Source organism: Primulina eburnea, chromosome 9 (assembly GCF_022965805.1).
Source record: "Primulina eburnea isolate SZY01 chromosome 9, ASM2296580v1, whole genome shotgun sequence".
Classification (NCBI taxonomy): Eukaryota; Viridiplantae; Streptophyta; class Magnoliopsida; order Lamiales; family Gesneriaceae; genus Primulina; species Primulina eburnea.
Window position 1 is genome coordinate 27,277,704 of NC_133109.1, and position 72,089 is coordinate 27,349,792.

Below are 72,089 nucleotides of genomic sequence, written 5' to 3' on the forward strand. Positions count from 1 at the left end.
TGACACCAAATCGATTCTTACGACTTCTAATGTATTGGCGATCAACGCTAAACGACATATCAAATAACAACCCAACATCATACTAAGCATATCTAGACGCAGCAACGATCTCCCGTCGATCCCCAACGAAGCCTGCAACAATAAAACCTCAAGAACACATCAATACATAATTTTCAGAAAAACGCAGTTTGAGCAGTCCCACGAAAAACACCATAACTCACTCAATTTTTATTCAAATATTTTGAATTTACCGTCAAATCGAAGGTATCGAAAAGTTATACAATTTTCCTGTGGAACGTTTTCTCAGAGTCACGACCGAAAAATCACAGTTTTAAAAATGATAGCAAAAACGAGATTTGAGATTTAAAACTTATTTCAAAACTGATCCAAACCATTTTCCGCTCAAACAACAACGTCATACATGAATTTTAAGCATAAGAATAACACAACACATAATATGACGAGATCGATGCAGAAATAACAGAATATACGTGCCTTTTGATATTTAAAATACCGTAACGACGATACCAAAGCGGAAACAGAGTGAGGGTCGATCCGGAACGAACGTGCCGCGATTCTCTTAGAAGAAAATTCAACAAAACTTTGCTGGAACTGAAGGGGAGGGGCGGCTGCTCACTCGGGGAAGAACCCTAGGTTTTTCTCTCCTCTCAAAATAATAGAAATGTGAAATAAAATGTGTAGGTGTATGTGTTGTGTGTTTTGGTGTGTGTAAAAATATGTAAGTGTGTGTGAGTGTGTGTAACGTGGGTGTGTGTGTTTTAATTAGGAGTAATTGGTGCTAATTTAACTAATTAAAAATACTAACAAAAGATAACTCACACTAATTTAATCAAACTCCTCAATTAAAAACAAGTACACACTAATTTTAAACTTTTAAAATCTTAAAATCATCTAATAATTAATTAGGCTATCAAATGCTAAACTTAATAAACTAGTTAAAATTCCCCAACCTCGACTTAAAATAAAAATACCATGCTAAAAAAATTGCCAAACTCGTCACCGGTCTTTTCCTCGATCCCGCCTCGAATAATCGCCTGAAACATGAAACTCGAAAAAATATTTTAACGTGCATCACATAGACATAATTAATTTAAAATACTGCATTTAAATAAATCATGCACTACTAAGACTCGTTTAAAATTAAATAAATGCTTTAATAATTAAATAAATGCATGTGCTATACGTGTACTGAATTTTGGGCACTACAGGTTGTCCACAAGTAGTATAATTCGATGAGTCCGAATATCGTATCCACAGAGAAGCTAAGGTAATTACAAGTCCACTACAATGTTTTTTGTTTTTTTTTTGTTTTTTTTCTTTTACTTGTTTGAATCTTTAATTGGTAATTTTTAATCGTTCAAATTATAATTTAAGCAGTTGAGATTAAATGATCCACTATTGGTATTTTAATAAAGTTAACATTAATGAATATTATTGAAATTTACTTGATAAAATGGTTCCAATATATTAAATAATCATATTTATATTATGTTATATATTATTATCTTATAAATATATATACCAAAACTTATAAATGTTATCAAGTATTTATTGTTCTATTTATATATTTTAAACACTAAATCAAGGTTCCCACTTTAAATGGTTGGTAAAACCAAACAAACATTTAAATGGTACCAAGAAATTATATTATGATATATTCATATATAATAAATCAAGGCATCTACTTTAAATGGTTGGTAAAACCAAACTAACATTTAAATGGTACCAAGAAATTAAAATTATGATATATTCATATATAATAAATGAAGGCATCCACTTTAAATAGTTGGTAATACCAAACTAAAATTTAAATGGTTCCAAAAATTTAGTGTAACATATAGCAACAATAAATCAAAACTTCCCCCTTATAAGTAGGGTATAATAATGTTTAAAGAAATAAATATAACATAAATAATGATTAATGATTAAATAATATAAAACATAGATTCTTACCTTTTAATAACCTTATTATCTTGCCAAGAGTTTCATCTTTTCATCTCAACTTTAGGAAGTTAGCTACTCATTATTCAAAATGTAAAACTTTGAATATGAAATTAACATGCTAATTATATTTAAATGAAGAAATAAAAGAAAAATAAAGAGAGAAATATTATGAACTCAATGGTTTGTTCATGAAATGAGAGATATCTCAATACATTACAATGCACCCCTATTTATAGCCAAATTTGGGGAGACAACAATAAATAAAATATTATTTTTTTACACATAATTCTTCATGGGTGTTCCAAGAAATTATATAATAATACACATCACTTTTGAAAATCTTACCATCTGAATTTTCTTTTCCACATACAACAAAACATGTAGATAATTGAGTTGTTTGAATTGATATTTTTTTTAACCATTTGACCAAGTAATTTGAGAGATATGATAAAAATGCTAGAGCATAGTAAAACTGTCACTCCTTTGGTAACTTTATTTGTAGCTTAATTTGATCCCAATTGTGAGAAGATTTTTATCTCATGCTTGTCACCAATATTGTAGATATTATCATCAACTTTCTACAGGTCTAAGAATCATCTTAATCCCATTTGCAATGCCAATGTTATTCTTGTGTTATCGAACTTGTAAAAATAGTAAAATTTAAAATTACACAACAACTAATTTTTTAATACAATTTATTATAAACATATAATATTTAAATATTTAACAAAACAAAAACAATAAATTTATATTATAAAACATTTAATTAATGTAAGATTTTTATGTTTATCATATGTCATTTAATGTATATGTATATCCATGCAAGCTGAATAGATAAAGTCCTTAAATATACATGATGTTAGAATTAAAGTTTCGGAGTTTGACAAATCAACGCTTTTGAAGGTTGCAGAACTGATCGGTTCAACTAAACTTATTCGAACTGAAACTACTTTAACTAAAGTTGCTCGAACTGATTATTAATGAGTTAAAAAATACGAAGGAAACCAAACTGAATTTTTGAAAGTAGCTGAAATATCAGTTGAAACTAAAGACAATCTAGCTGATCGAAATATTTTCAGCTGAAATTCAGGTTGACACGTCATCAGTTAAGTGCGGCTACCAACCGACAAATTATACACGGCATACGCTATCGATAGTGGGAGCGCCGCATATCAGACTGCAACAATGTACTATTGTCAGAAGAATGTTGACACATGCAGAAAGGACAAATCAAAGGATATGAGTCATTTAATGCAATTAATGTGACCGTTGAAAGCAAATCCTATAAATAGCCGAGGATTTCAGCTGAGACAAAAAAACTTTTAGAAAAATACTCTGAACAACCTTTGAATTCAGATATACTCTATTAGTTACGATATCATATAAAAAAGCTCACACTTCGCAGAAATATTCATAGCTTTCAGGCTATCACTTGAGCTAAAATTCTAAGCACATTACACTATTGTATTCGATCTTCTAAAGATTAGTTGTGCTAGGAAAGAGATTCAGTTATATACTGAAAAGTTGTAAGAAACTAAGAGTTTCAGTTTGCCAGTTTTTAAGTCCAAAATGAAGCGAGTTATTACAGCTTCTGTATTTTATCAAAGTCTTTTAGTGAAAATCCTATCCCTGTGATAGAATGGGTGATGTAGGAGCATTTGAAACCTCCGACCATCTATAAAATCTTCGTATCCTTTATTTCAGTTATTCGCTTAGTATTCAATCTATCAGTAGTTTATTTCCGCACTTAAACCAGGTTAATTGTCTGTTATTGACAACAAGATTCTTGAATTCAGTTTATTAATAAACTGATTCACTATTATCGAAAATAGTCAAAATCGTAAATTTTTATTCAACCCCCCTTTCTAAACGCTTAGCCCCTGCAAACTGATCCTAACACATGACGTACATAAGGTCTGTCTCGCAACGTAAAATCATGAAAATCATTAGAAAGTGTACCATATCTTTCAAACTTTAGAAGTCTATTGGCATAGTTAATGTAGTTCACACTTGGTGAATGGAAAGCTAATTGAAATTCACTTAAGTGCTGCTAGAAAAATGTGATGTTAAATTGCAGACATTTAAGTACGCTTTTATTGGTCAAGATGAATATCATGTGTTGGATCCACATACATCTTTTGTGGTTCTCATTGGGATTGAGTTATTGTATTAGTTGAACTCTTAGTATTGGGTCGATAATGATGAGGTCAGTGTTAGGAATCATAAACAAACAAATATACAACTTTACCATTTTCAGGGAGTAATTTTTCTTTCTTCTAATATAAATTTTCCAAATTGTTAGTGTTTGCATAGAAAATTGTGTAGGCATGCCAGACACAAAATCGTACCAGATGAATAATTTTACTTTTATTATCAGGTGACACATATACTGATTTGGTGTTAATTCTAACCCTTTAGTAAGCTACAAAGTTACGAATTTAAACGAAAAATATGATGAAATTTGTAAAAGAAATCCATGGACAACATCTAATCTAATTATGTTATTATGAATTGAAATAACATTTTTACGATTATAAACATAAAATTTGTTCACGAATATGCTAAGAAATTTACGATAAACTAAAAAGAATGAAGATAAAATCGAAATTTGCAGAAGTTTTTGTTGTAGATATTTTTGTGTTGATGAGTTTGTGTAGAGTCTGTTTTGTTTTTAATTCTTCTTTCTGCTTCTGTTCGATACTAATCAACGGTTGATGCTCGGTTTTCGCACGACCATTTACATGTGATAGTGGCCTCTTTCATGGCCCATAACTTAGTCAATCTTGCAACTCCTCAAAATTTCAGACGCCAACTCTCTTTTAACCTAAAGGGCTTGAAATGTTTTCTTTCTATTGGGATACTATTTCATATATTTCCTTGGATAATAGATTTTATGTTATTTCATTTTTAAAGACAAACAATTTGGCCAATAAACTATTTTGGCTATTTATATAAGCCCAACCCTATTGTCACAACCCATTTACAAGTATTGGGCCCAAATTTTAAAAAACAAATGCTTTCTGGAAGTAAGTGCAAGACAGATAAAATTGATCATTCCTCTTCTAAATCTACGATAAAACAACATATAAAAAATTTCACTTCATCTTCTTCCTCCAACTTGTCTAGGCAACAAATTCTACACAACACTGAATTTCCCATCAAATTTCCATCATCTATCCTAATTTTATTTCTCTTCCTCCAATACACCTCGTTCATGCAGCTAGTCATCGCTTTGCTTCACAAACCACTTGCCGCTGACGCTCATCGGGCCCATTTGCCGCTTTTCCCTTTGATTTGTGGTTTCTCCGATTCCGGCAATATGACATTTTTCTAATTCTTCATAGCACAAATCATTTAAATTTTATGTGGTCTTCATGATCGTACTCAAGATGTTTGAGATTTGGAGTGGATGAGGTCTGTGTGTTTAGCTTTACGACTTATTTTAGAATTTGTTGATTCAATAACTTTGAAACCTTGAACTCAAAGGAATGAATTACTTATTGACTTCATTTTTCCTTGATTTGAATCTCTTTTGTATTTCTCTGAATCTGAAAGCATGTGTACAAAGAATGCGAAATATTTATTTTCAAAAAAATTTCATACATGAATATCTGTTGATTTTCTCGAGCTCATGGCATTTCCTGCTAAATATATGCTTAATAATGAACTTTATTATTGATCTCTTTGTGATCTTGCATCATTTACACCTAGAAAATTAGGCCAAAAATAATATTGAATAAATTTAAGTTAATTATTTGGCAACTTATACAAATTTATGTTTATAGTAGCCAAATATTTCAACTACTACACCATTCTTTCATTTTTTTTTCATTATTATTATTTAAGCATCTGTGTTTCCATTCCCTTGATTTCTCATCTGGTTATAATTTTATTTACCAGGAATGACCAATTGGAGAAAGAGATGATTTGACAATTTCAAAGGCCAATACAGAAAAAGTACCTTAAAGACTGATAAAAATGAAGAAGCTTGTCTCATAGGAGTGTCACTGGCCAATTTCAAGGAAAATGATCAATCCTAGATGGAACTTGTTGGGATCGATTAAAGGGGGTAAATCGTTGAGCTACAATAGCTCGATTCTTGAAATATTGAACACCGATGAATTAAATCGAGTTTGGTATTCAAACCAAGTGGAAGATACTCGAAAAAATCTTTCGTAGAAACCGATTAAATATTTTGTAAAATATTAAAAATATATGCAAGTTGAATGAGTAAAAATATTTCGATTGAAGCATTTTATCAAATTATATGCAACATTTTCGTATTTGAAGAACAAGTAAAATACTTCAACAATGCATCTTTAAAAACAATGGAAATGATAAGTAAATAAAATAAATAAATAGACACGAATTTGTTTAAGGATGTTTGTAGATTAACAACTCCTACGTCACACCTTCTTCCCCTTGGAAATGATCTACTAGAAGACTTTGATTTATACAACACCTTGTACAAACCCATTTCAACTTAGGACTTCTTTTCTAATTGAAACTCCTAGCACACTCTCGATTGTAGGCCGCAACCTCACAATCCGCATAATGTTTAACGTCTCTTATGTCAAGACTACAAACACAATCTTTAATGTCTTTCTGTGAAGACTCACTCAACTAAACTTTGAAGTTCAACTCTCTTGTATATTTGTGAGTGATTGTGTGTGAGAAATTTATACTTTAGAGTATACTTCTCAAATGTATCTTCACACAAGGGCTTGTGCTCTCAAATATCAGATTTCTTCATGCTAGCTGCCGATGCTTTGAAACCCCTTCAAAAGCTCTTGTTTGATCTTCAAGATGTTGTATCTATAGGCCCAACAATGATATATACTTTAGACACAAGAATATGACCATTTGAAAAGTTTCTGTACTGTTTCTGATATTGAAAAGGTCAAATTCGCCTTGCTGGACATTTTCCCGAGCTTAAACTTGTTGGTCAACAGTTGGTCAAGGGTTCAAACTGGTCAGCGGTTGAACTGGTCAGCGGTTGAAAACTGGTCAGCGGTTCAATCTGTTCAGCATCTCAACCGCAGCTCAACAACATCTCAACTGGTGTGCTGTGCAGAATCAGTAGCTTCATCGCCATCTATCATCATCTTAAGTTTTGATTCAGACTTTGACTTCTGAAGATGATTTGTAGATCATCGGCTTATATTTTTAACGCATTCTTAATCGCTTCATTCCAATAAGCGAGCTGAACGATATGGCCAAAATACCGCAACTGTTTATACCCAACTGATTGTTGTTTTCGTGCAATCAGTTTGGTCATTCAGTAATCAATTTGGCCTAGATACAATTCGATTTTGCCCAATAGACATGAAATACGACTTATTTCAAATTGTCTTTTCTGATCGGTGAAGTTGGCGGATTATCATTTGAATCATCCAGCTGAGAGATATGGGCAAAATACTAATGCTGCTCGTTTTGAACTTTTTGCAGAACCCGAAATGTCTTGTCTGAACTTCAATTTGCGGTTTGACCTAGATAAAATTCGAACTGTCCGATCGGCCTGAGATATGACTTGTAGATAATTGAATTGGCTTTTCAACCGTTTTGGCCTTAGGTCATTTCAATACCTGTTTTGTAAGATATGCTCAAAATATTTCACGTCGCCAGAATTCAACCGGTTGCGAAATTTAAGTTCCAGCTTCCAACTTGATGTATCAATTTTACGCTTGAGTAAATATGTTAGAAACACAATAACAAGTTTTGTTATCATCAAAATCAAGATTGCTAGTATTTCCGCAACCAACAGAACTTTTGCCAGTGGTTGAGCACATACCTCTGCAATGCCACACACACTGGGAATAAAAAACATAGACTATGAATAATAGTTGTATTAATTCAATCTTTTGTTTTCCTTTCAAGTCTCAAACTTGTTTTGATGGTATTTTTTAAGAGGGAATGCGGTCTTGCCAGCCAGCAAACTAGTTGAGTAAGCTTTTAGATGGTGTTGAATTTCATTTCGTATTCTTGTATAAATATATTGGTCGTATCAATGAATGGTAGCTGCCCTAAGGCTTGATTTATTATGGAATCTCTTTTGATTTGTGTTGTTTAAGATAAAACTATCTTAGTTGTTGACATGAAAATTTATTACATTTGAGTTAATTAAGATCAATCAAAATCTTCTAATAGGAGGAAAGTAATTAAAAAATAATTTTTTCTATAATAAATTAAATAAATAAAATGGATTATTATTAAAAAAATTTATGGAATATAAATTAAATACCTTGTGCACGAAAAGAATCATAAATTTTTGGGGGCGTCTACAAGGCCGTTGTGTTATTAAGAATATTGTTGTTGACATTATGATTAATATGATGTCTTCTCACTAATAATATATGAAAGAAAAATCATTATTATTTTAACTAAAACTATAATTATTACTATAATTATCGTCAAGTTAAGGGTGCATAAGTGACAATAGTGCTGTTAACGTTACGTTGTTTGATTTAGTGGCTATGTGGGCAATAAAAAATGACGCCAGATCTTAACGGATAACACTATCTCTGCAGGTTACATGGCCGATACTTAGGAAATAGTGTTGTGTATTGGCTCACAATCGTAACTTTTGACCTAGTGGTAAACGCTTGATTCTAAATAATTACTTTTATTTTTATGACTTTTTTATAATAAATTTCTACTGTTATTAATATTTTAATTAATGCTTATAATAAAAAATTATTAATATTTTAATTAAAATAGTTACGATAAATATCTTTATTATTTATTGATTTTATTAATGTATTGTTGTAGTTAATATTAATATTGTAAATATGATTGATGATTATGAGTTTGACTAATATTAATATTATCATTATTAACTATATTTTTATTATTATAATATTTAATCAGAAACAATAATATCTATAAGCCGGCCCAATTAGTAAAGGTAGAGTTAAACACCGATGATCTGTAATTCCCATATCGATTATTGGAAACAGTAATTTGTTCTTTATAATTCTGTTACCCGCACTTCTACCCTGCCGGGCTCAGTAGCGTGGGCCTGTGACCTTAGCAGGGGGCAATAAAGGTTGAGGGAAATGAGTAGTGGGCCTTATGTTCCAACTGGAGTTGACTCCAGTGGCCTACGCCCGATGACGGGCTCAGCCGATAGTTTGCGAGACGGATCGATGGGACCCTCTGGGGGTTTCTGATCAGTCTTGACGCTGGCTTTGCAGAGCAGCGGCTATCATGCTCTGCTTTCGTCCTGTGCGGAGCACAACTGGGCTATACGGTAAAATACTGTCATATTTGTTGTTCCACCTCATTCCACCCGACCTTTTTGGTTCTACGATTTCTTGGGAAAAAAACCCATCCACGCTCTTCTATGTTGCTTGCAAGATGATTCTGTGTGAGTCTTGATTTTCATTGTCCTCCAATCTTGATTGCATGTGTTTTGAATTTGGTTCTTTCTTTTTATATTTGATGGAGGAAAAAAATAAAATCCACGATGGGGAATGCATGCACGAGGGTAGGTTGTTCTCAAAAATAAATTCTAAGTATACTGAATATGAGTCAAAATTTGTTTATTATTGTAACTTAGATCGAAACCATGAAATCTATAAAACAATGTTTTTATAACTAGATCGTTGATCGAACCAATTTACTTTGAAAAACAGTTCAATCGGTCGGATCGGTTGAACCGACGGTCGGAACGGAAAACCGTTATATTATATAAAATAAAAATATTAATATATTTTAATTTATAAAAATTTAAAATATGTATATAAATAATAAAAAAATATTTATATTTATCCAAATTTAAAATATAAACAGACCTGTAACATGTATATAATATGCAAACAAATATGTTTACCAAAATTAAAAATTAAATTACTATATACATAAATTTAAAATACCAATTATATTTATATATTTTATAAAAATAAAAATAAATTATATAATTACTAAAATAACATTTTTTAAGAAATTTAAATTTCAAATAATCGTGTATATATATAACAAAATATTAAATCTAAGATTTATTAAAATTAATTTTCATAAAAAAATAAAAAAAATTCGGAAAATCGGTTCAAATGTTGCCACATGTTTTCTATTTTATAGTTAGTTCGATCGGTTTTTACCGGTTCTGATCGATTTTCACCGATTTAACAGCTAAAATAGGTTTTAAGTTGTTTCGGACTGGACCCATTGTAATGCCCGGAAATTTAATCCTAGTAATCTGTAATTATTGACCTATAATTGATGCGATTATGAAAGGATTAATCGGGACACGATTTGAGATAACGGGCGAAAATTAAATGTGCGAGAACAGTAGCCTCGGCGCACATGCGCGGTTATACGCGCGCACATGCGCGAGAAATCCAGTGGCTGTGGCGCACATGCGCGAATTAACGCGCGCACATGCGCGAGCACTTCAGTAGCCAAGGAGGAAGTCCAGTAGGTTCGGCGCACATGCGCGGCGGGAAGCGCGCATATGCGCGAGTGGATGCAGGCGGAGACAGTAGGTCTCGCACATATGCGCGATGTCAGTGCGCGCATATGCGCGAGGCGAGTTGCGCAGCACGCGCCGAGACATGGTCTCGCGCATATGCGCGAAGACAATGCGCGCATATGCGCGAGAGGATTTGGGCGAATTGTAAGGATGACACGTATGGAATTGCATGCAATATATATATATATATATGTATACAAGCAACTTGAATCTTCAGAAACGAGAGAAAGAGTCGAGGGAGATTTAAGAAAAATCCTTACGCCTTTTCTGAGAAATCCGTCCGTCTGATTTTGAATCCGACTTCAGTACTGAGTTCCTAGCAACGTAGGCTACAACTGGACACAGACTGTGAATTCAGGACTTCGACTGAGCCAGAAACCGACGAAAGAAAGGTATAAGTCAATGTGGTATTGGGAGATGGACTTGAGTCGGTTTAGACTTGGGTTTCCCTAAATCACATACTTTATTTTATTGCATGGATATTTGCATTACATTGATTAATGTACTTGTTCTCTTGAATTTAGATGACAGGTATTAGACGAGTTATCTTGTGACAGAAGTGCCGGATAGTGGTGGTATCGCCACGGCACATTGCACGATGTCTCAAGATAGGATATTAGCGATAGAGCTACAGTCCATGACGGTTAGGTCAGGACACCGGATGTTTGGTTATATCGAGTAACAGGGAATAGGAATTCGTCTATTACGGAAGTCGATATAGGAACACCGGATAGGGTTATATCGAGTAATAGAATTATGGTTCCTCCTATTACGGAATTCGATATAGGAATACCACATCTGGAAACCGGGATCCCTAGACTAGGATTGAGTCTAGTCTGAATTATGTGTCGACAGTTTGATTTGATATTGTTTATGTTTCAGATTTTGATACATATTCATGTTACCTGATTACATGCTTTATATTTGTTTATATGATTGCATGTTTCATTGATTTATACTGGGATTTATTCTCACCGGAGTTATCCGGCTGTTGTCTGGTCTGTATGTGTACTTGACAACAGGTGGGACAGGTCCAGGGTCGAGGAGATGAAGAGCTAGATCGTAATTAGAGTGGTGGCACCGGACTTGGACTAGATGTAGGGTTAAACACTTGACTTTAGTTTTAAACCCTAGTTTGAATAAATGTTGAAATACAGGATTTGTATTTTATATACTGATATGTATATATGTTGTATGTCACTACGTTCCGCATTTTAAAAAAAAAAATTAGACCCTGTTTTAATTGATTAATTAGTCCCAATGATGATTAAGAACTTGATTAGCGTCCGGGTCCCCACAACAGGTGGTATCAGAGCCATAGATCCTTTAGATTGAGATAGCAGCTAGTGAGCGGGGTAGAATGAGATTTTCTTTCCTTGCTTTTGATTGCTAGCATGTTTACTGCTTTAATACATGTTACCTGACTTATCTGTTATTGATATGGTATTGTGTATTATTGGAATGGATCAGCTGTAAGATGATCCAGGGAGGCTTGAAACAGGATTATTGTTGGGATTGCTAATCCTTTTGAATTCAGATATGCCTCCGAGGAGAATGCCAGAACAGGGGAGTACGTCGAATCCTCCCATGGATGTGACACCTACAGCAATGAAGAAATTGCTGAAAAGGTTTCAGTCATTTCATCCACCGACTTTGAAAGGTACGGAGAACTCCGTGGAATGTGAAAGTTGGTTGGACGACATTGAATCACTGTTTGAATCTTTGGAGTATACTGAGGGAAAGAGGGCGAAACTGATAATACACCAGTTGCATGACGTTGCTAAACACTGGTGGATCACGACTAGAAGAGCATTGGAACAGAGTGGTACGGCCATTACCTGGAATGTGTTTAAGACTGAATTCTATCTACGGTTCTTTCCAGTTTCTTATAGGAAGGACAAGGGAGCTGAGTTTGCAAACCTGAAACAAGGCCAGTTGAACATTGAGGATTATGTGGCTAAGTTTTCGACATTGCTCCGATTTGCTCCCCACGTAGCTGAACATGATGAGGCCGTAGCAGACCAGTTCATAAATGACCTAATCCTGAGATTTTTACGCTGGTGAATACTGGGAGGCCTAACAATTTCACCGATGCCCTGAATAGAGCCAAGGGAGCGAGGCAGGCCTGATGAGGCAGAAAGAGGCTTCGTTTGTGGTTCCAGTATCGGGACAACCACCACCTCCTAGATTTGAAGGTGGCAGCAGTGGTAGCGGAAAGAAGGATTTCTTGAAGGCTAGAGGGAAGCAATTCAAGAAATCAGGGACTACCTCGTCCAGTTCGAGTGGCTCTAGACAGACCGGTCAGAGCCAGAGCTATGCAGGACCGTATTGTGGTACTTGTGGAGGGAGGCATTCCACAGATCAGTGCCGAGGAGTAGTTGGCAGCTGTCGTATCTGTAGACAGCAGGGACACTTTGCCCGAGTGTGTCCACAGCGAGGTGCCCAGGGATCGCAGGCAGCTGAGTCATCTGGATCAGTGGCTCAGGCAGGTAGACGACCATCTGCCGTTCATACTATTCAGCCAGCACCGCCTACTCAGTCACAGCAGAGGCCCGGAGGTAGCCAGACAGGGAGCCAGCCTCCGAGACAGCAGGCCAGAGTTTTTGCATTGACTGAGGAGCAGGCACAGGATGCACCTGATGATGTAGTTGCAGGTAACTGTTTTATTTCGGGTTATCCTGCTTATGTATTGATTGATACTGGTGCATCACATACTTTTATGTCTGAACGATTTGCTTTAATGCATTCATTGTCTGTTGAGTCCTTAGCTACTGTAGTATCTGTCACGTCTCCGTTAGGAACAGGTTTGATATCAGTGAAATCTGTGAAACCTTGTATACTGCAGTACGATGGACATACGATTGAATTAGACTGTATTGTACTTGGGATATCTGACTTTGATTGTATTATTGGTATTGATACATTAACCAAGTATAGAGTTACAGTTGATTGTTTCCACAAGATTGTACGCTTCAGACCTGAAATGGCTGAAGAGTGGAAATTTTATGGCCAGAGTTCGCGTGCCAGAATTCCTTTGATATCTGCAATGAATATGACTCGATTATTACAGAAAGGAGCGGATGGATTCCTGGTTTATTCAGTTGATTTACTGAAAAAGAGCCCATCATTGGCAGATTTGCGTGTGGTGTGTGAATTTGCTGATGTCTTTCCAGACGAGATTCCTGGATTACCTCCGATTCGAGAGATAGACTTCAGCATAGAGTTGATGCCAGGCACAGTTCCAATTCGAGAGCTCCATACCGGATGGCACCGATAGAATTGAGAGAATTGAAAGAACAGTTGGAGGATTTACTGGCCAAGGGATATATCAGACCGAGTGTATCTCCTTGGGGTGCTCCAGTACTGTTCGTGAGGAAGAAAGACGGGTCGATGAGACTTTGTATCGACTATCGGCAGCTGAACAAGGCAACGGTAAAGAATAAATATCCATTGCCTCGTATTGATGATCTGTTTGATCAGTTGCAAGGTTCATCTGTGTATTCCAAAATTGACTTGAGATCTGGATACCATCAACTGAGAGTCAGGGATTCTGATATCTCAAAGACAGCATTCAGAACCAGGTATGGACACTATGAATTTATTGTCATGCCTTTTGGTTTGACGAATGCACCAGCGGTGTTTATGGGATTGATGAACCGCGTCTTTCAGAAATATTTGGATGATTTTGTTATCATATTCATTGATGATATCTTGATTTATTCAAAGAATATGATTGAGCATTCTGATCATCTGAGGACTGTGTTGCAAACTTTGAGGACGGAGAAGTTGTATGCGAAACTGTCGAAATGCGAGTTCTGGTTGAAACAGGTGATATTTCTGGGTTATATTATATCCGGAGATGGTATATCAGTTGATCCCAGTAAGGTTGAGGCAGTGATTTCTTGGCCAAGACCGACATCTGTACCCGAGATTCGCAGTTTTATGGGTTTGGCAGGATATTAGCGCCGATTCATTAAAGATTTTTCGAGTATTGCCAAACCGATTACGCAGTTAACCCAGAAGAATGCTCCATTTGTGTGGACCGAAGACTGTGAATCCAGTTTTCTTGAGTTGAAAAAGAGACTGACCAGTGCGCCTGTGTTGACGATTCCTTCAGGCACTGGTGGATTTGTCGTTTATTGTGATGCATCTCACCGAGGATTGGGTTGTGTTTTAATGCAGCAAGGGCATGTGATTGCTTATGCCTCGAGACAGCTGAAACCCCATGAAACTCGTTACCCAATTCATGATCTTGAATTGGCAGCCATAGTCTTTGCACTGAAGATATGACGACATTATCTGTACGGTGAGAAATTCGAGATATATTCTGATCATAAAAGCTTGAAATATCTGTTTTCACAATCTGAATTGAATATGAGACAGCGGAGATAGCTGGATTTATTGAAAGACTTCGATTGTGAAATCAAGTATTATCCAGGGAAGTCCAATGCAGCAGCTGATGCACTGAGTCGAAAGGTATGTGCACTATCCTTATCGACGATTGGTGTATCGAATTTGATTGAAGACTGCTGTTTGTCTGGATTAATATTTGAAACATATCATCAGCCTCTGAGATTATATGCGATTCGAGCTGAACCAGAATTGATAGTAAGAATCAAAGAGGCACAGAAAAGTGATCAGAACGTACAGAATTCGATTGCTATGGTCAGATCGGGACATCGATCGGAATACCAGGTTCGAAATGGTGTTTTGTATGTGAATAATCGTATTGTTGTGCCAAATGTTTCAGATTTGAGACAGCGAATATTGACAGAAGCGCACAACAGTCGTTTTAGCATTCATCCTGGTGGCAGGAAGATGTATAATGATTTAAAGACACAATATTGATGGAAACAAATGAAATCTGATGTGACTAAATTTGTAGCCAAGTGTCTGAATTGCCAACAGGTGAAAGCTGAGAGGAAGAAACCAGGAGGATTGTTACAGAGTTTGTCCATCCCTGAATGGAAATGGGATCACATTTCCATGGATTTTGTGACACAGTTACCGAGATCCTCCAGAGATTGTGATGCGATTTGGGTCGTGATTGATCGACTGACCAAATCCGCTTGTTTTATTCCATACAAGATGACCTATCGATATGATCAGATGGCTGAGGTTTATGTCCGAGAGGTGGTTAGATTGCATGGAGTGCCGAAGTCGATTGTTTCAAACCGTGATCCTCGATTTACTTCGCACTTCTGGCAGAGCCTGCAGCAAGCTCTAGGTACGAGGTTACATCTGAGTACCGCGTATCATCCACAGACCGATGGACAGTCAGAGCGGACTATCCAGACCCTGGAAGATATGCTGAGAGCTGTAGTACTTGATTTTAGTACTAATTGGCAAGATGCATTGCCTCTTTGTGAGTTTTCGTACAATAACAGCTATCAGACTATTATTGAGATGGCACCATTTGAAGCGTTGTACGGAAAGAAATGCAGATCCCCACTTTATTGGGATGATATCTCTGAAGTTCCTGAGACTGGACCGGATATGATCAGAGATATGACAGAGAAAGTTAAATTGATTCAAAAGAAAATGAAGGCAGCTCAGGACAGACAAGCCAAATATGCTAACCTTCGACGTAGACCGTTGGTATTTGAGGCTGGAGACCGAGTATTCCTGAAGATTTCGCCTTTCAGAGGAGTTGTCAGATTTGGCAAGAAAGGGAAACTGTCTCCACGATATGTTGGTCCTTATGAGATTCTCGAAAAGGTAGGAGATCGTGCCTATCGACTTGCATTACCGCCTTCATTATCTGGGATACATGATGTCTTCCATGTATCTATGCTGCGGAAATATCTCCCTGATGATTCACACGTGATTCAGCCAGACGAGACCGAGCTGGATGAGACATTGAGTTATGTCGAGAAACCGATCAGGATTATCGATCGTAAAGAAAAACAGCTCAGAACAAAGAGGATTCCTCTTGTGAAAGTTCAATGGACTCGTCATGGCGTTGAAGAGGCCACTTGGGAGACTGAATCAGATATGAGACAGGAATTCCCATCATTGTTTCACTGATGTAAATTTTGATACAGTTTTTGGTATACATACCTTCTTAATGATATGATTTGATTATCGATGATTTCGAGGACGAAATCGTATCTTAGGGGGGGAGAAATGTAATACCCGGAAATTTAATCCTAGTAATCTGTAATTATTGACCTATAATTGATGCGATTATGAAAGGATTAATCGGGACACGATTTGAGATAACGGGCGAAAATTAAATGTGCGAGAACAGTAGCCTCGGCGCACATGCGCGGTTATACGCGCGCACATGCGCGAGAAATCCAGTGGCTGTGGCGCACATGCGCGAATTAACGCGCGCACATGCGCGAGCACTTCAGTAGCCAAGGAGGAAGTCCAGTAGGTTCGGCGCACATGCGCGGCGGGAAGCGCGCATATGCGCGAGTGGATGCAGGCGGAGACAGTAGGTCTCGCACATATGCGCGATGTCAGTGCGCGCATATGCGCGAGGCGAGTTGCGCAGCACGCGCCGAGACATGGTCTCGCGCATATGCGCGAAGACAATGCGCGCATATGCGCGAGAGGATTTGGGCGAATTGTAAGGATGACACGTATGGAATTGCATGCAATATATATATATATATATATATATATATATATATATATATGTATACAAGCAACTTGAATCTTCAGAAACGAGAGAAAGAGTCGAGGGAGATTTAAGAAAAATCCTTACGCCTTTTCTGAGAAATCCGTCCGTCTGATTTTGAATCCGACTTCAGTACTGAGTTCCTAGCAACATAGGCTACAACTGGACACAGACTGTGAATTCAGGACTTCGACTGAGCCAGAAACCGACGAAAGAAAGGTATAAGTCAATGTGGTATTGGGAGATGGACTTGAGTCGGTTTAGACTTGGGTTTCCCTAAATCACATACTTTATTTTATTGCATGGATATTTGCATTACATTGATTAATGTACTTGTTCTCTTGAATTTAGATGACAGGTATTAGACGAGTTATCTTGTGACAGAAGTGCCGGATAGTGGTGGTATCGCCACGGCACATTGCACGATGTCTCAAGATAGGATATTAGCGATAGAGCTACAGTCCATGACGGTTAGGTCAGGACACCGGATGTTTGGTTATATCGAGTAACAGGGAATAGGAATTCGTCTATTACGGAAGTCGATATAGGAACACCGGATAGGGTTATATCGAGTAATAGAATTACGGTTCCTCCTATTACGGAATTCGATATAGGAATACCACATCTGGAAACCGGGATCCCTAGACTAGGATTGAGTCTAGTCTGATTTTGTGTCGATAGTTTGATTTGATATTGTTTATGTTTCAGATTTTGATACATATTCATGTTACCTGATTACATGCTTTATATTTGTTTATATGATTGCATGTTTCATTGATTTATACTGGGATTTATTCTCACCGGAGTTATCCGGCTGTTGTCTGGTCTGTATGTGTACTTGACAACAGGTGGGACAGGTCCAGGGTCGAGGAGATGAAGAGCTAGATCGTAATTAGAGTGGTGGCACCGGACTTGGACTAGATGTAGGGTTAAACACTTGACTTTAGTTTTAAACCCTAGTTTGAATAAATGTTGAAATACAGGATTTGTATTTTATATACTGATATGTATATATGTTGTATGTCACTACGTTCCGCATTTTAAAAAAAAAAAATTAGACCCTGTTTTAATTGATTAATTAGTCCCAATGATGATTAAGAACTTGATTAGCGTTCGGGTCCCCACACCCATGACTGGTCCAATCCGATTTTGAAAATACTTCTCTAAAATAATAAGCTATCGTTAATGATAAATATTTTCTACTATAGATTATTTTTTCCATCATGATAAATATTAGTGTAATTTTTAAATATTTTCTACTGTAGATTATTTTTTCCATCATGATAAATATTAGTGTAATTTTTCTAGATTTTTTGTGTTATTTTATTGTGCATCATAAATAGGGACAATATTGTCAAAATAAATAACAATATAATTCATTATGTGGATTATATTTTCTTCTGTAGTTACCACTAGATTTATCGAACCATTATCTCAACCAATCAGTAACTATCATATTCAAATCTATCGAAATCTATAATATATGTGCAAAAATATATATTTGGTAGAATATATTTTTTTTTCCTTCCCAAAATCACATGTCAATACTTCAACTTTAAATCTATTTATATAAAAAATGTGTAATACCTAAAATAGGAGTAATTTAATTATAATTAGGATGCATTATACATATAAAATCATATTCAATAAAAAAATATTGAAATTTAACGTAATTCAATATTTCATTTACAAATTTAATGTGTAACTCTATTTTAAATTTTCCAAAAAATATTGAAATTTAACATAATTCAATCACCCGATGATCGATCGATGCTCCGCTATTGATTATGAGTGAGTCTCATGTGAGACCGTCTCACGGGTCATAATCCGTGAGACGGGTCAACCCTACCCATATTCACAATAAAAAGTAATAATCTTAGCATAAAAAGTAATACTTTTTCATGGTTGATCCAAATAAGAGATTTGTCTCACAAATACGATCTGTGTTACCGTCTCACACAAGTTTTTGCCATTGATTATATATGATCAAAATTGTATTTTTCTTTATATTGATATCATTGTCGCTCAAAAGCTTGTTGAATTTTTTTTGAAATGTTTTCCTTTCCCTTAGCTGCCGTTGCTTTTGTTCTTGTTCTTGTTGCACGTATTCTTTTATTTGCTGGCACAATGGATTGAGGAAGGATTAAGGTGTATTATTGTGTTTGAATTCTTATTACTAATTAAAGAATTAAAATGAGAAATGAATACTCCATGATGTGCAATTAGGAGTGGTTTGAATAGAGAGTTACAAACTCTTTGAAATATTATAAATTTTGAGTCAAAATTATTATTAATTTGCATGGTATATTATTGTTTTAAATTTTGTATTTTAGCTTCTTAATGTTTTAACACCCATTTGAACCTTTTTGTAACTTAACACATTAATTTAGACTAAACTATTGCATGGCCTTGTATGGCTTACAATTTTAAGTATTTAAATACTATATTTAAATTTCTTGAATATATTAACCTAAATTAATTCCTCCTCAATGGTTTACACATTTTAATTTTAGCTTTAATTAAATATTAACCTAAAGAACTTATTTAGTAACTTAGCTCTAATTAATTTAATGAATCCTAAAACATTCTTTTTTTTCTTTAAATTAAATTATTCCTTGACTTACATTAAATTTAGGAATGTTTTCTTATTATTAATCTTATCTCAAATCTCCAAACTCCGGTCCGACCTCGCGTATTTATCCTGAAAAGATATAACTAAACCTCTACTTTTAAAATAAATAAAACACTTCATATATTCATAAAAATTCATTTTTAATTTAAATAATAGAAATTATGCATGACTTATACGTAATCTGATTTTCGGGTTCTACAGACAGGAAGCTTGTTTCAATCCATATATAGATTTCTTAAGCTTACATACCAAGTGCTCACAATTACTAGAGAAGAATCTTTCAGGTTGTTTCATATAACATCTTCCTCTAATTCTCTGTTAAAAAAAAGTTGTTTTCACTTTCATTTGTTGTAAATCTAAGTCAAAATGTGCAATTAATGCTAGAATGATACGGAGAGAATATTTTGTAGATACAGGAGAAAAAGTTTCCTTGTAGTCGATTCCTTCCTGCTGGGTGAATCGTTTAGTTATGAGTCTTGTTTTATATATTTCAATGTTGCCTAATGATCCTTTCTTTGTTTTGAAGACCCATTTACATCCAATGGTTTTTATACTATCAGACAACTGAACAAGATCACGTACCTCATAATTGACATAGTTTCATCTCTTCTTTTCATAGCATTAAACCAAAATTTTGACTAATTACAACTAATGGCTTGTAAAAACGTTTCAGGATCATTTTCTCCTCCAATGTTAAAATCCGATTCTCGTAAATACACATCACTAGATATAGCTGATCTTCTTATTCAATTAGATCTCATCAAGTTGTTTGGTTGATCAACAATTTCTTGTTGTTTTTCATTAACAACTTGATATATTGGATTTTCATCAGCGATTTGTGGAACATCAGTAACCGGTTGTCTAACACTCGTTTGGTTTTGAGGGGTGTGAATAACGATCAATCTATCATTTAAATAATAGAGTTGTGAATTAATGTGATCTTTCTCAAGAACTATGTCAGTTGAATGATCCCTCTCACAAATCAAATCATTCTCAAGAAATTTTTCATTTCTTGATTCTACAATTTTATTGTTGTGAGATGAACAATAGAATCTCTACCCTTTGAATTCTTCGGCATACCCGATGAAATATCCACTTATAGTTCTTGGTCCAATTTCTTTTCATGTGGGTTGTAAAATTTTATTTTTAAAGGACAACCACAAATGCGTATATGTTGCAAACTCGGTTTCCAACCTTTAAATAATTAAAATGGCGTATTTGAGACAACCTTAGTTGGAACTTAGTTTGATATATACACAGCTGTCTTAAGATCTTCAGTCCACAAAGATTTAGGAAGTGTAGAGCTACTAAACATGCTCCTCGCCATGTCCAATAATGTTCGGTTTCTCCTCTCAACTACGCCATTTTGGTTTGGAGAAACATGCATAGTATATTGGGCAACAATCACATGTTCCTGGAGAAACTTCGCAAATGGACCATATGCCTGTCCATTCTCAGTGTATCTACTGTAATATTCTCCATCTCTATCAGTTCTAACGATCTTAATCTGTTTTCCACATTGCTTCTCCACTTCAGTCTTAAAAATCTTAAAGACTTCAAGTGCTTCGTTTTTGTTATGAAGAATGTAGATATACATGTATCGTGAGTAATTACAATGAAATTAAAGTTATGAAGTATTTCGTATTTTTCATTTTCATATCTGGACAACAAATATCTGAATGTATGATTTTTAATATTTATGTACTTCTCTTGGAAACCTTTTTAGACTTATTGGCTGCTTTCTCTTTATGCAGTTCACACAAGTCTCAAAATCAGTAAAATCTTAAGTAGTAAGTACTCCATCATTCGCTAATATTTTAATCCTCTCTATGGAGATATGTCACATTCTCATGTGCCACAATATAGAAAAATCTTAATTTATAACACATATTTTAATATCTCCTTGAATATGCATAATGGTGTTATTATTTTGTAATGAAATAAAGAAAAGACATCAATCATGGTACCATTTCCAATAATATTTGATTTATAAAATAAATTTATTTATTTATCCAAAAACTGAAAGGAATAACCAAGGGGTACAAGATTTGAAACTGAAATTAAATTCCTATAAAAACTAGGTACATAAAATGTCTTTTCCAATTTTAAAATAAAACCACTATCCAATATAAGGTAGCAAGTCCCAATAGCATCCACATGTGAATACATCTTATTTCTTGAATAGATGTTCCACTCATTTCCTTGAGGTTTCATTAGCCTTTGCATATCCTGCAAGGTATTTGTAACATGGATTGTAGAACCAGAATCAATTCACCATGTGTTATAAATCATATCAACCATATTAGATTCATAACAGACAAATGAAATAGGAATACCTCTTTTCAAGTCAATCCTTCAATCTATTGCAATCCTTCTTCATGTGTCCCGTCTTGGATTCTTTCTTGATGTCAGATTGGGTGGAATTATTCATTTTCCTTTTCCCTTAACTTTGGTTTGCTTCTTATACTTTCCTTGTGTAGTCATAAAAACAGTATCACTCGTTCCATTAACAACCTTCATTCCTCTTGAACACACATGGTCATTAATTCATTTATTGACCACTTATATTTATGTGTGTTGTATGAAATTTTGAAGGGTCCACATTGTTGTGGAAGAGTGCATAAAATGAAGTGCACAAGAAAAGTTTCAGACATTTTCACTTCCATTAACAACCTTCATTCCTCTTGAACACACATGGTCATTAATTCATTTATTGATCACTTATATTTATGAGTGTTGTATGAAATTTTGAAGGGTCCACATTTTTGTGGAAGAGTGCATAAAATGAAGTGCACAAGAAAAGTTTCAGACATTTTCACTTCAAGAGTCTTGAGTCGAGCCGTTATGTCCCGCATTTTCATGATGTGCTTTTGCACACCTCTGACACTGGTGAGCCTTAATGAAGATAATTCCATTATTAGGGTGCTGACAAGTGCCTTATCTGAAGACCAAAACTGTTCATCAATAACTTTCAGTAATTCTTTGACATTATTATGCTGATCGACAGAACCACGCATGCCAATAGAGAATTAGGTATTTATGAACATGACGCATAGTAGATTAGATCGCTTGCATTTTCATAAAGATCAACATCATCTAGAATGTTGTTTTCAGTAATAGCTGATGGTTCGTCTTTCTGTATAGCATAATCAATATTCATCCACCCCAATTGAAGAAGAATTCTTTCTTTCCATATTTTATAAGTATCGTCCTTCAGTTCGGAAATTTCACATTTCATATCAGAAAAACTCGCAGGTTGCATAACTGCATAAAAATATAATATGCTTATTATTTTTAAAATTCGAGGTAATAACATGTTTTACCAATATAAATCATGTTTTTTAACATCGTAATATAAAATTTGTATGTGGGCTAAAATTTTAATTCAATAAGATTTTTCTGAAACTATATGATAAAACTATCAAAAAATATTTTTCCTTAACTCTTATCAGTAAAATTAAAAAAAATATAATTTTGATATTTTAACCTAATTAGTTATATAAATATAAAAAAATCCATGCGGGATAAAATTAATTATGTTTATATAATTAATTGCAATTGGTATCCATTATGTGATCCAAATCCACTTAATGCATAATTTTTCATAATTAAGGATGTTGTGCTTATTCCTCAATTAAATAAAATTATACGGTTCACTGAACAAAATTGTGGCTTTACTAGTGCTTTATATAATAATTATTTAATCATGCAATCAACAATTTCTAAGGGTCCGTTTGGTAGGATGGACTAAATGTTGATAGATTTTATATCTAATGTTTGACTCGATTTTAAATATATTGACTGTCAATATCACAGATTACTTTACTGTTTGTGTGGGAAAATGGGTCCACCCATTTGCCAGGTATTACATCAATCCTTCTCAAGTACAAAAGCAAATTGTTGGGAAAATACGAAATTGTCCCTGCATTATTAAATAAACCAAATTTGACAATTCTTAATCATATCTTCTCTCACAATCTCATTTCCGGCGGATCTTTCTTAGCCAACCCACATCTGAAACAGTAGCTTTCAAATGGAAGGATTGAAGACAACCAACAACATCGGAGAACAGATCTGAAGACAGATTCACCTGTTTCGTAGATGAAATTTCGAAGCTTGTCGTTTTTTATTTGCTTACCACGAATAAATCGATTCCGAAAGTTTTGTGAATTTGTTATGAAAAGTGTTTTAGATTCGATAATATATATGTCATAAACATTTGCTGGAATTACGCATCTCGTTAGAGCATGACGGTGCAGGAAATTTCGGTAAATAAGGTATTTGCAGATATGAAAATACTTTTAACAAGCAGAATCGCAAGTCATCGATGAATCGTGCTTCGTCCTTTCACCATTCATTTCCTAAGAAGCACTGCAGGTGAAGAAGAAATAATGTCGTCCACAACATCTTCAAGGGGAGAGTTGAAAAAAAATCTTTTCTACCTTCTGTCCACAAAGTAGGGTATTTAATTTTGTCAACTTCGATTGTGTAATATGGTTTGTGTTTTCAAGGGTAATTTTGGAATTACATTGAGGTAGTACAGGGCATGTTAGTCAAACAAAATATTATCCAACTAACAAAAAGTGTACCACACATGAAATAATTAATCAAACAATATTACACATCATTCCTTATCAACTACATATCAATCAAATTATTAATCATTTAGTTATCCCATGACACACCAAACGGACCCTAAGAGTGCTCACAGGAAAGATGGATATGGCTAAGACCCTTTAAATACCTAACTCATAGACAAAGCAACGTTCATCAGGGAGATCAGTGGCTAGTCAAGACAGTCTAAATCAATCTATGAAGAACTTTCTCATATCATGTTTTCACATGTCACCTTAGAATTAATATTCACTTTAATTATCCACATTTATGTGAATCTTTATAAGCCAAAACTTTTCATTAAATAACTTTATATTTGATTTGATATGTTCATTTTAAATTATAAACAACTTACTATAATTTAATATGAACATAGTGTGAATCTTGATTTACCAAAATATTTTTGAATATAATTCGCATTTAAAAAACTTCAAAAAATAAATGCAAGCATAATATTAAATTTGCATGTTCATATTAAATAAATACCCAAAATATTTCACACAATATCTAACATGCAAAATTAATTTATAAATATGTATTGAAAATTACACTGAATTTTGAAATATTAAAATCTATTCCCAAATCTTTTATTATTATTATTATTTTATTATTATTATTATTATATTTTTAGAAGAAACTTAATTATTTACCGATAACTGTCACAATTGTCTTCAATGATTTGTGGGTCTCTAATTTTAATAATTTCAATATATCACATGCACGTGATTGCATTAAATTATTGAATACACAATTTTTCATTTCATCTTCATGAAAGTGTTCTTCTGCAACTTTTCCTTCCGAATGATTTGCTCTAAAAAAATTTCTCATTTCATATAAAAATTCAAGAATCAATTATCATCTTCAACACTTTAAGGAAAAATTTCAAAGTGCAATCGAGAACAAAATTCTCAGGTAAGTTTCTTAAAATTATTATGTCTGGCATTCAAATTTCATGTTTCTTACGCAAATTTTCAGAAATAATTTTTTCCAAATGTTCATGATATACGCTTTTCAGAAAATGAAAACAAATATTTTCAATGTAAAGGTATCACGGAAATTTTTTTTTCCAAATGTTCATGATATACGCTTTTCAGAAAATGAAAACAAATATTTTCAAAGTAAAGGTATCACGGTTCTGATACCAAATGTTAAAATTTTTCTCAAAATTCATGTTTCAACACATTTATAAACATGATAAACAATATGTGGAAGCGGTTCAAGCGTTATCTCTGGTCATCAAATAATTCATAAGTTTTCTGTTTTCCTCCGATTGAAGCTTTCTAAGCACTCCAATACTCTATGTAGATGATGTATTTTGTTTTTATGAGGTGTGCTTAGGGACCTCAATCACTGTTATTTATAGACATTTCTCATAACATCGATGAGTTTATCAGGAGCTCTAGAGTCAAAAGAAGAGGCGCCAGCGCATCTCAATTTTCTAAAGTTGAGGCGGCATACGTTTATTTTTTCAAAAGATGTAGGCAATGGCTTTCGTCATTTCTTACACGTTTATTCTTCTCTTTTTGAATTAATATGTGTTATTTTTTCTTACAATTACGTGAGATTATTTATTACTTCAATTCAATTATATTAGATTTACTACGTATCAATTCATCTTTCTCAATAATATGTTTTCTTGTGAGCTAGCGTTTAGCAAGCCTCAAGCTATTTCTTTCGTGTATAAACATTGTGTAGCACCAAATTGCCTCGAATCATATGGCAGTCAATGGCTGCTATTATGAGACAACAATCGAACCATGATGTTTAAAAGATATATAATTTAAACTACACGAATTCCATCATAGTTATAAACTCGTCTTGTCGAATACCAAATGAAAACATACAACAGCCAAGGGTGAGCAACCCACCCAGCCGCATCAATGACGTTGCCAGTAATTCAAAAATAAATTTCCCGACGGCATCGAGATAGAAATACCAAAGCAGTCTAATCGATTATTAGAATGCGGGAGTGTTTCTTGCACAATAGTAAAGAGAAAACATAGGAAACTCTTCTCTTCACACAGTGCTGATGTAGTAGAACTTGCTTTGACTCCTTATTCTCGATTTTTGCCTCATCAGCAAGTGGAGGCCAGTTTCCTTCTAACACATGCTAGAATTATACAGAAATAGAAATGTTAATGATAATATTTTTATTAGACTTAGATAATCTACATCTTAAAAAAAATTGGGAAAAATTATCGATTTAGTTCTTAATGTTTTGATGTGTTTTCTATTTAGTCCCTAATGTTTTGATATAGTCCATTTTGTTTAAATTTTGACCTAATTTAGTCTAACTTCATTTTACCCTTGTTCTCATTTTTTTTTATTTTTTTTTATTTTAGTATGTGGCATTGTTACAAACTTCTGTAAGGTAAAATATAATGGCATACCTTTTGATCAAAATGTCGTCAAGTCATGTACTAAATTTACAGACTGCTCCTCACAGTCTAACAACACAGTCGCAACTGATGACTCCCGACACATATTTCTTCAACAACACTTAGTATAACCTCATTTTGTTTCTTACCTCAAGGTATATAGTAATAAATATATGAGATGGCAAAACTTATAAATTTTATTCGAACATACTAAATATTATTACAATAGTTACCTCCTGTAGACGATGAGATAAATTATTTAGTTATTCATAGTAGCCAACAATACAACACACATATACTAGAAAGATAATATTAAAAATTTATTTTGTAAAAAATTGAAGAGTACGATTGTTTCCTTCAACTTTCTTCTGTCTTAGTACTTATAGAAGTTTAATTCGATTTCTAATTAAGACTTCAACTTGTAAATAATTTTTGAATTATTACTTGTCAGTTGGTGCTGACAGCGTCAATTAGTGTATGGTTGAGTGGTCCACTCTTCCATTTGTTAGTGGTCAATTATTTTATTTATTAGTAAACCTATCTTTTTGTGGTGGTGAGTCACATCTCACCTATCTTTTTTATTTCTATCGGGTGAATCTTTTGCTTTTGAGGTCCCCGAGGAAATTATTGTTTGTGTGGTCCCTCGCCACTTGGTATTGTTTCTGCAAGATATTTGTGGTCAGTTCTTAGCCAAAAGTCCTTCCCGAATTGTGGCACTTTCTGATTTGGGAACTCCGGGCAGATCCCTTCTAACCACTTCCCAATGTGATCCATGTTACAGAATTTTCGGTGAGTCTCTTTATTCCCACGGCTGCTTGATTTTCCACATAAGATTTTTTTCTTTTCAAATATTTCTTCTACAAATCTTGTGATTTTTTTTGTCATTGTATTCAACAGGAAAGATCTGTCAACTGAGTTTTGATAAAACTTAAATGAAACTTAACTTTGTCTATCTTTGTGAAACAGACTCATATTCTCATACTCTTCTCGTGGAGATATCATCTTCAGTAAATGAAGCAATAAGATGTGTTTCATTTAGTGGAGGATACTTAATGGATTTCTGGGGCATTCATATCTGGCCTCCTAAGCTAAAAGAAATGGAAAGTCTCATACGAGTCTTTCCCAACAGGTTCTAGTGTTGTATTTAAGAGGTATAACTTCAAAATGTCTCCTCTGAACAAATAGTTATTATTTCTCCATTGTTTTATGAATAGCTTTTTGAATCTATTTTGTAAATTGTGATTTATGCATTGATAAAATCATAATTTAGTTGATTTTTAGGATATTATGTCTTTAATGTGTTGTATGGATAGATATATTTTTTTAAAATTTGTTTCATTTCATTTTGTTCTATATATTATATTCATTATAATTTATTATATAACATAAAATCAATCGTTTGAATTTAATTAGGGAAATCTTTTTGAAAGTAAGTATATAAATTTTTAATTAATTTATTTGTCTAATATGACAAGATATTAAACAAAGAAAAATAACAAAAAAAATTAAAAATATTTTTTTAGAAAATCAAATTTTAAAATTTTTATTATATAATTAGTGATTACGTGTATCACATATACTTCACGCAATTATATAATAAATTGCAAAATAATTTCTTTGCTTCACATCTTCAGGATTATTGTTTTATTTCCATGATATGATGTTACCCTTGTACTAGTGATAATTACTAAAATTTGGAATAAAATGGCAAACTCCGCATGTAGCTAAAAATAGACAATTGTAATTGTTCTTGAAAAGATTGTGAAGGCCAGCTCCAAATATGAAGTATAAGCCCAAAACCAGGGATAACAACTTATCATCTACATCCTCATCCCCGTCTTCAAATTCCATCCTCGCCCTAATCTTTGTCCGAACCCAGAACTGCGGAGATCAACTTATTATCCCCGCCCTCATGTCTCAAAAATATTAATAGTTCACAACGAGAACGGATTCGGGGATTTTCTAAAATCCAAAACTTATTATTATCTATTATAATTAGTGATTATATTAATATTAATATCCATATTAATAATATTATTATTAATATTTTTTAAAAAATAATATTATTATATTATCAATATTATTATTATTTTATTATTGATAATATTTTCGAACGAATTCAAGAATAGAGATAGTAATCTCGTATTTGTCCCGAACTATTTTGGAGATTTTAAAAAATCCTCGTGCCCAAACCCGAACAAATCAGAAATCTACATCATCCCCGTTTTGGGTTTTACTCGCATGGTTCCAAACTCGGAGGGAAAGTTGACATCCCTGCCCAAAACACATAAATCTAAAGTTTATGGCAAATTAGTTGCATGAACAATTACGGCCACTGACAAAAAATTACAAATTGTGCGAAGAAAAATAAATACTTCCCAGCGTACATGGCTAAAAAGGATAGCAGGAATAAACACATAACAGAGTTCATAAGTTATAATAACTCATAAGCCTTAAAAAAATAAAACCGACATGGATTGCCTAAAATTGAACTAGGTTTAACTTGAGTGCTGATTCTGAAACTGCTGATGTCTTTCTGAATCACAGGAATCCGGCTAGTATACAAATTTAGCTGCATTGCATACAATAAGATGATAATTAGAAAGAATTGATAACAACCGGTCGACTTGAGCATATTCGAGATATAGAAAATTAAAACAAGAATCATGTACCTATTTACACTAACTACCAGGGCATTTTCAGCCTGAGAATTGTCCTTTTGAGAGTTTAGGAGTAATCTTCAGAGTGATATCATTATAAGGCTCTTCTTGATGCAAATCCACGAGTCCATAATTCTTCAAAACCTGGGAATAAATCAAGACAGCTGTGGTAAGTACCAAAATTTATGGGAACATTGTTGAACTTGAGGAAATGGATGGAGTTTAAAGCATATTATATCCCCTCATTATTGATTTAATTGAATCTAAAACGACAGTAACCAATAAGACATGTGATGTGAATCAAATCTGATCCAATGTTGTGAAGTGAAGAAATGAAAGTAGCCAAGTAAGATTTTAGCCTTTAATATAATCAAGACATAGTTTCCCAGGAAAGCTGAGACAGGTATATTTGTCAATCCTGTGATTTGAAACGTGCTGTCGGAAGATAGCATGATACCCTTTTGTCTGATACAAATTATGTGTAATCAGGACAATGAGACTTGACTCCCTAGATACTGGTTTTATTTGGCATTCAGTTTCAAGTCAAAACCCATTACAGAGATATAGTGACTGGATTTATAGAACTTACCAAAGTTTCAGAAAACATTCGAGCACATATTTTTCTAGGTTTGCCTTCCAAAATCTTGTTCATACTGAGGTCTCCAGATGATGATTCACCTGATTTGCCTGACAAAGGGGTTGTGGATGACTGCCTCTTCAAATATTGAGCCACAGCCCTGCATTCAAATCCCAAAAACATTCAATAATTAAAAGCTCTATAAATCCATTCAATGCTACTTATATTTTGGGGGCTCAGTTAAATCTTGAGGGATCTAGGAGGCAAATGATTCACCTTGTTCGTGCAGACATTACTCGCAATTCTGGGGTTCCCTGATTTATTGAAGGCAAACCGAATTCTGGTGTTTCTTGGGATCCTATTCAACCACAGGTAAGTAACCATTTTGATAATCAAGTGCATAAATAACTTCTGTTTGAAAAATTACCAGCTGGAGAATTATCATCTTGTTCCAAAAAACCAAGTTCCTGCAGAAAAGAATAGTAGCACGTTAGGTAGAATGTCCATGAAGTGCATCCCATCACATCATAAGACAAAAAAAATTAGGTGAATGATCTCGATATAAAAAAGAAGATTAACAAGAAGCACGTTAACTCCAGAAGAAGCACGTGTGAGGGTGATCGACAGAAAGAGTAAATTTCATTAATCCAAACTCATTAAAGTGGGCATAAACCAAATTGTAAGCAACCAAAGATTTTCCATACTTTTCGAAGATACAAACGACTTATTCCTACGGTGAGGTGAAAATGAGGTGAGAATGTAGCATGATCGTAGTTCAAGAGAAAGGTTAAGGTCTTAAAACACTGTTACATAACATAAAGGAACATAGTCTCTGATCGACTATACCAGTGAACCAAGATCGGTAATTCCTGTCTTTCTGGAGTTTTAGCATTTTGCGGAATACACTTTTTTTTATCCCAGAAATACAGTCACAAAATCACAAAATCAAAATCATGTCAACCTATGACGAAGGTGTTGCTTGTAAAGGTATAATCAAATATTATTAGTGCAATAAGAGATAGCTTCACTAACTACCAAAAGGAAAGTCAAGTCCAAGAATGAAGTTTAAACTCCAAAGAAAATATTATAAGAGTTATGGGTGGCGTACTCCTGCAGAATTCAACAGCTCTGGAATATCGAAAAGTGCTGTATGCTCATGATGAAGCCCACCCCCGAAGAATGTTTCAGGGGTTCTCATTTCTGAATCAGGAAGTCCAGAAGATAATCCCATTCCTGTGCCTGGTAGCGTTCCAGATCCTTCTGTAGTTTCCAGACGATCTGATTGGAATTCATGGTTGGAATTTTTGAGAGTGAGCTGGCTTCTCCGGCTTCTCCCGGTTGAAGGAGGCATGATACTGGAGAATGGAGGCACACATCTTCCTGGTGATGCATGCTCATTATAACGAAGATGTTCAATTTCTATATCATCTTCATTACCGTTCGTATTTTGAGAAACATTTGTCTCCAGGTGTTCTTTCTCGGTGATAAGAAAATGAGGTTTCGAAGTAAAAAAATCTTCTTTATAGATATCTTGAATAGCAGCACAAGATCCTGCAATTCAAGTAAACTGTTTGTTTCACATGAAAAGAAACTCCAAAGCTGACAGATCTAGTGAATATATTTGAGAAAAATGCTACTGACCAGATATTAAGGGCTCAAAAAAGACACTATCCTTCTTTAATCTGTTGTTTAGTTTCCAGATGTCAAGAAAAGAACAAGGACAGTTTTTCTTCACCCGACGTATATCAGAGGTATCGCTCAATGCATTCTTTATATGCCTATACAACCGGGTAAAAATATTTAAACAGGAACATGTGTATACCGAAAGTCAAAATAAATCACTTTTAGAAACCATACTGGTTGCTGAATACAGTTGACTCATCGAAAAACTGCTTTCTCTTTCTTTTTCTCCTTTGAACTTTTGGTTGTGCAACAGGTGGAGTTTCTTGTATTTTTATCTCAGGTGTCCGGTGGACTGCAAACCAAAGGATCAGATGTCATTGACAGGTGCAACGTATATCTAAACTTTTATGATCATAAACTTACAACACCCACCAAAATTTATCGAGGTATCCAAGTGCTCGAATGAATGTTCTTCATGCCTATGGGATGAAGGAGAAAGCCCTTCTGGAAACACTGCATCTGCTCTAACTGGAGTATAGGTTTCTTTATCTTTCAGGATTTGCTCCTCGAGGTATTTGTCTGGATCAGCACAATCAGGCAGAATGGGAGAATTACTGAAATGAAAATCTTGTTTAGCATTACGCATTGTTTCAATGCTTGGCGGATCTTGTGGGTTGCGATTTTCAATAGTTCTTTCATCAATGCCAATTGGACTTTGTCGGGACCCGTGCATATGAACAGCATCTGTATCCAGTTGAACTGGAGGGGTAACACTGTAAGAATAATGAAGAGATTCATAACTTATTCAAGAAGGTAATGAATTGTTAAATTTTGAAAATTTGCTTTATTCTTACTCCTCCAAAGGCACAGCCTCTGATGCTAAATTTTCTTGTGTGAATGATGAATCTCTGAGGTCATCCTATAAGAACATCGTTGTTGTAATGAAAATAATATAAAATTTAAATGCATCAATTCACAAACTAAAGGATGCACAAAACTGTTGGCACCTCATTAAAAGAGACAACAATGTAAGGGTCTTTTCCAGTTGGAACTTGATCTGTTGGATACAAATCAAGAGGCTCACTATCAGTACGAATAGGAGAAAAAAACATAATAAACAAGAAAGCAGCCATTTAAAAATCAATACCCATCAACGTTATATCATCCTGGCTCTTAATGTGTGGATCTTGGCCCCTAAAAGACAAATTCCTGAATCTATCAGCATATTTTTCTAACAGAGGATAATGTAGGCAGTTTCATCAAAACATACCAGTCTTTATAAAAATCATCTACATCCATAGCATCAAGATCAAAAGTTTGCGGTAAAGTGACAGAATGATATGGAGCATGATTGGCATCTTCTGGCAGATTGACATTGACAGATGTAAAGACTCTATTTATTGTAATCCTTACATCATTACAATAGTCATAGAGATAGTCAACTTGCTTCGAATATATCCGTACGACCCCGAGCAAAAGATGTCCTGACATTCTTAGAGCTAAGGGCACCTCAGGGTACATGATTCGTTCTGTAAAATAAGCAGCAAACACTTGTTTCATCAACACAGATCAAAACTATCGACAGATACAATTTGAAAAGAAGGGAATGGACATATGGTTTTAGGAATAAAACCAAGCATCATCCCTTTTTGCACATAAGTAAACCGACCATCGTCCCTTTTTGCACATAAGTAACTAACTGCAGACTGAATAACCAAAATAATGCTCTTAAAGACTAAGCACCAAGCATCAACTACAAGGAAACTTGAAATAATAATCATTCAGTAGGCTCAGTCATATAATTGACCAACATACAAAATACATTATATGTAGACAAAGGAGCTGAAAAATTAATTCTCAATTATTCAGAGGGTTCAAAGATGTAGAGGTACCGAATCAAACTCTACTTGGAGCTTCCAAACGACAAGAAATGACAAAGAAAATAATGTGGTGATACCGAAATATATCTAATCACGGGAAAATATAATCTTTATGGAACACTTGTAGGCATAAGAAATATAAACCAACCAAAATGTAATATTTAAAAGAATATTCTAATCTTACCACACGAAAAAATGAAAGTAAAAAATAGAAAATGTAAAATTCTAGAAACCATCGGCGTTCAGGATTATCAAAATGAAACTAAAACAGTGAATCTTTGTCACTATATAAAAGATTCCGAAGCCCATTGAATTAAAAATCGATCATTTCTTTAATCTTCATTCAGTTCAATAAAAAATGCTAAATCTTTCGAGAAAGCCAGTGCATCAGATATTACATCCAAAAAAAAAGTCAGCTTTTATTATCGAAGTTTGATATATTTCAATCAAGACCCACGGATGAAAATTGCAAATCGACCATAATAAATGGAGAAAATAAGAGAAAATGCACAGATGGGGACGGACCAACAGTCGATGGAATGTCAGTTGAGGTGTAATGAGATTTCTTGAGCTTGTGCTGCAAATGGGCCGCGCACCAAACCGTTCCCAACGGCCCCTTCCTGGCCAAGAATGTATGCGAGAAAAACATCGTCTTTTCCGACTACCCTCTTCGATTTCGCATGTATCTAAACATATTTATACAGGCCTGTGTATGTCTATATATATATATAAATCTCTCGGAGCTTGTGTGTCTAACTTGCGGGTGGGTTTTACAGAGGGAGAGAGGCGGGAAGGGGAAGAGGCGCGAAATGTGTAAAATATCAATAAATTCCGAAATTGTCGATACAAAACAGGGCTGCTTATTTCGGTTATTTACGTAAGTGCCACCAAATTTTTTAGTCATATTAAAAAAATGGAAAACAGTTGTTTTTAATATAAACTCTAACTATATTAAAAAAAAACATATAGATTAGTTTATTTAACGAGGACGATATTCTTTCAGGTGAATAACAGTTGGTAAAAATTTGTGTGAGTTGGTTTTACAGACCGTATTTTGTGAGATAAATTTCTTATTTGGGTCATCAATTAAAAATTATTACTTTTTATACTAAAAATATTACTTTTTATTATGAACCTGTCTCACAGATAAATATTCGTAAAACTGTCTCACAAGAGATCTATTCATAAAAATTATATTTGGATGAATAAATTTTTTATAGAAATTCATATCTTTACTTATTTACGTTTTAGTTATATAGAATATGATGAATTTTAAACAACTTTTTTTTTATGTTAAATAACTTTTTTATTATTGGGTAAACCAGAAATCAATGTTAATTAACATAAAATAGTATATAAAAATGAAAAATGTATATTTGAAATTTATTGTATTTCTTATCTATCTGCAAAAATATGTTTGAATATATTTGAAATCCATATATTTAAAACTCTTTCATCCAAACACGAACATTAGTATTATTTTAAGGTTTTAATATTTTATTTTATTGAAGAAAATATTGATATTGAAACTATAAAATTTGAAATTTCTGCAGTGTGCAGTAAGTTTGCTTGGCTGACCCTTTTTATCACTTTAAATCAAGAGTGAGTGTCACGCCCCGGGACGGGGGTTGGTTGACACCGGCGTTGCTCTCAAATATTACATTCGAAAACAACAAGCCTCAGAAGTACAGAATCTCATAAACCAGTCTTTTATTCATAATACGAAATAAATCAATTGTCTGTTACAACTCGAATACTGATGTTTTACAGCGGAAATGTAAAACCAAATATTACAGTATCTTAACGGATGCAGCGGAAAATAACATAAATCAGAACTAAGAACAACGATCTTCATCACCAGCCCCAAAACTGACGTTGTTCCTCTTCTTCTATCAACTCTTCCTCGTTCTTATCTGAGATTGGTTTGGTGGGTGAGTGATATGATTGTCACTCAGTAAGCAGGGACGGGAATAACTCCCAGTTTTCGAACATCATTTTAATACAGAAACCGTAATAGAGTAATATACAGAAAAACTCGCATTTCATAACAGAAATCAGAATTCAGAAATTACAGGTTTCAGATCAGAAATCAGAATTGGTAAGCACTGAACATGTTAGTGAATTTCATGGCTAAACTGATATCAGTCCCCTATATGTTCTCTCCTCTAAGGGGTGAGGCCAGAATCAGAATCAGAATTCAGAAATGTTCAGAATATATATTCCTACCATTAGTTCACTAGGGAGTTTCAGTGCTTCAAAATCATATATCAGAAATCATGCAGAAACTGAACTTTAAAACAGAATTATCAAACAGATTTCAAGATATTTATATATAAGCCCACTTACAGTAAATTGCTAGAGTTTCGGTTGAAGTCTACTGAAATCTGCTTGCCTCGCTACTGGATTTTACAGCTTCGAAAATGCACTCTCTTAGCTCTAATATTTCAAGTGACAACTCAAGATTTTGGTAAACCAATTCAGAAACTTGAGGTGTTATTTATAGGTCACACTCTGATTGTTAAGCTCCATATTAATGGCCATAATCTGCCATTAACAATCTTTATTTCGTGTTAAATGCTTAAGTTACAAGTCATGGCTGAATTGATAACTGTTTGTTGCTTCTTCACTCTTCTGCTGCTGCTGCTTTCTCGCTCTTCTGCTGCTGGATTCTGTCTGCTGGAAAATACATGTCTGCTCTGCTGGAAAATATCAACTTCTGAAATATTAGCTTGATGCTGGAATTGCTAGCTTCTGCTGAAATTTTCATTTGCTACTGAAATTGCTAGCTGCTGGAAAGTCGAGTTGGACCATTATGAGAAATTTGGCTAAACATGATTTTCAAAGAGATAAGGATATTGTGCTCGCATCTTTTCTTCCAACTCCCAAGTGGCTTCTCTTTCGGTGTGGTTGGACCATTGTACTTTGACATATGGAATAGTTCGTTGTCTCAGTACTTGGTCTTTGAAATCCACAATTCGAATTGGAATTTCTTCATACTTCAATTCTTCATTTAGATTGCTCTCAACCAGAAGTGGTCCAGCTTCTAGAATATGACTAGGATCGGAAATATATCTCCTCAGCTGCGATACATGGAATACATTGTGAATTCTTGACATGTCGGGTGGAAGTGCTAATCTATAAGCAAGTGTTCCCACTTTCTCAAGAATTTCAAATGGTCCGACATATCTGGGATTTAGTTTACCCGCCTTATTGAATCGGATTACACCCTTCGTGGGTGACACTTTCACATATGCCTTCTCTCCAATTTCGAATTCCACGGGTCTTCTCTTCAAGTCAGCTCAACTTTTCTGTCGATCTTGTGCAGCTTTTAATCTTTCTTTGATCAACGCAACTTTATCCACTGTTTCTTGGATCAGTTCGGGTCCCACGTTGGCTTTTTCCCCGACTTCATCCCAATATGGTGGTGATCGACATTTTCGTCCATACAAAGCTTCGTATGGTGACATTCCAATGCTGCTGTGGTAACTATTATTGTATGCGAACTCGATTAAGGGCAGATGTTCGCTCCAATTACCACTGAAGTCCAAGGCACATGCTCTCAGCATATCTTCTAGAGTTTGTATGGTCCTCTCTGTTTGGCCATCGGTCTGAGGATTATAGGCTGTGCTAAGAGTAATTTTGGTCCCCATAGCTTGTTGAAAGCTCTTCCAAAAGCGGGATGTAAACCTCGGATCTCTGTCTGACAGTATGCTAGCTGGAACTCCATGCAATCGTACGATCTCATTCATGTATAATGTGGCTAGCTTGTGCAAATTATAATTCATGCGGACAGGTAAGAAATGTGCAGATTTTGTGAGTCTATCAACAATTACCCAGATGCCGTCATGACTTTGTCTAGAATTTGGTAAACCCACAACGAAATCCATAGAAATATGCTCTCATTTCCATTCTGGAATTTCTAGAGGTTGCAGAAGTCCTCCAGGTCTTTGGTGCTCTGCCTTGACTTGCTGGCACACGTGACATTTGGAAACAAATAGTGCCACGTCTTTCTTCATTCCACTCCACCAAAAATTTTTCTTCAAATCTCTGTACATCTTGGTACTGCACGGATGGACTGAAAATTTCGACTTATGTGCCTCAGACATTACTTCTTGTCGAAGATTATCGATGTCTGGTACGCACAATCGTCCTTTCATCGACAAGGTTCCTTTGTTATCCGTCTCGAAATCTGGTGATTTCCTTTCTTTAACTTGCTCTTTTAGTTTCACCAAAGCGGAATCTCTATCTTGACTCATCTTGATTGTCTCTCGAAGACATGGTTGTGCTGAAAGTGATGTCAGGATCGCCTTACTCATATTCTTTCGACTTAAAGCATCTGCTACTTTGTTGGCTTTGCCTGGATGGTAGCTTATTGCCAAGTCGTAATACTTCATGAGTTCGATCCATCGCCTTTGTCTCATATTTAGTTCCTTTTGAGTGAACAAATATTTAAGACTTTGGTGATCGGTGAAAATCTCACACTTGGCTCCATAAAGATAGTGTCTCCAAATCTTTAGTGCGAACACCACTGCAGCTAATTCAAGGTCATGTGTTGGGTAATTCTGTTCATACGGATTCAACTGTCTTGACGCGTATGCAATCACCCTTCCCTCTTGCATGAGCACACATCCTAAACCTTCTTTGGACGCATCACTATAGACGGTGTAGTCCTTACCTTCCATAGGTAATACTAGCACTGGTGTGGATGTAAGCTTCTTCTTCAAAGTCTCGAAGTTTTGCTCACATTTTTCACTCCATTGAAACTTAGAGTTCTTCTGTGTGAGCTTGGTGAGAGGTATGGCTATTGAGGAAAATCCTTCAACAAATTTTCGGTAATAGCCTGCTAGTCCCAAGAAGCTTCGTACCTCTGTCACATTCTTTGGTGTAGGCCAATCCGAGATTGCCTCCACTTTCTTAGGGTCCACAGATACTCCTGCTGCTGATATTATGTGTCCCAAGAATGCGACGCTCTCTAGCCAGAATTCGCATTTCTTGAACTTGGCGTATAGTTCCTTTTCTCTCAACTTCTGTAGGGTGAGACGAAGATGTTCTTTGTGGTCTTCTTCACTTGACGAATATATTAGAATATCGTCGATGAATACCACAACAAACTTGTCTAGAAATGGTTTAAACACTCTGTTCATGAGATCCATGAATACTGCCGGAGCGTTTGTTAATCCGAACGGCATCACTGTGAACTCATAGTGTCCATACCTTGTTCTGAAGGCTGTCTTCGGAATGTCGTCTGTCTTGACCTTGAGTTGGTGATAGCCTGACCTTAAGTCGAGTTTGGAAAAGACTGAAGCTCCTTTGAGTTGGTCAAACAAGTCATCTATCCTTGGAAGTGGATATTTGTTTTTGATCGCGATCTTGTTCAGCTCTCTGTAATCGATACACATCCTCATACTTCCGTCTTTCTTCTTTACAAATAGGACAGGAGCTCCCCACAGAGATGCGCTTGGTCGAATCTGCTTCTTATCCAACAACTCTTGAAGTTGCTCTTTGAGTTCTTTCAACTCTGCTGGAGCCATTCGGTATGGTGCTTTTGAGATTGGTGTAGCATTGGGCACTAGGTTAATCTCAAATTCCACTTCACGATCAGGAAGTTCGCCCGGGAGTTCTTCAGGGAAGACATCCGGGAATTCTTGCACTACCGGAATCTCTTCTAGTGTAGGTGCAGTTTCTTGTCTTACCTCGCTTAACATGGCTAGGTAAACTTCTTCTCCACTTTTCATGGCTTTCCAAGTTTGAGAAGCAGAAAGAAGAGTCTTTCGTTCTTTGGTCTTGCCATGAAATAAAATTTTCTCTTGGTGTGGAGCTTGGATGGTTACCGTCTTTCCATGACAGTCTACTAAGGCATGATTCTTGGCTAACCAATCCATTCCAAGAATTACATCGAATTCCACCATGTTTAGTTGAATAAGGTTTGCCTTGAAATTCTGATCTTCTATGAGAACACTAATATCCCGATATAGAGTGCGAGTTTCTAAAATTCGATTGGCAGGAGTTGCTACTCTATATGGTTCTTCTAAGTTATCAGGCTTAGCTCATAGCTTCTTGGCAAATCTCTTAGACATGAATGAATGCGTAGCACCACAATCAAATAACACGTAAGCCGGTATATTATCGATTAGAATGGTACCAGCTACGACATCATTCGAGTTGTCCGCCTCTTCTTGAGTGATAGCATAGACTCGAGCATTGGGCTTGTTCTCCTTAGGTTTATTTGGAGTTGTTCCACCTGCTGGACCATTCCTTGGATCTGGCATGGGACATTGGGCAATGCGATGGTCCATCTTTCCACAACGGAAACAAGCTCCAGAATTTCTACGACATTCACCAGTGTGTGTGAATCCGCAAGTTGGGCACTTGACTCCTTCTTGTTTGATTGAGAAGAAGTGGTTGCTCGAAAACCTAGGCCTCTTGAATTGCTGGCCCGATTGGTACTGGCTTGGCTGAGGACGTTTGAGTTTGTTCTCGCCTTCACGCCTCTTGATGTCATTCTCAGCCCTGATGGCGGCTCCCATCAATTCATCAAAACTATTGGGCTCGATAACGGCAAGGGCGGATTGAATACGGCTGTTCAATCCCTTCTTGAAGCGATGCATCTTCAGGGCCTCATCTCCCATTATGGTTGGGGAGTAAGTTCCCAATGAGTGGAACTTGGACGAATACTCCACCATTGTCATGTTTGGTTCTTGAACCAAGCTTTCAAATTCTGACAGCTTTTGCACTCGAACTGCTGTCGGAAAATACTGCCTCAGGAATGCCTCTCGGAACCTTTGCCAAGTGATAGGTCCCGCCTTTAACATAGCTGGTGAGACTCCTTCCCACCATTTGGCAGCTTTATCGACAAGAAAAGGTGTAATCACCTCTACTCTGATCCTTTGGGGAACCTCAAGTAGTCGAAGATGATTTTCCACCTCTTTCATCCAATTCTGTCCGACCTCTGGATCGGTGCTTCCACCGAAATTAGGGACTCTTGCTCTTCGGAGAGCCTCATAATGTTGCTTAGTCCCATTCTGAGCTGGAGGTGGTGGTGGTGGTGGCTGATTAGCATTAGGGTTCACCAACCCTTGTAGCGTGGTTGCCACAATCGTGGCTATCGCCATCAAATCCACTTGACTGAGGCCAACTGCGGGTGGTTGCTGTTGGGGTTGTTGCTGTGCATCCTCATCATTTTGGTTGTTGTTACGATTGTTGTAACGAGGGTTGCGGTTGTTTCTCACTGGTCTTCCGTCCATTTCCTACAATGATGAAAGTTCTAAGGTTGATGGCAGAATAGAGACTAATCAAAAGAATCACAATGATTGAGTAATTGCTCCAAAATTAAATATGAACCAATGGATAGAAATAATCTTTTATTGATTCCTCAAGAAAGTGCAATTACAAATGACTTTGAAAATGAAATAGAAATGTAAATGGGACAAGTGTCACAAGACTACTAATGATGTTCTAATCTATCACTTCTCCCAAATCTAAATCCATGTGATCCTCTTCAACTTCCTCTTCTTCGGGATCCTCCTCGGGTTCATCTTCATGGTTGGCTATTACTGCTTCGAGATGTTCAATATGACCATGCAGAACTGCATTCTGGTCACTAAGAACTTCAACAGTATCTTGCAACTCTTGAATCTGAGCATCATTCTGTGCACTATACTGATTATGTTGGTGCACGAGTTGGTGGTTCTGATCCTTGAGTATTTGGATCTTGTCAACTAGTGTATCACGTAGCTCGATGAATTCTGCCACAGTCTCTTGGGATATTTCAAACTCCTCTTGAGTCTTCCTATTCCTCTCTTCTACTTCATGCAGATAGTGAGCATAACGTTGAACATCAGCCTCTAAGTGCTCTGCTCGACGCTCTAACTCATCTTTGTCCAACTTTAGACAATAGTTATGTTGCTTGAGTTTCTTTAGCTTCCTTTCTAGGCTCTTAATGTAGCTACTTTCGTCAGCCATATCCTACATCCAAAACATGAGGGTAAAGGTTCAGAATTGATATCAAGAATATGGATTAAGTTATAGACAAGTACTGGAATGAATAGAATCAGTAAGCCTATAACATTTGATAGCAGAAAATAGTTCAAAAATTTTCGGTCTCAGAATGGCGTGAAAAATTTACTAAAAATCTTTCACATCAAGAATATGAATGGTACCAAGTTTGGTGCAAAAATACTAAGCCATTTGGAAATGAAAATTCCTCGAAGCTTCAAAATTTTGGAAAATTTTACGGAAATGATGATATCACTATCTAAACGATGGATTTTGGGCTTCGTCGGTGGTGCTAGAACGTTAAGTGGTTCTAGGTTAGGTTCTCCTCGTCGAGAGCTTTCCAACGCCTACTTTTAATGGTAAAAATTCCTCCTGGATCAAAAGTTATGGTCGTTTGAAGTTTACGCGAAAAACACCTCAACTTCTATGCCATTTTGCGAGGTCTACTGCATTTGCTTGCTGGAATACACTGTCTACTGCAATTCTGATGCTACTGCAATCAGTCTGCTGCTTTTCCAGCATTGTCTGCTGCATTCCGAGTCTACTGACCCAGTCTTCTGCATTCAGATCTACTGGTTTCCTTCTACTGGTTCTGGTTTCAGGCTACTGGTCTTATCCTACTGTTTTTCGTCTACTGGTTTTGGCCTACTGAATTTTTTTTTTTAACTCGTTTCAGTAGTCTATTACAGTAGCTTATTTTCAGTAGTCTATTTCAGTAACCTTTAGAAATTATTCTCAGAAGTCTATAAGAACTTATTATTTCTAGTTCCTCCTCCCCAGATTATGAAACCCGGTTCTGCTCTGATACCACTTCAATGTCACGCCCCGGGACGGGGGTTGGTTGACACCGGCGTTGCTCTCAAATATTACATTCGAAAACAACAAGCCTCAGAAGTACAGAATCTCATAAACCAGTCTTTTATTCATAATACGAAATAAATCAATTGTCTGTTACAACTCGAATACTGATGTTTTACAGCGGAAATGTAAAACCAAATATTACAGTATCTTAACGGATGCAGCGGAAAATAACATAAATCAGAACTAAGAACAACGATCTTCATCACCAGCCCCAAAACTGACGTTGTTCCTCTTCTTCTATCAACTCTTCCTCGTTCTTATCTGAGATTGGTTTGGTGGGTGAGTGATATGATTGTCACTCAGTAAGCAGGGGCGGGAATAACTCCCAGTTTTCGAACATCATTTTAATACAGAAACCGTAATACAGTAATATACAGAAAAACTCGCATTTCATAACAGAAATCAGAATTCAGAAATTACAGGTTTCAGATCAGAAATCAGAATTGGTAAGCACTGAACATGTTAGTGAATTTCATGGCTAAACTGATATCAGTCCCCTATATGTTCTCTCCTCTAAGGGGTGAGGCCAGAATCAGAATCAGAATTCAGAAATTTTCAGAATATATATTCCTACCATTAGTTCACTAGGGAGTTTCAGTGCTTCAAAATATATATCAGAAATCATGCAGAAATTGAACTTTAAAACAGAATTATCAAACAGATTTCAAGATATTTATATATAAGCCCACTTACAGTAAATTGCTAGAGTTTCGGTTGAAGTCTACTGAAATCTGCTTGCCTCGCTACTGGATTTTACAGCTTCGAAAATGCGCTCTCTTAGCTCTAATATTTCAAGTGACAACTCAAGATTTTGGTAAACCAATTCAGAAACTTGAGGTGTTATTTATAGGTCACACTCTGACTGTTAAGATCCATATTAATGGCCATAATCTGCCATTAACAATCTTTATTTCGTGTTAAATGCTTCAGTTACAAGTCATGGCTGAATTGGTAACTGTTTGTTGCTTCTTCACTCTTCTGCTGCTGCTGCTTTCTCGCTCTTCTGCTGTTGGATTCTGTCTGCTGGAAAATACATGTCTGCTCTGCTGGAAAATATCAACTTCTGAAATATTAGCTTGATGCTGGAATTGCTAGCTTCTGCTGAAATTTTCATTTGCTACTGAAATTGCTAGCTGCTGGAAAGTCGAGTTCTCACAGTGAGTTTCATGTGAGACCGTCTCACGGATCTTAATATGTGAGACGGATCAACCATAACCATATTCACAATATAAAGTAATACTCTTAGGGTGTGTTTGGTTGAGTGGATTAAATAAAGATAGATTAATAGTCAAATATTTATCGTTAAAATTTTAAGATGTTTTAATAATCATTTTGACCTGATTGAAGATCTAATTTTATTAATCAAATAGTTATCCATAAAATTGGATCTTAAACCGGGTAATAATCATTTTGACCTGATTTAAGATCTAATTTTATTAATCAAATAGTTATCCATAAAATTGGATCTTAAACCGGGTCAAAATGATTATTAAAACAACTTAAAATTTTAACGATAAATATGTGACTATTAATCTATCCTTATTTAATCCACTCAACCAAACACACCCTTAGAATAAAAAGTAATACTTTTTCATGAATGACCCAAATAAGAGACTCATCTCACAAATACGATTCGTGAGACCGTCTCACACAAATTTTTGCCTTAAATCAAATCATAAAATTTTGTCAAAGAAGAATCTCCCATTTATGCTAGATAAGATTGTTAAGAAAAATCTAGAAATTCAAATTTTTGTTTGAAATTATTAAATTTGACCTGGTAAACTAGATTTATGTTTCACGGGATTTTTCTAAATCCGGGTAAAATAAGACTTTTGTTTATTTAATTATTTTCTATTGATTTTTTTATGCATTTGTGAGGTAGATAGAACTACTTGTTTATTTATTTAAAATTTTCTAATTTTATTGTTTTTCCTATTTTTTTAATACATATATTAAGGTAAATTGGGTTAACTTACACTTGATTCATTGCTTGATCACAATTCAAATACATTAAAATTCAATTTTATATAATTGGTCGTTCCGATTTTTTCCATTTATTGAATAATATTTGTTGGAAAAAAACACACATTGCATGGAGAAGCCATGATGACTTTGTGCGCACACCTTAGCCGAAAAACTGAACAAAACTTACTCCAAGAACCAAGATACACTATGCATACGCATGTGCACCAAGCTCAAAAGTTGCAGCAACAAGGCGTGTTGCACGGGCACGCGCATTAAATCGTAAAATCTGTTTCGTGAAATTTCCTTCAAAAACAGATTATTAAAACCTTGAGAATTCAAATCCAACTCGCATTGTTAACTAATATGACTATAAGATATACTGTCAATGATCTTAGTTGGCGAAACTGACAGATAATTCGGGTCCTTACAGCATCCAACAACACATAAAACATAAAACTTTACCTTGTCTGCTGATTATCAAAATGTAGCCTTGACTCTTGATTCTTTCAATGTTAAATATCTAAATCTCTATAGCATAATCAAATGCAATTGCAGATACAGACTGCTACTATCCACCGGCAATCCTATGCTTTATTAACCCGAATCTTCTGTCCCTCGAGAACCTGCAAACAAAATAAGATATAAGAGAGAATACGAGAATTTCAAAGATGTGATGAACTATCTCTTGGACGGTGTAAACAATTCATAAAATTTCAATAAATTCTTTTGCAGTATGAGTATCCCCTTAAGAGCAACTCCAACCATACTACATTTTGGAGAAAATCTCCAAAATGGAGTATCAATCTTGCTCCAACCATTCTCCATTTTGAAGTGATGAATAGTGATTCTCCAAAAATGGGGAATCTCAACTCCATCTCCATATATTTTGGAGAATGTCATTATTTACGAAAATGCCATTCTCCAAAATTGCAAATACACCCTTTAATTTTTTTTTTATTAATTTCATATATTTAAATGTTTATTTCAATACTTTTACTAAATTTTAATGATTTTTTGGTATTATTTAATTTATTTCAAGTTTTCTCATTTTTTATTTATTAATTGTAATTGAATTATTTTGATGAAAAAAACAAATGAAAATAATTAAATAAGATTGTGAAATGATATATTAAATGTTTTTTTTCAACACAAATCGAATTAGTTAACTTGAGATAAATTAAACATGCATACACATTAAAACATAAAAAACAGTTCACATTAAAACATATAAAATAGACGATCATAAAACAAACCAACAACTTAAAACAAACACTCACAAGCAATACACATTGACATATTTTTATTCCACTGCAATGATGACTAAACACTAGTACTCTCCTAGATCGGACCCGGATGGAGAAGTTCCGCCGAAGAACTGGCCAAACATATTAGAAGATCCGTCGGCTCCATCACCTTTTGCTGCTCTTTTCTGCCAAATGTTTTGTTGTTCTTTGAGCAAGTATGCACGGAATGATTCATCAACAGACATAGGATTCATCCGTAATATTTTATTTTCTTCTTTCCAAGCCAATAGAGCGTTCCTTTCTTTCTGAACATCAATGAGTTGTTGTCGATGGGTCTCGGCATTCTCCATTGCAGTCATCATTTTCTCACTGCATTTGGCCATGGTGGAAATATCGTTTGAGTAATCTTCAGTGGCTTTTCTTTTGGCTTTTGCTTTTTTTATGCCGATTGGTCGCTGAGTACTCCCTGATGGGCTATCTTTATCTAGGTTTACATCAAACCCAGATAGTCCCGGAAAATCTGGTGTTGGGGATTCTGTGTTGGGTGAGTAGTCAGACTGGGAGGAGTTCATACGGTTTGATATGAAACCAGGTAAGATAGCGTTGGATGACCTAAACTTCTCCTGGTCTTTTAGTAAAGACCAAACATGATCCAATCTCCATGTTGACCTAGATTGCTTAAATAATTCTTTTGCTTCATCAAGCTTTAAAAACGTGTTAGTTGTATGTTATTTACACACTAAAAATTAAAATATTTAAAGAATACTTGAACATTTGTACTCACAATGTCTTTCTCCGATGCACCACTTTGGTGTCTAAGTTCCACTTGACGAATACATCCAGTAAAACTTTGGACAGCCCTACTTATGTTGGACCATCGACATTGAAGGGCCCTCATAGTACGATGCTCTGTTGACGGACTAGTGAGTTGCTCGTTGTAACTGGCTGCCACTCGAGACCACAAGCTATCATTTGACTGGTTTATGCCAATAATAGGATTTTGGGAGATGTCGAGATAAATTGTCACAAGAAGTTTGTCCTCCTCATTTGAGAAACCAGGACCACGTCGAGATGAATTCATTATGCTTGGAGAGAATGAATTAGGGATGGAAGAGTATTTTATAGAAGGATAGATGTTAGTGGGATAGTGGGTAGTGTGGATGTCATTCAAAGGCTTTATTGGATAGTAATGGGATAGTGGGATGGTAGGATGTGACAACTCGATGGTGGGAGTGGGATAGTGGGTAGTGTGGATGTCATTCAAAGGCTTTATTGTCACATCCTACCATCCCACTATCCCATTACTACCCACTAAAGCCTTTGAATGACATCCACACTACCCATTATCCCACTAACATCTATCCTTCTATAAAATGCCCTTCCATCCCTAATTCATTCTCTCCAAGCATAATGAATTCATCTCGACGTGGTTCTGGTTTCTCAATTGAGGAGGACAAACTTCTTGTGACAATTTATCTCGACATCTCCCAAAATCCTATTATTGGCATAAACCAGTCAAATGATAGCTTGTGGTCTCGAGTGGCAGCCAGTTACAACGAGCAACTCACTAGTCCGTCAACAGAGCATCGTACTATGAGGGCCCTTCAATGTCGATGGTCCAACATAAGTAGGGCTGTCCAAAGTTTTACTGGATGTATTCGTCAAGTGGAACTTAGACACCAAAGTGGTGCATCGGAGAAAGACATTGTGAGTACAAATGTTCAAGTATTCTTTAAATATTTTAATTTTTAGTGTGTAAATAACATACAACTAACACGTTTTTAAAGCTTGATGAAGCAAAAGAATTATTTAAGCAATCTAGGTCAACATGGAGATTGGATCATGTTTGGTCTTTACTAAAAGACCAGGAGAAGTTTAGGTCATCCAACGCTACCTTACCTGGTTTCATATCAAACCGTATGAACTCCTCCCAGTCTGACTACTCACCCAACACAAAATCCCCAACACCAGATTTTCCGGGACTATCTGGGTTTGATGTAAACCTAGATGAAGATAGCCCATCAGGGAGTACTCAGCGACCAATCGGCATAAAAAAAGCAAAAGCCAAAAGAAAAGCCACTGAAGATTACTCAAACGATATTTCCACCATGGCCAAATGTAGTGAGAAAATGATGACTGCAATGGAGAATGCCGAGACCCATCGACAACAACTCATTGATGTTCAGAAAGAAAGGAACGCTCTATTGGCTTGGAAAGAAGAAAATAAAATATTACGGATGAACCTTATGTCTGTTGATGAATCATTCCGTGCATACTTGCTCAAAGAACAACAAAACATTTGGCAGAAAAGAGCAGCAAAAGGTGATGGAGCCGACGGATCTTCTAATCTGTTTGGCCAGTTCTTCGGCGGAACTTCTCGATCCGGGTCCGATCTAGGAGAGTACTAGTGTTTAGTCATCATTGCAGTGGAATAAAAATATGTCAATGTGTATTGCTTGTGAGTGTTTGTTTTAAGTTGTTGGTTTGTTTTATGATCGTCTATTTTATATGTTTTAACGTGAACTGTTTTTTATGTTTTAATGTGTATGCATGTTTAATTTATCTCAAGTTAACTAATTCGATTTGTGTTGAAAAAAAACATGTAATGTATCATTTCACAATCTTATTTAATTATTATTTTCATTTGTTTTTTTCATCAAAATAATTCAATTACAACAAATAAATAAATAAATAATAAAAAATGAGAAAACTTGAAATAAATTAAATAATACCAAAAAATCATTAAAATTTAGTAAAAGAATTGAAATAAACATTTAAATATATGAAATTAATAAAAAAAAAAATTAAAGGGTGTATTTGCAATTTTGGAGAATGGCATTTTCGTAAATAATGTCATTCTCCAAAATATATGGAGATGGAGTTGAGATTCTCCATTTTTGGAGAATCACTATTCATCACTTCAAAATGGGGTAGGTATATGTAGAATGGTTGGAGCAAGATTGATACTCCATTTTGGAGATTTTCTCCAAAATGGAGAATGGTTGGAGTTGCTCTAAATAGAGAATGCAATACTCCATTTTGGAGTATAGAGAATGAAAAAATGGAGAATAGGGTTGGAGATGCCCTAAATATAGGACATTAAAATGGAGTGGGGATGGACAACTAGTAAAGATTTAAAATTATCAAACTGCAACATAATTTTTGCTAGCGTGTCACGTGTGCGAATAACTGGAATGCCGTAAGCTCATCCTAAAAATTCATATGACCACCCACCGTATTATTTAGAACAGATATGGCAGTTTCCACGTCCTCTTCTGAAGAGAAGGTAACAAAGCCATATCCACTGGATTTTGAGGTCCCTGGAAGTCGGGATACCTTTGCACTGAGAACTTTCCCCTTTTCTGAGAAAAAGTCTTTCAGTGTTTCTGTAGTTACATTCTTTGCAAGATTGCCCACATAAACTTTGTAGGGACTGTCAATGAATTTGGAATCATCCACTTGAAAAACAGATACATCTGAGGATGTCAACGGTTTTTCTGTTACGTTGACTTTGATCGTCCGTCCTCCAATTTCCTAACAGAAAAGAGTGTGCGGTCGATAATTATTGTTCAATGTGTTCTCTTGAAACTTTTAAAACAGATAATCTTACTGTCCCATTAAGCTTTTCAATAGTAGCAATTGCCTCCTCGGCTGACTTCATAGTTACAAATGCAAATCTCCTGCTCCTTCCAGAGTACTTATCATACATGACCTACAAACACAGCATTGTAAATTTTATTTTGGACCGGAACGTAGTAATCCAAGTAAAGATCTTGAACCGCCTAAAGTCGTAAATACTGAAAACTTCCCACTTTGTGCTCAACCATATCAATTGTGCTTCTTAATAAGTTCACCAAATTGTGCAAGTTTGTGATGTTTATATACTGCTGGAATATAATTTCCAGAATATTTACCCTTCTTTTGTCAACTTATTTCCATTAGCATCAAATTCTGTCAAACAAGAATCTAAAGTTAAATAAAAACACAAATTGAAGGCTCTAGAAACTTATAGAAGAGTCCGACGACTTTCTGTCAATATATTAATCTAAACATCATTGTCAAACTTTAATTCAATGATGGCAAAAAATAGCTTCAAACTTATTTTGACACCCCCAGATGAAATTGAAAAACCGATCCCAAAACAATGAAAGATAAATCACTTGTATCAATAAAGTCCAAAAAAGGGCCGCTCGTGCTTAACTCGATAGTTATGCAATAACAAATTTCTCTCTAAGCTCCTTCGCTAGTCGTTCAAACTACCAAATAGAAAAAAAAGTTATCGAGAATCGAATCATAATTGTGCATCTTGAATGAAGACTCAATACCCACCTTCACATGCTGAAGAATTCAAGAATTTGATTCAATTATTATGACTAAACTCAATTCAAACTTGTTCAAAGTTCTCAAAAGGTAATCTATACCTACCAACAACAAATTGCGACTCGAATGTCAGACTAAAATTGCGTATCCTGTGAATCCTTCTAGAGCATCATTTCATTCAACTATTTATACTCCAAAATAAATCAAACTAATCCTCAACACAATCTCATTATGAACAAGACTACACGACACTCCAACTACTAAACTGACCCCAAAATAATAGGGATGGGAGGACAGGCGCCACAGTGTCGGCCCCTCTAACGAAGAAAGGCAGCCCAATCCGAATTCTTGAGTACATATATAACTCAATTCGAGCACGAAAAGCCAAAACTTGAGCCCGAAATCCAAAAAACCACCCATTCGTTGAATACACGTACAAATAACGATAACCAACTCAACATTCAGCGGAAAGAAAACAAAAAAGTACCTCAGCCTTCTCAACAGCACCATGCTCTTCAACAATTTTGCGGAGCTCGTCAGTGGTAATAGTACGCGGAATGTTTCCAACGTACAATCTTCTGTCAGCCTCAGACGACCGCTCCGCTGTAGAAACTTGGGCGATAACCGAATACAGCTTTCTGGGATTTGAAATGTGAATGAGCTCCTTCAAAGGGGTGAATTGGTGTCTGGGAAGCTGGAAATTGTGCTTCGGGAGATGGGATTTGAAGGGTTTCGTGGGGTTCTGCAGAAAAGTTGAAGTTAGTAGAGACGAAGACGATGCAACAGTCGCCATTCCTCACTGAAATGGGGTTTCAAACGTAGTCTTATGTGCCAAGAGCTTTCACAGCTTTATCCGTGAAATATTTATCCCCTCTTTTTTTTTTTTTTTTTTTTTTTTTTTGGGGGGCGGGGGCTTTCTTTCCTCCTCCTTTTTTATTACCCTTTCATTTTGTAATTCATTCCACAAATCAAAAATTAATTTATTCAATTTTTTTACAAATTCAAAATATAGAAAAAAAGATAAAAGAACTATTCTACAAATTATAAGATTTTGAGAAAAAGGATATAATAGTTATAAATGATTCTATTAGTTTATTAATAAATAAATTTTAACAAACAAGACCCATCAGGAAAATCTATCATCAACAAACTTTAATCATATTAATTTCCGTAACTAAAATACTGATAATTACTATTAAAAGCTTGAGCGAAACGTTGATAAATGAAGTCACATAGAGAACCAAAGCTGCACAAAGACAGAACATTATGAATAGACTTGTAGCTCTTGGATCCCTCCAGCTTAAAAGAGACTGGAATCTCTCCACTTGTGTTGTAAGGCTGCCCGCGATGCTTCTTAGCCTGCTGTACCTCGTTCGAACACGTCTTGTGGTTTAGAAGTTGGAAATGTATCGAAATCTTCATCGAGTTCGTCTTTATAGGCTGCTTCTGCCCATTAAAATTTTGTATCCCTATGGGCGGATGCTTTGGTCTGTACCTGTAGTCATGGGCGGAGCCACCCTTGGACTAGGGTGGGCTCCAGCTCCACCTAAATTTTTTAATTTTTTTTTAGTTTTTCTACATTTTTTATTTTTGTTCTTATTTTTGTGTTTTTTTTCTTTATTTTACTAATGCAAATTTGAAAAAAAAAGTTTAACCATGAGTATTTTTTTAAAATGATTTTCTGCAAATATATATAATTAAATTTGACTTTTGCTCTCATTTTGCTCAAAAGATTGAAGATCTTGATGTCAGTTGATTTTTAAAATTAGCTTTAAGTTTCAAATATAATTTTAGACTATATTTACAATAACACAGAAATATATTAAATTTAGCTAATATGGTAATAGAATTATGCAGTTGCTATATATTTTATTATATCTTTGATGTCAGTTGATGTTTGTCAATGTCATTATTTTTTTTACCATTGGTTTCAAAAAATGATGTGAAATGACTTTGGCTTTTGACCGCAATAATTCTTAAGAGAAAAAATTTTCCAAAATCCTTTTTGGAATTAAGATAAGGTAGTACATCAATTCAGTCAATGGGTGAATAAAATATCGATTTCAACTCAAATACTTATCGAGCTGAATTAATAATTAATGAGTTTTATTCTAAAAAAATCGAAGAGCACAACTTCAGTAGTGTTTTAGCTCCGTTTTTTGAAGATATTAAATAATAAATACCTTTGTTCTAAGTTTTCATGAAATTGATGTTTACATATTTTACATTTTAAAGTTTTAGTTAATTATTTAATTTATTAAATACAGTATGGGACGAAGTCAGCCCCAGATAATTTTAAATCCTGGCTCCGCCCCTGCCTGTAGTTCCATATACCGATTAGGAACGTGTATAAAAAGAGTGTTGGAAGTAGCAACTCAGGATACCAGATCAGTTGAAGGGGTTCTTCCATTGGCCAACATCGCCAAAACAATGGTTAGAGGATATGATACCGGATAGAAGTGCCATGACTCGAAAGAAATTTTCTTTGCTTCGTCTCATACTCCACATGTGGGATTCGACATCTAGCATGTACTCTATTACCTCTTTTCTGAGAGGCGGTTCAGCGCGACTAAGCCTCGTGGCTACGATATTCATGGCTTGGTATCTCAAATTTTTGACTTGTTTTACGATGCAATGTTTTCAAAACCGGACCGGACCGGCCGGTTGGACCGGTTCAACCGCGAACCGGTCTCCAGACCGGTCCGGACATAAATAAAAACCCGGAAAACAGGTTTAACCGGAAAAAACCGGTTAAAACCCGGTTCAACCGGGAAAACCGGAAACCGGCCGGTCTTCAGGAACCGGCCGGGTCTGTGAAATTATAAAAAAATTGTCCAGAGATCGGCGACGGTTATTTCAAAATCCGTCGCTATATAGCAACGGTTAAGAATAACCGTCGCTAAATAGCGACGGTTTTACTAACACTTTTTTTTTATAAGAAACTTGATGTTTACTACTTTTTTTATAATTAATCTTGATGTTTATTTGGACACTTAAACTTGGTCATCACTATTTGGTTACTTTTTTTAATAAGAAACTTGATGTTTACTACTTTTTTTATAATTAATCTTGATGTTTACTTGGGCACTTAAACTTGGTCATCACTATTTGGTTACATGTTATGTGTAATTTGGATTTTTGAATTTGAAAAGTGATGTTTATTTTGATATTTGTTGTAATTTTCATCTTAAAAATTAAATAAAAACTATAAAAATATAAATAATCAATATTTTACTATTTTATTTATTATATAAAATAAATAAAATATTAATTTTATTGATCCGGTTCGACCGTCCGGTCGAACCGGTTGAACCGGTTGAACCATTTTTTAAGGCTTGACCGGTTCGATTAACGGTCCGGTTATAAAAACACTGTTACGATGAAGGGATGCAGGTAATGCATTTTTGGGAGTAAAGAATGGCCATAAATATGTATGATAAGGACATGCTGGTGAATGTAACTGCTAGTTGGATTTCACCCATTTTCTTGACTGGGTAGGGTGTAAAACAAGAAGGGGGTAAGAACTTGTGTAGATACGATGAGACTCGAGGGTCGATAATCTTATATGAACCTTTCCAATCCGCGAGTTGCGTGCTGCACCAGATGCACCAGGCTTCTTAGTTCCTAAGTGACAATTGTCAAAGACTCCCAATGTTATGACAGTGCTTGGATCGTAGACCTCCCACACGTATTGCTCGTTCCATATTGGACTGAAACTGTTGAGAATGGTCCTTGTTCGAACCCACTTTTGGTCGTCTTTAGGCATTTGTGCTTCTCCTACCATGCTTCATCTTCATTGGGAGAAGTACCTTGTACATTTAATATTCCTACTTCAAGTATTCCCACAGGAGGTTTCCAAAGTTGTTTTGTTGTTTGCTGTTGATCGCTTATGCACATCGTTGATTCATCCAGTACATGATATCCACCTTCAAGGCACACCCTCAAGTTCATTCCTCCCATCAGCTTCTATCGTACCAAACCCGAACTTTTCGGGGTTGAACCAACGAGAATGCACAGCTTGGTGATCCAACATCTTCTCAACCATGCTGAGAGAAAGACTTATTCTTCCCAACACATAGTCTTTCGAAGAGTGCACCTAATCCTTAACATTCAGAAGAAGCTACTCTTCAAATGGCTCAGCGGCTACAAAAACTAAGTCTTCGTTCCACATAGGATTTGTGGAACGAGCTGGGAATATCCCGGTTTTGAGCACTTGACTTCCCACACCGACTTTCACAGAGACCTCTGGGAGACGACTCCAGCCGTTTGGAATGATATCCTGAGCTTCAATGACATTCATCTCAGCAAAGAAATTAATGACAATACAGGAAATACATTAAATGTATTGATGGTAGTGGTTGGAAGTCATCATTATTGAGCAAAATAATTCGGTAGTTTTGTGTATTATATTTGACAACAAAAGCATTCAGATGGGAATACGTGTTTTCAAACTGACGAAGAGCTCTTTATAGGGAGAGGATTGCATAAACTAGTTTTTCCTAGGCTAATATTGTTTCAAAACTTGAAATTTTTTTTTCAGATTCCCGGGGCAGATTCTTGTTCATTGTGTTCCTTGTGCAGAATGTTTTCTTGAATGTGCAGACTCCTTCAGGTAATTTATCGGTTTCTAAAGTTACTTTCTTGGACTATTGGTTTATTCTTCGTACATTAGTTTATTCCGTCCCAATTGCTGGGCAGCCACATTGGTGTGTTACAATTCCTCTATCCCGCTACCGACGGTTCTCAAAGAACTGCAAAAAATATATGCATCAATGGCAAAGAAAGTTCTTGTTTTGATATCCAACAGAATGGCGATGTTTCTTAGGATGGGGTTATTATAGACGTGCTTCGTACGTCTTCAATTAAATTTTTTATAAGGATCCGTCCCCTGATAGTTGCACCTTTGGGGGCCTTGGTTTTTAACCAAGAGTTGAGCCAAGTAAGTTTGTTATTATTTTTAATAATTTGCTATAGGGTGGAATTTAGATGTTTAATATTTATAATGCAGGTGAAGGATCTGGTGTTTTCCCATCCAAGACGGACGTGTCACCCGCCCCCCTGCCACCCCCACCTCCAACTCCACCCTTTTTACGTTTTGGATCTCCATTGCTGGAATTGTCACTGCATTCGTAACTCTGTGTTGGAATAACGGTTTTCTCGTGTCCAGATCGCTGCTGAAGTAAAAAATTTATATTTTCAAATTCAAAATTTTCTTTGCACACTCGTATGGTTTAAATTAAATAAACATTAATAGGTAGTTAGAAAATTTTAACTTTTAGCGAAATTTTCACTTGGCTCAAACTACTCCGATATAGCGGACTTAGCTCTTGTTGTAAATCTCTACGAACGTTGTTCGATTAACTAATATGGTACACGACTGGAATATTTATTCCTCTTATAAATTGCGCGAGAAAAATATAAGATATATTGCGTAGATGGCAAAATGATGCAAAAATTAGTTTTTCCTAGGCTAATATTGTTTCAAAACTTGAATTTTTTTTCAGATTCTCGTGGCAGATTTTTGTTCATTGTGTTCCTTGTGCAGAATGTTTTCTTGAATGTGCATACTACTTCAGTTAATTTATCGGTTTCTAAAGTTACATTTTGGACTATTGGTTTATTCTTCGTACATTAGTTTATTCCTTCTCAATTGCTGGGCAGCCACATTGGTGTGTTACAATGCCTCCTATCCCGCTACAGACGGTTCTCAAAGAACTGCAAAGTATATGCATCAATGGCAAAGAAAGTTCTTGTTTTGATATCCAACAGAATTACCGATGTTTTTTAAGAGGGGGTTATTATAGACGTGCTTCGTACGTCTTCAATTCAATTTTTTAAAAGATCCGTCCCCTGATAATTTCACCTTTGGAGGCCTTGGTTTTCTACCAAGAGTAGAACCTAGTAAGTTTTTTGTTATTATTTTTAATAATTTGCTATAGGGTGGAATTTAGATGTTTAATATTTATAACGGAAGTGATGGATCTTGTGTTTTCCCATCCAAGACGGACGTGTCATCCGCCCCCTGCCACCCCGACCTCCAACTCCACCCCTTTTATGTTTTGGATCTCCATTGATGGAATTGTAACTGCATTCGTAACTCTGTGTTGGAATATCGGTTTTCTCGTGTCCAGATCGCTGCTGAAGTAAAAAATTTATATTTTCAAATTCAAAATATTCTTTGCACACTCGTATGGTTTAAATTAAATAAACATTCATAGGTAGTTAGAAAATTTTAACTTTAGCGAAATTTTCACTTGGCTCAAACTACTCCGGTGTTATCGAACTTAGCTCTTGTTGTAAATCTCTACGAACATTCTTCGATTTACTAATACGGTACACGACTGTAATATTTATTCCTCTTATAAATTGCGCTAAAAAATATAAGATATTTTGTATAGATGGAAAAATGATGCAAAAACTAGTTTTTCCTAGGCAAATATTGTTTCAAAACTGGAAATTTTTTTTTTCAGATTTCCGGGGCAGATTCTTGTTCATTGTGTTCCTTGTGCAGAATGTTTTCTTGAATGTGCAGACTCCTTCATGTAATTTATCGTTTTGTAAAGTTACTTTCTTGGACTATTGGTTTATTCTTCGTACATTAATTCCTTCTCAATTGCAGGGCAGCCACATTGGTGTGTTACAATGCCTCCTATCCCGCTACCGACGGTTATCAAAGAACTGCAAAATATATGCATCAATTGCAAAGAAAGTTCTTGTTTTGATATCCAACAGAATGGCTGATGTTTCTTAGGATGATGTTATTATAGACGTGCTTCGTATGTCTTCAATTAAATTTTTTAGAAGGATCCGTCCCCTGATAATTGCACCTTTGGGGGCCTTGGTTTTTAACCAAGAGTTGAACCAAGCAAGTTTGTTGTTATTATTTTTAATAATTTGCTATATGGTGGAATTTAGATGTTTAATATTTATAATGCAGGTGAAGGATCTGGTGTTTTCCCATCCAAGACGGATGTGTCAGCCGCCCCCCCTGCCACCCCCACCTCCAACTCCACCCTTTTTACGTTTTGGATCTCCATTGCTGGAATTGTCACTGCATTCGTAACTCTGTGTTGGAATAACAGTTTTCTCATGTCCAGATCGCTGCTGAAGTAAAAAATTTATATTTTCAAATTCAAAAATTTCTTTGCACACTCGTATGGTTTAAATTAAATAAACATTAATAGGTAGTTAGAAAATTTTAACTTTTAGCGAAATTTCACTTGGCTCAAACTACTCCGATATTAGCGGACTTAGCTCTTGTTGTAAATCTCTACGAACGTATTTCGATTAACTAATACGGTACACGATTGAAATATTTATTCCTCTTCTAAATTGCGCTAGAAAAATATAAGATATATTGCGTAGATGGCAAAATGATGCAAAAACTAGTTTTTCCTAGGCTAATATTGTTTCAAAACTTGAAATTTTTTTTCGGACTCTCGTGGCAGATTTTTGTTCATTGTATTCCTTGTGCAGAATGTTTTCTTGAATGTGCATACTATTTCAGTTAATTTATCGGTTTCTAAAGTTACTTTCTTGGACTATTGGTTTATTCTTCGTACATTATTTTATTCCTTCTCAATTGCTGGGCAGCCACATTGGTGTGTTACAATGCCTCATATTCCGCTACAGACGGTTCTCAAAGAACTGCAAAGTATATGCATCAATGTCAAAGAAAGTTCTTGTTTTGATATCCAACAGAATGGCCGATGTTTCTTAGGAGGGGGTTATTATAGACGTGCTTCGTACGTCTTCAATTCAATTTTTTAGAAAGATCGGTCCCCTGATAAATGCACCTTTGCGGGCCTTGGTTTTCTACCAAGAGTAGAACCAAGTAAGTTTGTTATTATTATTAATAATTTGCTATATGATGGAATTTAGATGTTTATTGTTTATAACGGAAGTGATGGATCTTGTGTTTTCCCATTCAAGACGGACGTGTCATCCGCCCCCTGCCACCCCCACCTCCAACTCCACCCCTTTTATGTTTTGGATCTCCATTGCTGGAATTGTAACTGCATTCGTAACTCTGTGTTGGAATATCGGTTTTCTCGTGTCCAGATCGCTGCTGAAGTAAAAAATTTATATTTTCAAATTCAAAATTTTCTTTGCACACTCGTATGGTTTAAATTAAATAAACATTAATAGGTAGTTAGAAAATTTTAACTTTAGTAAAATTTTCGCTTGGTTCAAACTACTCTGGTGTTAGCGGACTTAGCTCTTGTTGTAAATCTCTACGAACGTTGTCCGATTTACTAATACGGTACACGATTGGAATATTTATGCCTCTTCTAAATTGCGCTAGAAAAATATAAGATATTTTGCGTAGATGGCAAAATGATGCAAAAACTAGTTTTTCCTAAGCTAATAATGTTTCAAAACATGAAATGTTTTTTTCATATTCCCGTCGCAGATTCTTGTTTATTGTGTTCCTTGTGCAGAATGTTTTCTTGAATGTGCATACTACTTCAGGTAATTGATCGATTTTTAAAGTAACTTTCTTGGACAATTGGTTTCTTTTTCATACATTAGTTTATTCCTTCTCAATTGCAGAGCAGTCACATTGGGGTGTTACAATGCCTCCTATCCTGTTACAGACGGTTATCAAAGAACTGCAAAATATATGCTTCAATGGCATAGAAAGTTCTTGTTTTGATATCCAACATAATGAGCGATGTTTCTTAGGAGGGGGCTATTATAGACGTGCTTCGTACGTCTTCATTTCAATTTTTTACAAGGATCCGTCCCCTGATAATTGCACCTTTGGGGGCCTTGGTTTTCTACCTAGAGTAGATCCAAGTAAGTTTGTTGTTATTATTTTTAATAATTTGCTATAGGGTGGAATTTAGATGTTTAATTTTTATAACGGAAGCGATGGATCTGTTGTTTTCCCATCAAAGACTGACGTGTCAGCCGCCCCATACCACCCCCACCTCCAACTCCACCCTTTTTACGTTTTGGATCTCCATTGCTGGGATTGTAACTGCATTCGTAACTCTGTGTTGGGATATCGGTTTTACGTTCTTTTCATGCTCAAACATTTTATCAGTGTTGAATTACTTTAAATAATTTCTTCCGTTGCAAATTTTGAACATTAAACTTGATTTATCAATTTAGTTCGTGAACGAGGCAATTTTGATTATTTTAAAAAGAAAATTTTAATTTTTCTGCAAATTTTCAAACACGAATTTTCGGGCAATTATAGATGGATCTTGTGTTTTCCCATCCAAGACGGACGTGTCATCTGCCCCCCCTGCCACCCCCACCTCCAACTCCACCTCTTTTACGTTTTGAATCTCCATTGGTGGAATTGTAACTGCATTCGTAACTCTGTGTTGGGATATCGGTTTTCTCGTGTCCAGATCGCTGATGAAGTTAAAAATTTATATTTTCAAATTCAAAATTTTCTTTGCACACTCGTATGGTTTAAATTAAATAAACATTTATAGATAGTTAGAAAATTTAATTTTAGCGAAATTTTCACTTGGCTCAAACTACTCCGACATTGACAGACTTATTCTTGTTGTAAATCTCTACGAACTTTGTTCGATTTACTGATACGGTCCACGACTGGAATATTTATTCCTCTTCTAAATTGCGCTAGGAAAATATAAGATATTTTGCGTAGATGGTAAAATGATGCAAAAACTAGTTTTTCCTAGGCTAATATTGTTTCGAAACATGAAATTTTTTTCTTCAGATTCTCAGGGCAGATTTTTGTTCATTGTGTTCCTCGTGCAGAATGTTTTCTTGAATCTGCAGACTCCTTCAGGTAATTTATCGGTTTGTAAAGTAACTTTCTTGGACTATTGGTTTATTTTTCGTACATTAGTTTATTCCTTCTCAATTGCAGGGCATCCACATTGGTTTGTTACAATGCCTCCTATCCCGCTACAGACGGTTCTCAAATAACTGCAAATTATATGCATCAATGTCAAAGAATGTTCTTTTTTTGATATCCAACAGAATGGCCGATGTTTCTTAGGAAGTGGTTATTATAGACGTGCTTCGTTCGCGTTCAATAAATTTTTTAGAAGGATCCGTCCCAAGATAATTGCACCTTTGGGGGCCTTGGTTTTCTACCAAGAGTAGAGCCAAGTAAGTTTGTTGTTATTATTTTTAATAATTTGCTATAGGATGGATTAGATGTTTAATGTTTATAACGGAGGTGATGGATCTTTTGTTTTCCTATCCAAGACGGGCGTGTCATCCGCCCCCCTGCCACCCCCACCTCCACCCTTTTTACGTTTTGGATCTCCATTGCTGGAATTGTAACTGCATTCGTAACTCTGTGTTGGGATATCGGTTTTCTCGTGTCCAGATCGCTGCTAAAGTTAAAAATTTATATTTTCAAATTCAAAATTTTCTTTGCACACTCGTATGGTTTAAATTAAATAAACATTTATAGATAGTTAGAAAATTTAATTTTAGCGAAATTTTCACTTGGCTCAAACTACTCCGGCATTGACAGACTTAGTTCTTGTTGTAAATCTCTACGAACTTTGTTCGATTTACTGATACGGTCCACGACTGGAATATTTATTCCTCTTCTAAATTGCGCTAGGAAAATGGAAGATATTTTGCGTAGATGGTAAAATGATGCAAAAACTAGTTTTTCCTAGGCTAATATTGTTTCGAAACATGCAATTTTTTTTTTCAGATTCTCAGGGCAGATTTTTGTTCATTGTGTTCCTCGTGCAGAATGTTTTCTTGAATCTGCAGACTCCTTCAGGTAATTTATCGGTTTGTAAAGTAACTTTCTTGGACTATTGGTTTATTTTTCGTACATTTGTTTATTCCTTCTCAATTGCAGGGCATCCACATTGGTTTGTTACAATGCCTCCTATCCCCCTACAGACGGTTCTCAAAGAACTGCAAATTATATGCATCAATGTCAAAGAATGTTCTTTTTTTGATATCCAACAGAATGGCCGATGTTTCTTAGGAAAGGGTTATTATAGACGTGCTTCGTTCGCGTTCAATAAATTTTTTTAGAAATATCCGTCCCCAGATAATTGCACCTTTGGGGGCCTTGGTTTTCTACCAAGAGTAGAGCCAAGTAATTTTGTTGTTATTATTTTTAATAATTTTCTATAGGATGGATTTAGATGTTTAATGTTTATAACGGAGGTGATGGATCTTTTCATTTCCTATCCAAGACGGGCGTGTCATCCGCCCCCATGCCACCCCCACCTCCACCCTTTTTACGTTTTGGATCTCCATTGCTGGAATTGTAACTACATTCGTAACTCTGTGTTGGGATATCGGTTTTCTCGTGTCCAGATCGCTGCTGAAGTTAAAAATTTATATTTTCAAATTCAAAATTTTCTTTGCACACTCGTATGATTTAAATTAAATAAACATTTATAGGTAGTTAGAAAATTTAATTTTAGCGAAATTTCACTTGGCTCAAACTACTCCGGCATTGCCAGACTTAGTTCTTGTTGTAAATCTCTACGAACTTTGTTCGATTTACTGATACGGTCCACGACTGGAATATTTATTCCTCTTCTAAATTGCGCTAGGAAAATGGAAGATATTTTGCGTAGATGGTAAAATGATGCAAAAACTAGTTTTTCCTAGGCTAATATTGTTTCGAAACATGAAATTTTTTTTTTTCAGATTCTCAGGGCAGATTTTTGTTCATTGTGTTCCTCGTGCAGAATGTTTTCTTGAATCTGCAGACTCCTTCAGGTAATTTATCGGTTTGTAAAGTAACTTTTTTGGACTATTGGTTTATTTTTCGCACATTAGTTTATTCCTTCTCAACTGCAGGGCATCCACATTGGTTTGTTACAATGCCTCCTATCCCGCTACTGACGGTTCTCAAAGAACTGCAAATTATATGCATCAATGTCAAAGAATGTTCTTTTTTTTTTATATCCAACAGAATGGCCGATGTTTCTTAGGAAGGGGTTATTATAGACGTGCTTCGTTCGCGTTCAATAAATTTTTTAGAAGGATCCGTCCCCAGATAATTGCACCTTTGGGGGCCTTGGTTTTCTACCAAGAGTAGAGCCAAGTAAGTTTGTTGTTATTATTTTTAATAATTTGCTATAGGATGGATTTAGATGTTTAATGTTTATAACGGAGGTGATGGATCTTTTGTTTTCCTATCCAAGACGGCCGTGTCATCCGCCCCCCTGCCACCCCCACCTCCACCCTTTTTACGTTTTGGATCTCCATTGCTGGAATTGTAACTGCATTCGTAACTCTGTGTTGGGATATCTGTTTTCTCGTGTCCAGATCGCTGCTGAAGTTAAAAATTTATATTTTCAAATTCAAAATTTTCTTTGCACACTCGTATGGTTTAAATTAAATAAACATTTATAGGTAGTTAGAAAATTAATTTTAGCGAAATTTTCACTTGGCTCAAACTACTCCGACATTGACAGACTTAATTCTTGTTGTAAATCTCTACGAACTTTGTTCGATTTACTGATACGGTCCACGACTGGAATATTTATTCCTCTTCTAAATTGCGCTAGGAAAGTGGAAGATATTTTGCGTAGATGGTAAAATGATGCAAAAACTAGTTTTTCCTAGGCTAATATTGTTTCGAAACCTGAAATTTTTTTTTTTTCAGAATCTCAGGGCAGATTTTTGTTCCTTGTGTTCCTCGTGCAGAATTTTTTCTTGAATCTGCAGACTCCTTCAGGTAATTTATCGGTTTGTAAAGTAACTTTCTTGGACTATTGGTTTATTTTTCGTACATTAGTTTATTCCTTCTCAACTGCAGGGCATCCACATTGGTTTGTTACAATGCCTCCTATCCCGCTACTGACGGTTCTCAAAGAACTGCAAATTATATGCATCAATGTCAAAGAATGTTCTTTTTTTTTATATCCAACAGAATGGCCGATGTTTCTTAGGAAGGGGTTATTATAGACGTGCTTCGTTCGCGTTCAATAAATTTTTTAGAAGGATCCGTCCCCAGATAATTGCACCTTTGGGGGCCTTGGTTTTCTACCAAGAGTAGAGCCAAGTAAGTTTGTTGTTATTATTTTTAATAATTTGCTATAGGATGGATTTAGATGTTTAATGTTTATAACGGAGGTGATGGATCTTTTGTTTTCCTATCCAAGACGGGCGTGTCATCCGCCCCCCTGCCACCCCCACCTCCACCCTTTTTACGTTTTGGATCTCCATTGCTGGAATTGTAACTGCATTCGTAACTCTATGTTGGGATATCGGTTTTCTCGTGTCCATATCGCTGCTGAAGTTAAAAATTTATATTTTCAAATTCAAAATTTTCTTTGCACACTCGTATGGTTTAAATTAAATAAACATTTATAGGTAGTTAGAAAATTTAATTTTAGCGAAATTTTCACTTGGCTCAAACTACTCCGGCATTGACAGACTTAGTTCTTGTTGTAAATCTCTACGAACTTTGTTAGATTTACTGATACGGTCCACGACTGGAATATTTATTCCTCTTCTAAATTGCGCTAGGAAAATGGAAGATATTTTGCGTAGATGGTAAAATGATGCAAAAACTAGTTTTTCCTAGGCTAATATTGTTTCGAAACATGAAATTTTTTTTTTCAGATTCTCAGTGCAGATTTTTGTTCATTGTGTTCCTCGTGCAGAATGTTTTCTTGAATCTGCAAACTCCTTCAGGTAATTTATCGGTTTGTAAAGTAACTTTCTTGGACTATTGGTTTATTTTTCGTACATTAGTTTATTCCTTCTCAACTGCAGGGCATCCACATTGGTTTGTTACAATGCCTCCTATCCCGCTACAGACGGTTCTCAAAGAACTGAAAATTATATGCATCAATGTCAAAGAATGTTCTTTTTTTTGATATCCAACAGAATGGCCGATGTTTCTTAGGAAGGGGTTATTATAGACGTGCTTCGTTCGCGTTCAATAAATTTTTTAGAAGGATCCGTCCCAAGATAATTGCACCTTTGGGGGCCTTGGTTTTCTACCAAGAGTAGAGCCAAGTAAGTTTGTTGTTATTATTTTTAATAATTTGCTATAGGATGGATTTAGATGTTTAATGTTTATAACGGAGGTGATGGATCTTTCGTTTTCCTATCCAAGACGGGCGTGTCATCCACCCCCTGCCACCCCCACCTCCACCCTTTTTACGTTTTGGATCTCCATTGCTGAAATTGTAACTGCATTCGTAACTCTGTGTTGGGGTATCTGTTTTTTTGTGTCCAGATCGCTGCTGAAGTTAAAAATTTATATTTTCAAATTCAAAATTTTCTTTGCACACTCGTATGGTTTAAATTAAATAAACATTTATAGGTAGTTTGAAAATATAATTTTAGCGAAATTTTCACTTGGCTCAAACTACTCCGGCATTGACAGACTTAGTTCTTGTTGTAAATCTCTACGAACTTTGTTCGATTTACTGATACGGTCCACGACTGGAATATTTATTCCTCTTCTAAATTGCGCTAGGAAAGTGGAAGATATTTTGCGTAGATGGTAAAATGATGCAAAAACTAGTTTTTCCTAGGCTAATATTGTTTCGAAACATGAAATTTTTTTTTTTTCAGAATCTCAGGGCAGATTTTTGTTCATTGTGTTCCTCGTGCAGAATGTTTTCTTGAATCTGCGGACTCCTTCAGGTAATTTATCGGTTTGTAAAGTAATTTCTTGGACTATTGGTTTATTTTTCGTACATTAGTTTATTCCTTCTCAACTGCAGGGCATCCACATTGGTTTGTTACAATGCCTCCTATCCCGCTACTGACGGTTCTCAAAGAACTGCAAATTATATGCATCAATGTCAAAGAATGTTCTTTTTTTTTGATATCCAACAGAATGGCCGATGTTTCTTAGGAATGGGTTATTATAGACGTGCTTCGTTCGCGTTCAATAAATTTTTTAGAAGGATCCGTCCCCAGATAATTGCACCTTTGGGGGCCTTGGTTTTCTACCAAAAGTAGAGCCAAGTAAGTTTGTTGTTATTATTTTTAATAATTTGCTATAGGATGGATTTAGATGTTTAATGTTTATAACGGAGGTGATGGATCTTTTGTTTTCCTATCCAAGACGGGCGTGTCATCCGCCCCCCAACCACCCCCAACTCCAACTCCACCCTTTTTACGTTTTGGATCTCTATTGTTGGAATTGTAACTCCATTCGTAACTCTGTGTTGTGATATCGGTTTTCTCGTGTCCAGATCGCTGCTGAAGTTAAAAATTTTTATTTTCAAATTCAAAATTTTCTTTGCACACTCGTATGGTTTAAATTAAATAATCATTTATAGGTAGTTAGAAAATTTAATTTTAGCGAAATTTTCACTTTGCTCAAACTACTCCGGCATTGGCAGACATAGTTTTGTTGTAAATCTCTACGAACTTTGCTCGATTTACTGATACGGTCCACAACTGGAATATTTATTTCTCTTCTAAATTGCGATAGGAAAATAGAAGATATTTTGTGTAGATGGCAAAATGATGCAAAAACTAGTTTTTCCTAGGCTAATATTGTTTCAAAACATGAATTTTTTTTTTCAGATTCCCGTCGCAGATTTTTGTTTATTGTGTTCCTTGTGCAGAATGTTTTCTTGAATGTGCAGACTACTTCAGGTAATTGATCGATTTGTAAAATACTTTCTTGGACTATTGGTTTCTTTTCGTACATTAGTTTATTCTTTCTCAATTGCAGGGCAGCCACATTGGTGTGTTACAATGCCTCCTATCCCGCTACAGACGGTTATCAAAGAACTGCAAAATATATGCTTCAATGGCATAGAAAGTTCTTGTTTTGATATCCGACATAATGAGCGATGCTTTTTAGGAGGGGGTTATTATAGACATGTTTCGTACTTTTTCAATTCAATTTTTTACAAGGATCCGTCCCCTGATAATTGCACATTTGGGGGCTTTGGTTTTCTATCTCGAGTAGAGCCAATTAAGTTTGTTGTTATTATTTTTTATAATTTTCTATAGGATGGAATTTAGATGTTTAATGTTTATAATGGAATTGATGGATCTTTTGTTTTTCCATCCAAGACAGACGTGTCATCCGCCCCCTACCATCCCCACCTCCAACTCCACCTTTTTTACGTTTTGGATCTCCATTGCTTGAATTGTAACTGCATTCGTAACTCTGTGTTGGGATATCGGTTTTCTCGTGTCCAGATCGCTGCTGAAGTTAAAAATTTATATTTTCAAATTCAAAATATTCTTTGCACACTCGTAATTAAATAAACATTTATAGGTAGTTAGAAAATTTAACTTTAGCGAAATTTTCATTTGGCTCAAACTACCCCGACATTGGCGGAATTAGCTCTTGTTGTAAATCTCTACGAACTTTGTTCGATTTACTTATACGGTCCATGAGTGGAATATTTATTCCTCTTCTAAATTGCGCTAGGAAAATAGAAGATATTTTGTGTCGATGGCAAAATGATGCAAAAACAAGTTTTTCCTAGGCTAGTATTGTTTCAAAACATGAATTTTTTTTTTTCAGCTTCCCATCGCAGATTTTTGTTTATTGTGTTCCTTGTGCAGAATGTTTTCTTGAATGTGCAGACTACTTCAGGTAATTGATCGATTTGTAAAGTTACTTTCTTGGACTATTGGTTTCTTTTTCGTACATTAGTTTATTCCTTCTCAATTGCAGGGCAGCCACATTGGTGTGTTACAATACCTCCTATCCCGCTACAGACGGTTATCAAAGAATTGCAAAAATATATGCTTCAATGGCATAGAAAGTTCTTGTTTTGATATCCAACATAATGAGCGATGTTTCTTAGGAGGGGGTTATTATAGACGTGCTTCGTACATCTTCAATTCAATTTGTTACAAGGATTCGTCCCCTGATAATTGCACTTTTGGGGGGCCTTGGTTTTCTACCTAGAGTAGAGCCAAGTAAGTTTGTTGTTATTATTTTTAATAATTTTCTATAGGATGGAATTTAGATGTTTAATGTTTATAACGGAAGTGATGGATCTTTTGTTTTCCCATCCAAGACGGACGTGTCATCTGCCCCCATGTCACCCCTACCTCCAGCTCCACAGTTTTTTACATTTTGGATCTCCATTGCTGGAATTGTAACTGGATTCGTAACTCTGTGTTGGGATATCGGTTTTCTCATGTCCAGATCGTTGCTGAAGTTAAAAATTTATATTTTCAAATTCAAAATTTTCTTTGCACACTCGTATGGTTAAAATTAAATAAACATTCATAGGGAGTTAGAAAATTTTACCTTTAGGAAAAATTTCACTTGGCTTAAACTACTCCGGTATTAGCGGACGTAGCTCTTGTTATAAATCCCTAGGAACGTTCTTCGATCTACTAATCTGGTCCACGATTGGAATATTTATTTCTCTTCTAAATTGCGCTAGAAAAATATAAGATATTTCGCGTAGAGATAGAACATTAAAAACCGACATAACTCTCAAACTAGGAGTGGCCGAATTTTTCTTACAAAACCAAAGGTATTTCGAGAGCAACCTTTGATTAAACCTTGAGAAGAACCAATTTTTATATATCTCAAAAAAGACTCTCGGATGCTTGTTACCTTAATAAGAATCCAATTCTTATTATTATTTTCTAATCATTTATTTACTTAATTAATCTAATTAATTAACTTAATTATATATTCCAAAAAAAAAATGCACCTCATATCATGGTCAATCTCGAATATTGCATATATTTCTTATAATATCATGCATCAATATTATTTTTCTTTGTGTGCAAGTTTTTAAAATTATGGTATCATGAGTATTTTCATATTACGTAAATCAATATCATATTTAATAAAAAATTAATGTGCTATATTTTAATTCTATTAAAATACAACTTAATTATCAAAGTCTATTTGAACTCTAAAAAATTAACATGATAAGCTTATACTCTTACAAGCCCATGATCTATGCTCCCATTATATTAATATCATTATAATCTCGATCGATGATCCAACATCATCGATGTGACAATATTCAACTTATTTGATACTATGAGGCACACTTTAATTTCGGGATCACCAATGTATAAATAACGCATGTGTACTCCTTCTGACTGTTTTAGCCGTCATACTCTCAAAATTTGTATAAGCTTTTATAAAATTTATTTATAAGTTTATCGATTGATCATATCAAACTTATTTCTTATAAATTCAACTCATTGAATTTATTATCTCAACGGGAACAAGTAAATCAGTACTTGTGTGACCCTCAGAGGAAGATTTTAGACAGACTTACAACCATGGATCAATCGATTCTTGCTCTTAACCGCAAGCATTTTGATCTGAAAGACGCTTTTCAATCATTGAAGTTTGATCTCTCAAAGGAATTTTCTGCCATTCATACAAGTGTTACCCTTTGGCAAGACAGGCACAACTCCTCACATTTCAACATGTGCACTTAGCTTTCAGGACAAATATCTCGTCTTAAAGTACACGTTGATCAACACATGGATGCCCAAGGAGCACAACTTACTGAAATCATGCACTTTCTTGTCCATTGTATGTCAAAAAGGGGGAAAGAGAGCGGCAAAAGGAGTTTTTGAAAGCAGGAGAATCAGTTAGGAAGAGGATTGCAGAGCGTGCCAAAACAGAACAAGCTAAAAAAATCCAAGGACAAAAGAAAGGTTAACGCATTGTATTTGATTAAGATGTCTCTGCTAATTTTTACCGGAGTTTGTAATTTCATCTACTCAATGAAATACAACTTTTTATCTTTACCCGACGAAGTTACTTAGCTGGTACAATTATCTGTAAACTTGTGTATAGTTCTTTAGCTGGGTTTCGTCATCACCAAAAAAAGAGAAATTTTTAAGAAATTATTATTATTACTCAAAAAGTTTGGTGATCGATAAAATCAAAATAGCACTTCACTATTTCAGGAAACGGCTGCAAAGTTTTATATATAATAGGTAATGGTTCAATTGGTTATAGTGTTCAGACCGCCAATCATCTCAACCGTTTTTCAACCGGCTGTTCGAATAACCTTATGTCAAAGTCATTAAATAGCCATTTATTGCTCACGTAATGAAAGACATTCTCTGACCGGTTCAAAACACTCAAATAGGTTTGCACCACTACAAGTCAATCATGTTATGCACAAATCTCAAGATTGATATGCATTTGAGTCACTATCCTAGAAAAGAGAACATTAAATGTATTGCTGAAGAACATTTAATGAAGTCGCAGCTGATAGTGACACATTATTCCAAGGTTACAAGTTAATGTCGCTCAGGTTTTTAACCATTGGAATGACATCTTATATAAGGGAAGCTGGAAGTATGCAAGAGTAGATGCACGATAACAACGAGAGACATAACCATCAAGCTTTCAAAAGCGTGAATCTTTCAAGTCTTCATACTTTAAGAATCTGAGCGCAATCAAATATCACATATCTCTTTCGCTCACTCAAGCACCGTGCTACCAAAATCTAGATAGTTTATTTGCATCAATTACCTTTTGTTTATCTAATTTATAAAAGTGTCAGGTGAACGGAGGGTTCTTAATTTCCATAAGTGTAAAGTGATCACTCAGAGTTCAAAAACAGGAAATGTGATAAGTACTGATTGGAGTGGCCTGTTGCAAAGAGTTTTGTAAAGACAGTCTTTTAGTGGAATCCTTCCTACAGAGGAAGAAGGGGTGACATAAGAGTTTATCTCCGAAAATCGATAAAAATCTCGTGTTCTTACTTTTCACACTTCGTACTATATCCTGTTGTTTAGTGTGTTAACCGGTTGAAAATATCATTAGAAATATTGAACCGTCTTCCGCACTTTTTACGCGGTTCATACTTCTGACCGTTTGAGAGAAACCAAATTTAAAGAACAAATATTTTCAAAGAGTTACGTCTAAACTCTTTCCCGATCCAACAATTTTTCTTCTTTATTTTCTTTGAGAGATTTTAAAATTTTATCAAGATAATCCTTTTGAATATTGGGATCATTTATGTTTTTCCAGAATAGCGAAAAGGAATTGTTGATAGTTTGAAATCTTATTAATTTGTTTTCCAGATTCGTTATTAGATGTAATTAATTCATCTATTTGTAAAAATCCATTTTCAATTTAGATTTAGAAGAAAAATTTTCAAATTCTGAATATTAAGATTCAGAAAAATCAATTAAGAGATTAGAAATTTTATTTAATATTTCTTCATTTAATTCTCATTGATTTATTTGTTAATTTAATCTACAATAATTAACAGTATACCTTTTTTTTATGACATTTGTAACATTCAAAATATTTAAAGGATTTTTTTACGATATTGTTTGGAATTTTTAATTTTTTTATAAAGTTTATTATAAAATTCTTCTTTTGATTTAGAATTTTTCTTATTGTATTTAAAAAATTTCTATATGGTTTTTTTATGAGATTCACTAAAGTTTACCAGGCATTTAGAATGAGATGGATTATTATGATTTATATAGAATTGTCGACATAAAGTTCTTAATTCGTGTTTTGTTCTTTTTATTTTCAATTTTAAATGTTTTTGTAATTTTAGATCTTTAAATATTTTTAAACCTTCTCGATGAGTTAGACTAATTGATTGACCATAAGTAAATTCATCATAAGAAATTATTTGTTTTTCACATGATTCCCAGATTTTATTCTAACATTTTCTCCTAAAAGAATTGGTAATTGGTGCAGGCTTATGCCCCACATAATCTGTGGGACTATCCAAATGTTAAAGTTGAAAATGATGTTGACAGAACTATTATAGATTCTCACGTAGTGCAAGAGATTAATTCACAATAACTGCAATTGGTGGTAGAATTACCGGAGTTAGAGAATGTCAGCTTCCATCGTGATGATGTTGAACCAACCGAGGTTATGGCTATCGATCTTTTGTTGCACAACATAGGTGATTTTATAGTTGATGATTACGATTTTGAAGACGACACATTAGAAGAATATGATGAACTGTAATGCCCAAGGATTTGGTTACCGTAATCTGAGATGATTAACGTAATCTAAGATGATTTATTGATGATGAACTGATATGATTATAGATGCATAATGCCGAGACCGAACGGGGCCAAGTATATGACTTATACAAGAATTGGACAAAAAGTCTGGCGCCCGAGCGGTAGGAAGTGACCGCTCGAGCGCCAGTGTGCATCAAGAAATTGTCTCGGGCAGAAGACTTGGCGCCCGGGCGGTAGTTTTTGACCGCCCGAGCGCCAAAGGTGTATTCCGGAAGAGCATGGACAGAACCTACCGCGCTCGAGCGGTAGATTTGCACCGCTCGAGCGCCGACTGCAATTGGTGGAAAAACGCCACGTTTCTCCTACATGCAAACTTGATATATATATGTATATAACACGTCTCCTTCCTCAGCAAATAAGAAGGGAAATCGAGGAAGGGCTCAGAGAAACTTTCGAAGAAATCCTTACGCCTTTATATTTTGATCCGTCCGTCCAAACTTGAATCCGAGTACGGCACCGTGTTCCCTAGCAACACAAGCTACTACGGACGTAAGTTTTATTACGTTTGGACATGTTTTGGAAATATGATGTTGTTAGAATTGAATACACGTCATATATGTTGTTCTTGACATGTCAGACAGCGTAGAATCGAAGCAGATTAAGAAACGGACTGAATATGGAATTGTTATGAATTTCATAATGAAATTGACTAGAATTGATACCAGATTGGTACAGTGGTTGATTGTAAATGATTGGAATTGATATAGACGGATATAGTATTATCAGTATCGTAAGATGGTACGGTTGTACCGTCAGAATTTGATAAAACAGAGATGTTTTGAGTTGATTAGAATATTGATACAGAATATTGATATTGTCATTGCCAGATTGAACAGTGACAGACGTTGAATCAAGACTTCGATTGTATCAGAGCGACAACAAGAAAGGTATAAATTAATGTTGAGTTGGGATTGCACAACTCGAGGAAGGTTTGACTCGAGTTTTCCTAAATCACATACTTAGTTTATTACATTGATTCTTGTAATTGATGAGATTGATGTGTGTTGTCTATTGATTTATAGCCACTGCATGTAATGACTACTGATTCGCTATTCATTGATTGATTTGCTTAGATAATAACTGTATGTATTGATTACTGAGTCGTTGAGTCATAGGCTGATTCGCCTAGTCACCGGCTGATTCGTCTGGTTATTGACTGATTCGTCTAAACTTAAGCTGATTCGCTTAAATTACAGGCTGATTCGTCTGGTTATTGGCTGATTCGCCTAATTCTTGACTGATTCGTCAATTCTGCGGCTGATTTGCCCAGACACTGGATATATGAATTATATCGATGCCGTTAGGGATTGATTCATTCCTATCGACTGAGGTTCGGTATAATTATTATTATTCAGACATCGGGATCC

General features: G+C 35.3%; 4 protein-coding genes and 1 pseudogene across 4 annotated transcripts; 1 reads left to right on the forward strand and 4 right to left on the reverse strand.

Annotated features, from left to right (window-relative positions):
* Positions 1-29,030: 29,030 nt before the first annotated feature.
* On the reverse strand, positions 29,031-34,194 carry LOC140840480 (sister chromatid cohesion 1 protein 3-like). Its single transcript, XM_073207664.1, has 14 exons — positions 33,950-34,194; positions 32,815-33,073; positions 32,692-32,738; positions 32,552-32,601; positions 32,399-32,463; positions 31,977-32,317; positions 31,779-31,896; positions 31,563-31,699; positions 31,030-31,472; positions 30,349-30,388; positions 30,198-30,279; positions 29,934-30,081; positions 29,357-29,488; positions 29,031-29,256 (listed from the first exon to the last, which is right to left on the reverse strand). The coding sequence occupies exons 1-13, from the start codon at positions 34,071-34,073 to the stop codon at positions 29,384-29,386; spliced, it is 1,959 nt and encodes a 652-aa protein (XP_073063765.1). The 5' UTR covers positions 34,074-34,194; the 3' UTR covers positions 29,031-29,256; positions 29,357-29,383.
* A 10,323-nt stretch (positions 34,195-44,517) lies between these two features.
* LOC140841414 (small ribosomal subunit protein cS22-like) lies at positions 44,518-50,692 on the reverse strand. Its single transcript, XM_073208807.1, has 4 exons — positions 50,297-50,692; positions 49,100-49,201; positions 48,724-49,023; positions 44,518-44,868 (listed from the first exon to the last, which is right to left on the reverse strand). The coding sequence occupies exons 1-4, from the start codon at positions 50,600-50,602 to the stop codon at positions 44,830-44,832; spliced, it is 747 nt and encodes a 248-aa protein (XP_073064908.1). The 5' UTR covers positions 50,603-50,692; the 3' UTR covers positions 44,518-44,829.
* Positions 45,388-46,626, reverse strand: LOC140840481 (uncharacterized). Its single transcript, XM_073207665.1, has 2 exons — positions 46,274-46,626; positions 45,388-46,193 (listed from the first exon to the last, which is right to left on the reverse strand). Exons 1-2 carry the CDS (start codon positions 46,568-46,570, stop codon positions 45,573-45,575), a joined length of 918 nt encoding a protein of 305 aa, XP_073063766.1. The 5' UTR covers positions 46,571-46,626; the 3' UTR covers positions 45,388-45,572.
* On the forward strand, positions 46,900-48,092 carry LOC140842080 (glutathione S-transferase T2-like). Its single transcript, XM_073209899.1, has 2 exons — positions 46,900-47,196; positions 47,277-48,092. Exons 1-2 carry the CDS (start codon positions 46,900-46,902, stop codon positions 47,895-47,897), a joined length of 918 nt encoding a protein of 305 aa, XP_073066000.1. The 3' UTR covers positions 47,898-48,092.
* A 2,477-nt stretch (positions 50,693-53,169) lies between the features above and the next one.
* LOC140840847 (FT-interacting protein 1-like) lies at positions 53,170-54,109 on the reverse strand (annotated as a pseudogene).
* Positions 54,110-72,089: the final 17,980 nt, after the last annotated feature.

Excerpts from the sequence above, each read along its gene's own strand:
- LOC140840480 (XM_073207664.1), bottom strand. The coding sequence starts at position 34,073 with ATGTTTTTCTCGCATACATTCTTGGCCAGGAAGGGGCCGTTGGGAACG. Across the intron at positions 30,280-30,348 it reads AGATGATAATTCTCCAGCTG|GATCCCAAGAAACACCAGAA; the intron begins GTAATTTTTCAA and ends GTGGTTGAATAG. Across the intron at positions 30,082-30,197 it reads GTAATGTCTGCACGAACAAG|GGCTGTGGCTCAATATTTGA; the intron begins GTGAATCATTTG and ends ATTTGAATGCAG.
- LOC140840481 (XM_073207665.1), bottom strand. The coding sequence starts at position 46,570 with ATGAATTCATCTCGACGTGGTCCTGGTTTCTCAAATGAGGAGGACAAA. Across the intron at positions 46,194-46,273 it reads GTGCATCGGAGAAAGACATT|CTTGATGAAGCAAAAGAATT; the intron begins GTGAGTACAAAT and ends ACGTTTTTAAAG.
- LOC140842080 (XM_073209899.1), top strand. The coding sequence starts at position 46,900 with ATGAATTCATCTCGACGTGGTTCTGGTTTCTCAATTGAGGAGGACAAA. Across the intron at positions 47,197-47,276 it reads GTGCATCGGAGAAAGACATT|CTTGATGAAGCAAAAGAATT; the intron begins GTGAGTACAAAT and ends ACGTTTTTAAAG.
- LOC140841414 (XM_073208807.1), bottom strand. The coding sequence starts at position 50,602 with ATGGCGACTGTTGCATCGTCTTCGTCTCTACTAACTTCAACTTTTCTG. Across the intron at positions 49,202-50,296 it reads GTGCTGTTGAGAAGGCTGAG|GTCATGTATGATAAGTACTC; the intron begins GTACTTTTTTGT and ends CTGTGTTTGTAG. Across the intron at positions 49,024-49,099 it reads TTGAAAAGCTTAATGGGACA|GAAATTGGAGGACGGACGAT; the intron begins GTAAGATTATCT and ends CTTTTCTGTTAG.